Here is a 72,089-nt window from a genome sequence, read left to right as displayed (position 1 = left end):
AAAGTTATGTTTATTCAAAGTTAGTCTTTGCACAATATAAAATGATAAAAAAGTTATGCTTACACTATACTGGGGTCAATTAAATATATTAAATCTATAAATAGGTTGTATTATTACAATAGCAGTAGGTTAAAAAACAAATGTACGTATCTGGATTTAAAGTATTTTATTTATAAACATTGATAACCATCACCTGAACCTTCAGCAAGTTGTAATTTTTGGCTAATGGATCTTTTGCCTCAGTACTGATGGTTTCTGACTTATCAAGACGGTGGTTCCTTAAGGTTGGGGTGGCTGTGGCAATTTAAAAAAATAAGACAATAATGAAGTTTACTGCATGAATTGACTCTTCCTTTCATGAAAGATTTCTTTGAACCATGTGATGTTTGGTAACAATTTATCCACAGTAGAACTTGCTTTGTAATTAGAGTCAATCTTCTCAAACCTAGTATTTTAAACCTTTTGTTGTCACTTCAGCAATGTTCACAGGATCTTTACCAGGAATAGATTCTATCTGAAGGAATCACTTTCTTTGCTGATCTAAAGAGGTAACTCATATCCGTTCAACTTTTATCATAAGATTGTAGCAATTTAGTCACGCCTTCAGGTTCCACTGCTTATTCTAGTTCTCTTATTATTTCCACTGTATCTATAGTCACTTCCTCTCAAAGTCACCCATCAGGGTTGGAGTCAACTTCTAAATTCCTGTTAATATTGATGTTTTGACCACCTCCCATGAAGAATACGTGCATGGCATCAAGAATGGTTTCAGTTTACGTTGTCTAGATCCACTAGAGGAATACTGTGGCAGATATAGTCTTAAAAAATGTATTTCTTAAGTAATAGGATATTAAGATAGAAATTATTCCTTGATCCACATGTTGCAGAAAGGATATTGTGTTATAGGCATGAAAAAAATTTTAATCTCCTTTTACAGCTCTATTAGAGTCTCAGGTGACAGGGTGCATTGTCAATGAGCAGTGCTATTTTGAAAATTTTTTTTTGTTCCTGAGCAAAATGTCTCAACAGTGGCCTTAAAATATTCAGTAAACCATGCTGTAAAAAGATGCGTGACACTTCCTTTTACTTGAACAATTAAAGGCCATATTAGGGTTATTAATTGGCCTAATTTTGATATTATGTCTTAGAGAATAGGGAATCCTGAGAAAAGGGAGAGAGCCAGGGGAATGGCCAGTCAGTGGAGCAATCATTTTGGATTGTTTGCCATTTACATGGGTGTGGTTTGTGGTACCCCAAAACAGTTATAATGATAACATAAAAAACACTGATCACAAGTCATCATAACAGGTATAACAATAATGAAAAATTTTGAAATATTATAAGAGTAATCAAAGTGTGACAGAGACATGAAGGAAGCACATGCTGTTGGAAAAAATGGCACCAAATGTCATGCCTGATGCAAGGGTTGCCATCAATTTTCAATTTGTAAAAAGCTCAGTATCTGTGAAGAGCAATAAAGTAAAGTGCAATAAGCAAAGTAGGTCTGTGTTTTCTCTAATTTCTCTTAACAGTATTTTATAATGTTCAGTGTTCAAGTCTTTCCTCTCCTTGGTTAAAATTTATTCCTAAGTACTTTATTCTTTTTGAAGGTATTATGAATGGAACTGTTTTCTTAATTTCCTTTTTGAATTGTTAATTGTTAGTGTACAGAAAAGTAACTGATTTGTGTATATTTGTTTTGTATTTTGAAACTTTTCTGAATTATAAGAAAATTTCTGAAATCTTTGGAGTTTTTTCATGTCATCTGTGAACTGAGATAATTTTACTATTTTTTAATTTTTGCAAATTGGATGCTGTATTAGTCAGTGTATCTCCAGAGAACTAGTACTAATAGAAGACACACAATTATATCACATATGTGTGTGTCTGTATGTGCATATATATATGTACAAGATGAGAATTGCCTTATTTGGTTTTAGAGGCTGAGAGGTTCCATGATCTTCTATTGCAAGCTGGAGGACCAAGAAAATCAGTGGTGTAATTTAGTTCATATCTGAAGGCCTGATAAACAAAGATCCTGATGGTGTAACTCCCAATTTGAGCCTGAAACTCAGAGAACTGAAGGTGGGAGGAAATCTGGGGCAAGGATGGAGTCTGAGCACAGGGGCACTTTAATGTTCCAGGGCAAGAGAAGAGGGATGTCTCATCTCAAGAAGAGAGAATTTACCTTTTCTCTGCTTTCTGGTACTATTTAGTCAAGAATGGATTAGATCATGCCCACATACATTGGTAAAGGCAGATCTTTACCCAGTCTACTGATTCAAATGCTAATTTCTTCCAGAAACACCCTCACAGATATACCTAGAAACAATATTTTACCAGGTATCTGGGCATTTCTTAGCTCAGTCAACAGGTGAAGTTAACCATCATAAATGACTTTAGTTTTTTCTTACCTAAATGCTCTTGCTAGGATTATGTTGCATAGAAGTGTTGAAGGTAGGCATTGTTTTTTTCCTGATTTTAATAGAATTAACTTTTAGTCTGTCACCATCGAATGTAATGTCAGTTGTGAGCTTTTCACTTATGGTCTTTGTTGTGTTAAAGTAATTTTTTTTTTCTATTTCTAGTTTAAGTGATTTTTATCATAAAAGATTGTTAAATTTTCTCATATGTTTTTCTGCATCAATTGAGATAATCATACAATTTTTCCCTCTTCATTCTGTTAATGTGGTATATTACATTGATTTTCATATGCTGAACTATCCTTGCACTTCTGGGATAAATTCCACTTGGTCATGGTGTACAATTCTTTTAATATGTTACTGGATTTGTTGTATTAGTGTTTTGATAAAGATTTTGCTTTTAATGTTTATCTCTTATATTCTTATTCTATTTTTCTTTCCTTGTGATATTTTTGTCTGATTTTGTTGTCAGAAAAACAACTGACCTTATAGAATGAGTTGGAAACTACTTCTGCCTCTTCTATTTTTTGAATGAGTTTGCAAAGAATTAGTATTGATTCTTTTTTAAGTTCTTCATAGAATTCTCTCATGATGTCATGGGAGCCTGGACTTTTCTCATGGAAAGATTTTATTTATTATTTTTTTTTATTAAATCATAGCTGTGGGGTGGCGCCTGTGGCTCAGTCAGTAAGGCGCCAGCCCCATATACCGAGGGTGGCGGGTTCAAACCCGGCCCCGGCCAAACTGCAACCAAAAAATAGCTGGGCGTTGTGGTGGGTGCCTGTAGTCCCAGCTACTCGGGAGACTGAGGCAAGAGAATCGCTTAAGTCCAGGAGTTGGAGGTTGCTATGAGCTGTGTGAGGCCATGGCACTCTACCGAGGGCCATAAAGTGAGACTCTGTCTCTACAAAAAAAAAAAAAAAAAATCATAGCTGTGTACATTGATATGATCATGGGGCATCATACACTAGCTTCACAGACCATTTGACACACTTTCATCACACTGGTTAACATAGCCTTCCTGGCATTCTCTCAGTTACTGTGCCAAGACACTTACATTCCACATTTATCAAGTTTCACATATACCTTTGTAAGATGCACCGCAGGTGTAATCCCACCAATCCCCCTCCCTCTACCTCCTCCGCCCTCCCTCCCCTCCCTTTCCCCTTTCTCCCTATTCTTAGGTTGTAACTGGGTTATAGTCTTCATGTGAAAGCCCTAAATTAGTTTCATAGCAGGGCTGAGTACATTGGGTACTTTTTCTTTCATGGAAAGATTTTAAATTGCTAAATATATTATCTTTACCTATTATAAGTATGTTCAAATTTTGTATTTCTTTTTGAGTTAGTTTTGGGAGTATGATTTTAGAAATTTTTCCATTTCATCTATGTTACCTAATTTGCTAGCATATAGTTGTTTATGCTATTCCTTTATAATCCTTTCTACTTCATTGAAAATGGTAGGGATGTCTCCTCTTTCATAATTTGAATCTTATTTTTTTCGAGGTCAATTTTAGCTAAAGACATCTATTTTTTAATCTTTTCAAACAACCAATTATTGATTTTGGTTTTTGTTTTTCTGATTTTCTCTATTTTTCTGTTCTCTATTTCATTTGTTTCCATGCTAAGATTATTTTCCTTGGTCTTGCCTAGTTTTAGTTTGCTCTTCTTTTCTTAATTTTTAAAGGTGGAAAGTGACATAGTTGAATGGAAGTTGTTTTTTTTTTTGCTGGGGCCGAGTTTGAACCTGTCACCTCTGGCATATGGGACCAGTGCCCTACTCCTTTGAGAAACAGGTGCCGCCCAGTTGAATGGAAATGTTTAAAAAATAAGCACTTGAAGTTATAAATTTCCTTTCAGTACTGTTTTAGATCACAACCTTTGTTAGGTTGTTTTTGTTCTTCTTATTTTTTTAATCTAATGTTTTTTTTTTAATTAAATTATAGCTATGTACATTGATGTATTTATGGGGTATAATGTGCTTTTTTTCTTGAGACAGAGTCTCACTTATTTTTTTATTTTTTTATTTTATTTTTTTTTATTGTTAAATCATAGCTGTGTACATTAGTGCAATCACCTGTACCCATTCTAAGATGCACCATAGATGTGGCCCCACCCATTACCTCCCTCCACCGAAACCTCCACCCTCCCTTCCCCTTCCTTGGTCCTTTCCCCGTAGTCTTGTGCTATAGTTGGGTTATAGTCTTCATGTGAAAGCTAAAATTTAGCTTCATAGTAGGGCTGAGTACATTGGATACTTTTTCTTCCATTCCTGAGTTACTTTTCTAAGAAGAATATGTTCCAGCTCCATCCATGTAAACATGAAAGAGGTAAAGTCTCCATCTTTCTTTAAGGCTGCATAGTATTCCATGGTATACATGTACCACAATTTGCTAGTCCATTTGTGGGTCGATGGGCACTTGGGCTTCTTCCATGACTTAGCAATTATGAATTGGGCTGCAATAAACATAAACAACTCTTTGCATATCGTTTAAAATTCTTAGCTATCCCAATAAGAGGGGAGTGGAGGATTGGTCTTGAAAAGTAATAATAATGGTAAGTATAATTAGGCAAAGTTAGCTTGTTTATTTATTTATTTTTGCTGGAAATTACATTTTTTAAACTTTAATAGGTTTAAGGGGTACAAGGCAAATTTCGTCACATGTATATATTACATAGTGGTGGAGTATAGGTTTTTGGTGTACCCCCCAAATAATTTTTTGCCCTTCATCTTCTCACTTCCTTTCCCCTTGTCCATTATAAAGCTCCGTGTACCTTCTATAGCCATAGGTTAGTTCCCAATCCTAAGTGAGAACATGCAACATTTATTTTTCTGTCCCTGGGTTGCTTCACTTAGAACAATAACCTCCAGTTCCATCCACATCTCTGCAAAAGCCATTATTTCATTCTTTCTTATTGCTGAGTAGTACTCACTGCAATTTGTTTATCTAAAAAAGTCTTATAGCTGTAAAATATGGAATTTTTATTGTCCATAATGTCCCTGTGGTTTTTTAAACCTATTTCAAAATAGCTAGGTTATTTTAAAAGTTAATTTGCACCAGTATTAATGTGTTAGTCCTGTCCTGTTATCTATGGCTACATAAAATGAAACAAAACAAATGAGAGAGAGAGAGAGAGAGAAAGAGCTCAAGGCTAAGTGAATTAAAGCTTAAAACTTTACTAACAAATTTGCAATTTGGGAAAATATGAGGACAGTTCATTTCGGCCATGCTCAGCTAGAATCAATTAGAGTGGCTTCGAGGCTGGTAACTGGAACTCTCTGAATGTTTCTCTTGCTCATTGCGTGGATTGAATACTGGATGTCAGCTGGAACTTCAACTTTGGTTGTGGCCAGAATGCCACAATGTGACCTTTCAATGTGGCTACTCGGCTTCTTCACAGCATGGTGACTGGGTTGCAAGGATGAGCACTGAGAGAGAAAGAGATAAAGATGGGGATGGGGAGAAGAGGGGAAGAGAGAAACATACACGTGCACCAGGCAGGAGCCACACTGCCTTTTCTAAACCTGTCTCAGAAGTCACATAGTACAGTATCTCTTCTGTTATTTTCTGTTGGTCAAGGCAGTCAAAATTGCCTCCCCCAATTTAAGGAAAGAGAAAACAGTTTCCACCTCATGATGAGGAGTGCCAAGGTTCTGAAAGTGTGTGAGACCAGAAGACTAGAAATATTGCAGTGGCTATTTTTGGAAAATACAATCTACCACAGCTCTGAATGACAATATACAGATTTTAATAAGGTAATATTAAAAAAAGATATGAATGTCAAAGTGTGAACTTTGGGCAATAAATCACACCATTGGGAGAGATATTTGAGTAGGTTGTTCAAAAACCTTCAAATACTAGGCAGGGGACCTCATGGACAGGGTCAGTTCTGTAAAGGAACAGTCAACTTTTCTAAGGATTAAGTGAACCAAGCTTTCCATGCAAATCCTGGCAAAGTAGAATTTATTTTTGCAAATTCACTAATCTCTGAATATTAAGAGAATGTTCTAATAAGTTCCCTTATTATTGTTGCTTAAACTTGTACAGAAATATTGCCATCCCAAATGTTCAGAATGTTATCAGTGTGAGCTCTTTTTTAAAACTCTGACACTGCCTTGTTATAAAAATGAGTAAAGCTGAGAATGTTTGACATAAGAAAGTTGAAAAAAGCAATGAGTCAGAGAAAGTCAGAAAAGGAAATGAACTTGAAGGTCACCTAGAATTCTGTGGAGAAAGAGCGATTCTGTTGCCAAGAACATCAGCAGTGCCTTATTCATGCTTCTTTTGAACTTAAGGGCTTAGGTGATTGGCGTTTATATAACTAGGCCTATTTCTATGTTCAGTATGTGCTTGTTGAGAAAGTTCTGCTACTGATTGGGAAAAGAACTTGTTCAAAATTTTATTGTTTGCCACTTTGCCAATCAGAAAGTTCTTTTTTTTTTTTTTTTTTTTTTTTTGCCGGGGCTGGGTTTGAACCCGCCACCTCCGGCATATGGGACCGGCGCCCTACCCCTTGAGCCACAGGCGCCGCCCACCAATCAGAAAGTTCTAGAGATAGACACATTTATATTTTTATGTAAACTTCAGTTAATTACTGGCACCAAATACTAAAAATCACTGGAATAGAGGCTTAAGTGAATATTGGAGTGTGAGAGTTAGTTATTATTCTGATTTGAAAAGAGAGGGATTGTTGCTTCATACTCCTCAACACAGGCTGTCACTCCCTTTTTACTCCCATGAGTTGAATTTTAAAGGTTAAGGAAATGTATTCTCAGTTAACCAAAATATTTGACTAATTCTCCTTCATCCTTCTTCTGGACAACAAAACCTTTAATTTTATATGTAAGCTTAAGACTGTTGTGGTAGGTGCAGAACATTCTGTTTAAATAAATCCAGACTACCCCACAGTTACTATAGTGAATCATGATATGAACATAGTAATGAACCAAACACTTATGGTATTAGTCTCATCTCAAAGCTTTCTTCACTCATTACCACTTGTGTCTAGCCCACCTATCAGGCAGAGGCAAGCAGAATAAATGATGTAATAGAACACAAACAGATTACAAAATGAAATTTCAAGCCTCATAAAAGGATAATGACAAAATAGACAATCCAGAAATAATTATCAAAGGCTAAGGCATAGCCCTCTGCTAAAGTAATGAAATTCTAGAATATTTTGTAAAAATATGAAAATCAATTATGAAGGACTGATATATAGGCTCTCATACAATTTTATCAAAAGAATAATACCAAAATTAGAATTAACAGCTTCCTTGCAACTGGGCACTGGGAGACTGGGGAGAGAAGACTCCAGGAATCTCTGGCTGGTAGGATCTGCCCAGAAACATCCCTTAGGGGAAACAGGGAGTCAGCGAGAGACTTCTGGACCCCATGAGGAGGACAAAAGCAGTAGAGAACTGGCAAGTGGTTGTGTATGTTAGTTCCATCTAATACCACCTGCAGCTGTGAGTGGTTTTGTTTTTTTTTGGACATGGCACTCAGTTGAACTACCTTGTGAGAACTTGGGCAAGAGTGAAGAGGAATTTAATAGTGTTCAGCTGTGGGTCCTGTGGAGCTGTTGTGGGAGAACTGCCCTGGCAAGCTCTGCTCTCAGGGTCACAGAGCAAGGATTGGGTGGGAGACCTAGGGTGAGTAATCTAGTGACTGAGCAGCCTAAAGGTGGGGACTGAGATGCCTTACAGCCTTGGCCCTCAGGGGCATAGAGTGAGACCAGTTTTGGCACACTGGGTAAGTGGACAGCCACTTCAGGAGTGAATCCAGAGACAAGTGCTTTCTTTTTTTCAATACTTGCCTTAAATTTTATTCCTTTTATAATTTTTGTATATTTTCCAATTTTATTATTTTTCTTTTTTTAATGTTTTTATTGTTAAATCATAGCTGTGTACATTAGTGCAATTGCCTGTACCCATTCTAAGATGCACCATAGATGTGGCCCACCCATTAACCTCCCTCCAACAAAACCTCCCCCCTCCATTCCCCTTCCTTGGCCCTTTCCCCATAGTCTTGTGCTATAGTTGGGTTACAGTCTTCATGTGAAAGCTAAAATTTAGCTTCATAGTAGGGCTGAGTACGTTGGATACTTTTTCTTCCATTCCTGAGATACTTTGCTAAGAAGAATATGCTCCAGCTCCATCCATGTAAACATGAAAGAGGTAAAGTCTCCATCTTTCTTTAAGGCTGCATAGTATTCCATGGTATACATGTACCACAATTTGCTAGTCCATTTGTGGGTCGATGGGCACTTGGGCTTCTTCCATGACTTAGCAATTATGAATTGGGCTGCAATAAACATTCTGGTACAGATGTCTTTGTTATATTGTGACTTTTGGTCTTCTGGGTATAAACCTAGTAAAGGAATTATAGGATTGAATGGCAGGTCTACTTTTAGGTCTCTAAGTATTCTCCAAACATCCTTCCAGAAGGAACGTATTAGTGGGCATTCCCACCAGCAGTGTAGAAGTGTGCCCTTTCCTCCACATCCACACCAACATTTCTGGTTTTGGGATTTTGTTATGTAGGCTACTCTTACTGGGGTTAGGTGATATCTCAGAGTAGTTTTGATTTGCATTTCTCTGATGATTAAGGATGATGAGCTTTTTTTCATGTGTTTGTAGATTTTGCGTCGGTCTTCTTTAGAGAAGGTTCTCTTTAAGTCCCTTGCCCACCCTGAAATGGGGTCACGTGTTCTTTTCTTGCTAATAAATTTGAGTTCTCTGTGGATTCTAGATATTAGACCTTTATCGGAGGTATAACCCACAAATATTTTCTCCCATTCTGAGGGCTGTCTGCTTGCTTTACTCACTATGTTCTTGGCTGTGCGAAGCTTTTTAGTTTGATCAGGTCCCAGTAGTGTATTTTTGATACTGCTTCAATTGCCTGGGGAGTCCTCCTCATAAAATATTCACCCAGGCTGATTCCTTCAAGAGTTTTCCCTGCACTTTCTTCAAGTATTTTTATAGTTTCATGTCTTAAGTTTAAATCTTTGATCCAGTGAGAGTCTATCTTAGTTAATGGTGAAAGGTGTGGGTCCAGTTTCAATCTTCTACAGGTTGCCAGCCAGTTCACCCAGCACCATTTGTTAAATAGGGAATCTTTTCCCCATTGAATGTTTTTAATTGGCTTGTCAAAGATCAAATAATGGTAAGTAGCTGGATTCATCTCTTGGTTCTCTATTCTGTTCCAGACACCTACTTCTCTGCTTTTGTGCCAGTACCATGCTGTTTTGATCACTATGGATTTATAGTACAGTCTCAGGTCTGGTAGCGTGATTCCTCCTGCTTTGTTTTTATTGCTCAGTAATGTTTTGGCTATTCAAGGATTTTTCTGATTCCATATAAAACGAAGTATTATTTTTTCAAGATCTTTAAAGTATGACAATGAAGCTTTAATAGGAATTGCATTAAAATTATACATTGCTTTGGGCAGTATGGACATTTTAACAATGTCCATTCTTCCCAGCCATGAGCATGATGTGTTTTTCCATCTGTTAACATCTTCGGCTATTTCTTTTCTTAGAGTTTCATAGTTCTCTTTGTAGAGATCTTTCATGTCCTTTGTTAGGTATACTCCCAAATATTTCATCTTCTTTGGCACTACTGTGAAAGGAATAGAGTCTTTGACTGTTTGTTCGGCTTGGTTATTGTTGGTATATATAAAGGCTACAGATTTATGGGTGTTGATTTTGTAGCCTGAGACATTGCTATATTCCTTGATCACTTCTAAAAGTTTTGTAGTAGAATCCCTAGTGTTTTCCAGATATACGATCATATCATCTGCGAAGAGTGAAAGTTCGATCTCTTCTGACCCTATGTGGATACCCTTGATCGCCTTTTCTTCCCTAATTGCAATGGCTAAAACTTCCATTACAATGTTAAAGAGCAATGGAGACAATGGGCAACCTTGCCTGGTTCCTGATCTAAGTGGAAATGATTTCAATTTAACGCCATTCAATACGATATTGGCTGTGGGTTTGCTGTAGATGGCCTCTATTTGTTTAAGAAATGTCCCTTCTATACCAATGACAAATGCTTTCATGGGAAAGCTTCTGCTTAGGCAAGGTTAGCAGTTTGAAATGCCTTTTAAGTGGGCTGAGGAGAGATTTAGGCTCTCCACCATGTGGGGTTTGAGAAATCAGCAGAGACCTCCAGTCTCCATCTTGTACAGCTGTATCTGCATTGTGATTAACATCTCATATCCCAGAAGACCACTTGTTGCCCAGACAATATTCAGCCAGATATATGTACTGTTTTGTATTGGATTTTTTTTTTTTTTTTTTGTGGAGACAGAGTGTCACTTTACCATCCTCGGTAGAGTGCCATGATGTCACAGGACTCACAGCAACCTCCAGCTCTTGGGCTTACATGATTCTCTTTCATCAGCCTCCTGAACAGCTGGGACTACAGGCGCCCACCACAACGCCTGGCTATTTTTTTGTTGCAGCTTGGCCAGGGCTGGGTTTGAACTCACCATCCTGGGTATATGGGGCCGGTGCCCTACTCACTGAGCCACAGGCACCACCCTGTTATTGGTTTTTTAAATTTCAACATTTTCCATCTAGATTTTTCTTTTTTTCTTTCTTCATTTTTCTAGTTTAAATATAATTTTCCATTGTTGCCTTATTTAACAATTAGAACTTCATTTTTTGCTAGTGTTTCTACTCCCATTTTTGGTACTTCCCCAAAAATATTTTCAGTTTTTCTCCCAATTTTATCCTGTAAAATTTTCTGTTTGCTTGTTTTGGTTTGATTTATGGCATTTTTGTCTTTCCTCTATGCTTGATGGAGGTGGGGTACTGTTTCTGAACAGGCTAGCAAAGAGCTGCTGACCTCAAGTGAACTACCCAACCCAGTGCCCTCAGAGATTGGGGGTTTTTAAGGTTGGGTCAAAGTACCCTACTGTACACATATATTGCTCCTGTTTCCCTATTTCTATGACCCTCTTCTTTTTGTCAATATTCCCTTTTACCCACCCCCTCTCCTTTCTTTCATTTTTTTTCTCTTTCTTTCTTTCTGTTTTTTTTTTTTTTTTTTTCCCTTCTTGCCTTTCAATCTTCTCATCCTTCTGGTCCTGTACCAAAAGAACTCATCAAAATACTATTCCAGAGGCATGGTAACTTATAGAGCAAGATGAAGTGAAAGGAAAATTAAGGCAAAGCAACAGATAAAAGAAAATGCTCATGAGGAAGAATCAGCAGAAAAATCCCAGCAACATGATAAACCAGTCCAGAGCAACCCCTGCAAGGGACCATGAGGTAGCTACTGCAGAGGATTCCACCTATAAATAAATGTTAGAAGTGACAGAAAGGGAATTTAGAATACAGATGATGAAAAAAAAAAAAGAAGGAAATGATGGAAACTGCTAAGGTGGAGAATAACCAAAAGGACATCAAAAAACAGGATCAAATAAGAGAGGAACCATATGAAGAATATAGAAAGGATATAGCAGAGCTGAAGGAACTGAAGCAATCAATTAGGGAACTTAAATATGCAATAGAAAGTATCAACAATAGATTAGACCATGCAGAAGAAAGAATCTCAGAGGTAGGGGACAAAGCTCTTAGATAACTCAGTTGAAGAGGCATAAACGAAGAGAGAGAAAGCAGAACATTCACTGACAGAATTATGGGACTTTATGAAGCATTCAAACACACGAGTTATAGGTATCCCAGCAGGGGAAGAAGAATGTCCCAGGGGAATGGAAGCCATACTAGAGAGTACTATGAATAAAATTTCCCAAATATCCACAAAGATTCTGACACACTCCTTTCAGAGGGATATCAGACCCCAGGTTGCCTCAGCTCTAACAGAGCTTCTCCAAGACACAATGTGATGAACCTGTCCAAAGTCAAGACAAAAGAAAAGATTCTGCAAACTGCCAAGAGTAAGCACCAGTTGACCTACAGGGCAAATGTGTCAGGGTGAATGAAAACTTCTCTAATGAAACTTTTCTTTTTTTTTTTTTTTTTTTTTTTTGTAGAGACAGAGTCTCACTTTATGTCCCTCGGTAGAGTGCCGTGGCCTCACACAGCTCACAGCAACCTCCAACTCCTGGGCTTAAGCGATTCTCTTGCCTCAGCCTCCAGAGCAGCTGGGACTACAGGCGCCCGCCACAACGTCCGGCTATTTTTTTTTGTTGTTGCAGTTTGGCCGGGGCCGGGTTTGAACCCGCCACCCTCGGTATATGGGGCCGGCGCCTTACCGACTGAGCCACAGGCGCCGCCCTCTAATGAAACTTTTCAAGCAAGAAGACAATGGTTGTCTAACTTTAATCTACTTAAACAGAACAATTTCTAGCCAAGAATTCTATATCCTGCTAAGCTAAACTTCAAAATTGACAGAGAAATCCAATCATTTACTGATATTCAAACATTGAGGAAATTTGACACAACAAGACCAGCTCTATAGGAGATTCTTCAATCTGTTCTACACACTGACCATCACAATGGATCAACAGCAAAGTAAGCACTCAGAAATTAAGGGACAGAACCTAAATTCCACAATGATGCAAAAGATAAAACTAAGCAATGGACTCTCACAAAATAAGATGAATAGAACACTACCACAGTTATCAATTATCTCAATAAATGTTAATGGCTTGAATTCCCCACTGAAGAGGCATAGATTGGCTGACAGGATTAAAAAAACACAAGCCATCCATTTGCTATCTGCAGGAAACACACCTAGCTTCAAAAGACAAAACTCCGAGTTAAGGGTTGGAAGACAATTTTCAGGCAAATGGAATTCAGACGAAAAGAGGATTTGCAATCTCTCAGATACATGTGGATTTAAAGCAATTAAAGTCAAAAAAGACAAAGATGGCCACTTTCTTCTGGTCAAGGGAAAACGACAACAGGAAGATGTTTTAATTCTAAATATTTATGCACCCAACTTAAATGCTCCCATATTCTTGAAACATACCTTACTCAGTCTGAGCAGTATGATATCCTATATCACCATAATAACAGGGGACTTCAACACTCCTGTTACAGACCTAGACAGATCCTCTAGATAAAAATTAAACAAAGATGTAAGAGACTTAAATGAGACCCTAGAACAAATGTGCTTGATAGACCCATATAGAACACTCCATTCCAAAGATAAAGAATATACATTCTTCTCATTGCCCCATGGAACATTCTCCAAAATTGATCATATCCTAGGACACAAAACAAACCTCAACAGAATCAAAAGTATTGAAATTTTACCTTGTATCTTCTCAGACCATAAGGCACAAAAGGTGGAACTCAACTCCAACAAAAACGTTCAACCCAAAACAAAGGCATGGAAATTAAACAACCTTTTATTGAATGATGGTTGGGTGCAGGAAAAAATAAAAGAGAAAATCATTAACTTTCTTGAGCATAACAACAAAAACCTGTGGGATACTGACAAAGCAGTTCTGAGAGCCAAATTTATTGCTTTACATGCCTACATTAAAAAAATAGAAAGAGAGCCATCAACAAACTCACAAGCCATCTTATGGAATTGGAAAAAGAAGAGCAATCTAAGCCTAAACCCAGCAGAAAAGAAATATCAAAAATTAAATCAGAGATCAATGAAATTGAAAATGAAAGAATCATTCAGAATATTAATGAAACAAGGAATTGGTTTTTTGAAAAAATAAAATAGATAAACTTATGACCAGACTAACTAGAAATAGAAAAGTAAAATCTCTAGTAACCTCAATCAGAAATGGTAAAGGGGAAATAACCACTGAAGCCACAGAGATACAAGAAATCATCTCTGAATACTATCAGAAACTCTATGCCCAGAAATTTGACAACGTGAAGGAAATATATCAAAGTTTGGAATCACACCCTCTCCCTAGACTTAGCCAGGAAGAAATAGAGCTCCTGAACAGACCAATTTCAAGCACTGAGATTAAAGAAACAATAAAAAAGCTTGCAACAAAAAAATGCCTTCATCTGGATGGCTTGCCACTGGAATTCTATCAAACCTTCATGGAAGAGCTTATTCCTGTACTGCAGAAATTATTCCAAAAAATTGAGGAGGAAGGAATCTTCCCCAACACATTCTATGATGCAAACATCACCCTGCTACCAAAAACCAGGAAAAGACCCAACTAAAAAGGAGAATTTCAGACCAATTTCACCCATGAATATAGATGCAAAAATTCTCAACAAAATCCTAGCCAATAGATTACAGCTTATCATCAAAAAAAGTCATACATCATTATCAAGTAGGTTTCATCACAGGGATGCAAAGCTGGTTTAACATACACAAGTCTATACATTATCCACTGTATTAACAGAAGCAAAAACAAAGAGCATATGATCCTCTCAATAGATGCAAAAAAAGCATTTGATAAAATCCAGCAGCCTTTTCTAATTAGAACACTGAAGAGTATAGGCATATGTGGCACATTTCTTAAACTGATCAAAGATATCTATGACAAACTCACAGCTAATATTTTAATGAATGGAGTAAAACTGAAAGCTTTTCCTTTTAGAACTGGAACCAGACAAGGTTGTCCTCTGTCACCATTACCATTCAACATAGTGTTGGAAGTTCTAGCCAATACAATTAGGCAAGACAAGTAAATAAAGGGCATCCAAAATGGGAGCAGAGGAGGTCAAACTCTCCTTCTTTGCTGATGATATGATCTTATACTTAGAGAATCACAAAGACTCGGCCACAAGACTCCTGGAAGTCATCAAAAAATACAGTAATGTCTCAGGATATAAAATAAATGTCCACAAGTCAGTAGCTTTTGTATACAGCAATAACCATTAAGATGAGAGGCTAATTAAAGACACAATTACCTTCACCATAGCTTCAGAGAAAATGAAATACCTAGGAATATACCTAAAAAAAGAGGTAAAGGACCTCTATAAAGAAAATTATGAAATCCTAAGAAAGGAAATAGCAGAGGATATTAACAAATGGAAGAACATACCATGCTTATGGCTGGGAAGAATCAACATTGTTAAAATGTCTATACTTCCCAAAGCAATCTACTGATTCAATGTCATCCCTATTAAAATACCAACATCGTACTTTCAAGACTTGAGAAAAATGATTCTGTGTTTTGTATGGAACCAGAAAAAACCCTGTATAGCTAAGGCAGTTCTTAGTAATAAAAATAAAGCGGGGGGAATCAGCATACCAGATTTTAGGCTATACTACAAAGTCCTAGTGGTCAAGACAGCATGGTACTGGCACAAAAATAGACATAGGCATTTGGAATCGAATAGAAAACCAGGAAATGAAACCAACAACTTACCACCACCTAATCTTTGGTAAACCAAAGAAGAACATCCAGTGGGGGAAAGACTGCCTATTCGCAGCTTGCCTCAGCAGGGTTGATGTGTGTTGTTCAACCTTCTCTCTTGGCTCAGCTGTAATCCACCAGGTTACTTGCTAAACTTCTGTCCTTTAACTCTCCTTCTGGATGGGAGCCTCTGTGGACAGCTGGCTTCAGTCAACCATCTATGTCTGGCTCTTTTCCCCATTGGAATATTTTAGAATTACAATGGATTTCTAGAATGTTATTGTGTGCTGTGATCATGGGAATTATCTACCATAGCCTTGTCATCCTCTAGGTGAGGAAACTCGACTCTTACTCTAATTTCCTTATTCCTGCTTTAGTAATCTTAATTCTCTTACCTTTATATGCTTGGATCTTTCCTAACTTGTGTGTATGATCTCTAAGCACAAATTCTTCTGCCTGAGGTGTTTCCCCCCTCCTTCCCCGCAACCTTCTCAATGGTCACCAGACCTTTAAGGTAGTTCAAACTCAGCCTTTTGGGTGAAAACAACTCTGACTCCCCAACCTCCAAAAGAAGACTAACTCTCTTTTAAATTTTTATATCACTTGTGTATGTACATATCTTCGCAGTACTAATAGTAAGAGCTAATTCCATATTTATTGATGTGACTCTAATCAACTGCCTCAACCCTCCCTATCCCTCAACTTTGAGATAAAAGCTCCCAATATTTTAACTGCTTCTTCTTACATTTACCTGCATTGTTTTATTTATTTTGCACTTAAATTTTTTATCACAGATAATTTTTAACATATACAAAGTTCTTCCTGTCTAATTCTTAAGAGTTTCTATATTCAATTTTTTTAGCCTCTTTATTGTTTTCCTTTTAGGTTTTTCTGACTATTCATCATCAAAAGTGAGCAATCAGAAGGCTTATTGGAAGCTGCATGTATGTTTGTGGTGTTTGCTGATCGATGGTTTTTCTTGTAGGGCAGGAATTCCCACATGCGGGATAATTTTTTTTTTTTCTCCAGGGGACATTTGGCTGTGTCTTGATATGTTTTTAATTGTTAGCACTGACATTTAGTGGGAGAGGCCAGGATGCAGATAAACATCCTGCCCTGTAAGGCACAGGAGTCACTCACAACAAAGAATCATGTGGTCCAAAATGTCAATTATGCCAAAGTGATTATGCATAATCACCTCTGGCATATTGGTGATTAGACAAATGGGAGATATATTCACAAAACTATTTCACAAAAATTATTATCTAATGAGCTTCTTTGGGGGACATCTGTTTTCTCCATCAAAGGATCCTTTAATATTTTGTCTGCAGAGTTTTTCTTCAATAAGTTTAGTTGACAGTGTTTTGGATGTGAGGGAGGGAAGGGAGCTAGAGCTCTCCATCCCTCTGTTTTTAGTGAGGTACCTACTGCTCTCCTAGTGCCTGGTACTCCAGAACCCAGGGTCTCTGCTTCAGGATCTTTAGAGAATAAGCCCTTCTCTGTGGGAGTTGAGAAAGAGAAATTGCCTGGCTTTGATGTGGGCATGGAGGTCTGGGAGTTTAATTGCTCTTTGGACAGGTTTAACTGATCATCTGCATCCCGGTCTGTCTTCTAGGGTACCTGGAACCTTCAGTTCCAGTGGGCACTTCTCTCTCCTTTCTCCCTTCCCTTCTCTGTCCTTCCCTTCCCTGAACAAGGGGAAGGGACACCTGCGAGCTTTTGTACACAGTAAAGAAAATGTGGATTATTGTCCTTGATAAAAAATAATCCCTTATTTCTTGTACATCTCAATTCTTTTTTCTTTATTATTGATTTACTGACTTAATTTGAAAGAGTTGTCTTCAAGATATGAAATTATTTCTTATTCTTGGTCTAATTGATTCTTAAGTCTGTAAAATTTTCACTGTGTCCTATATTTACTTAAATGAATTTTTCTTTTCCAGAAGTTGTATTTTCAAAAAATATGTCTATCTCTTTAGTTAAATTTTCATTTATTTCCAAAGTTGTTTCTCTAGTTTGTTTTTCCATTTTTCTCATTGAGGATCCACAAAATCCATATTTGGAATTCTTTATCTGTCATCCTAATATTTTCATTTTGGTTGCAATCCACTGCTGGAGAGCTAATGTCTCCCTTTAGGGATGTACTTTTACTCTGGTTTTCCATACTTCTGGAGTTCTTGCACTGACTTCTCATCTGTCATTTCTGTTCATGAGTAATTTCTTATTTTTGGATTTTCTTTTGTTTAAGAAAAGAACCCCCCCCCTCACTTATAAGGGTGTGTCTATAGAATATGTTAGGTAAAAAAGCTTTGCCTTTGTTTGTGGATGCTTTGATGATGTCCAAGGCTCTACATGGCTGCTTTGGTTATAGGTATTATTAGTGTGGTAGTGTTCTCAGTTGTTAGTTGCTTGTAGGCTATAGCAGTTGTGAGCTATGTGTGTGGATAGATCCTCTGTATTTTATTGATGAGGAAGGATGGAGGTCTTTTAAATACTTTCTCTTTCCCTAGTCCTGTGGTCTTTTTAATGGTGAGAATTACATTGGGATGCCTAGTTTAATCATTTAAATAGATTCTGAAAAGAATCTATCACACCCTGTATAATTGAGTCAGTAAATGTTGTAAAGGACTATACAAACTGACCTCCCTTCTAGTGGGTGGCACTTGCTGAAAAGAACTGGCTGCACTGTTGATTTTGAGACATGTAACTGGCTTTACCCCCACAGAAGAAGCACTCAAATGCCCCAGATTGTGGGCAGGGCCCTGAAGCTCCCAGGTGAGTCCTTATTCTACAACATAGCAGAGGCAATTAGGGGAGTGTGGCTGAGTGTGGCTGGATTTTGTGAGCCTGCCCTCACCTTCTACAAAAGCCCATAAAGTAGCTGTATTGGCAGGGGTTAAAGGTATGCTCCCAGACTGATAGGGAAAGCTACTGGGGAGGAGGTGAGTAGCTCCAGCATGCCAGAAAATCTTGTAGGACTAGGGCCAGGTGAAATGCACAATCTGGCTGTCAGTAGTAGGTTTTATTGTTCCTGCCTCTGATCCATGGTTTCCCTCCAGCATTTGCTGGCAGGTAGAAGCTCAAACTAGCTGAGCTCCTCCATGAATTCACTGCAGGCTGAGAGCTTCCCTGTCAGGGAAGGGTTCTTTAGGGGTTCTTCCCTAGGCTAAGAGCATCACTTTTCAGTACTCCATGAGTGTGCTGTAGCTGGGACCCACATTGCACTCTCTTTTTCTTTTTGCCCTTGTGTGCTCCCTTAGGTCCTGAGATTAGTTTACAAATATTCCCTTTGTACCCCTGAACAACACAATTGAGTCCTGGGGGTACAGGATCTGGTGTGTGGGCCTGTCCACAGGTTCCTGAAGATTAATCCATGACAGGGAGAGTATGCCGATCCCAAGGTACCTATGGGGTGGTCAAGCAGATTTGATGTCTCTCCAGTTTTAGGTGTGTCCTCCTCTGATGGAGCAGCCAGGTGAGAAGCACCAGGGAGGGCTAGTGAACAGGGAATTCATGGTCTGAGCACCACTTGGTCTTCCCCAGGTATTTCAGAGCAAAGTTTTGAGCCCCACTCTTTGTGGCAGCCATGGGATAGTAGTTGCATCAACAGAAGGAAGCAGCCAAGTAGTGGCTGTACTTATATCAGCTAAAACAGACAGTAAAAAAAAAAAAGGTCATTATAATAAAAAGATCAATTCAACAATAAGATGTAACAATCCAAAATATATATGTACCAAACACATAGATTTCATAAAACAATTACCACGGGACCTAAGAAAAAGAAAGAGACAGATGACAATGTAATAATAGTGGTAGACTTCAACACCCCACCAACAGCACTAGAGAGATCATGGAGACTATAATCAAGAAACATTAGACTTAAATTGGACTTTACACCAAATGGAACTTACAGACATTTACAGATTATTCTACACAATGCCTGCAGAATATACATTCTTCTTATTAGTGGATGGAACATTTTCATAGACCATATGTTCATCCACAAAACAGGTCTCAATAAATTTTAAAAAGTCAAATTCATATCAAGTCTATTCTTCAACTGCAGTGGAATAAAAATAGAAATCAATTCCAAAAAGACTTTCCAAACTATATAAAAGCACGGAAATTAAACACCTGCTCCTTAATGATCTTTGGTCAATGGCAAAATCCAGATGGAAATTAAAATGAAGATAGAGACACAACATATTAAAACCTTTGAGAAACAGAAAAAGTAATTCTAACCAGGGAAGTTTATAGTATTAAATGCTTACGTCAGAAAGACTGAAAGATTATATATATGTATTTATTATTATTATTATTATTATTTTGTAGAGACAGAGTCTCACTTTACTGCCCTTGGTAGAGTGCTGTGGTGTCACACGGCTCACAGCAACCTCCAGCTCTTGGGCTTACTCGATTCTCTTGCCTCAGCCTCCCAAGTAGCTGGGACTACAGGCACCCGCCACAACGCCCAGCTATTTTTTTTGTTGTTGTTGTTGCAGTTTGGCCGGGATTGGGTTTGAACCCGCCACCCTCAGTATATGGGGCCGGTGCCCTACTCACTTAACAACACAACATAGAACCTCAAGGAGCCAGAAAAACAAGAACAAGTCAAACCCCAAACCATCATAAAAAAAGAAATAACAAAGATTATAGCAGAAATAAACTGACTTGAGAAAAAAATACAATTCAAAAATCAATGAAACAAAAATTGGCTCTTTGAAAAGATAAACAAAATTGATAGACCTCTAGCTATGTCAACCAAGAATAGAAGAGAGAAAATTCAAATAAACACAATCAAAATTAAAACAGATGACTTTACAGTTGATTCCACAGAAAAAAGAAAGGTCATTTGAGACTATTATGTACATCTCTATGTCCACAAACTAGAAAACCTAGAGGAAATGGATACATTCCTGGAAACATACAACCTCCCAAGACTGAGCCAGAAAGAACTAGAAATCCTGAACAGACCAACAAGGAATAGATTGAATCGGTAATAAAAAATATCCCAATAGGAAAAAGCCCAGGATTAGATAGGTTCATAGCCAAATTCTACCATACACACAAAGAAGAACCAGTACTACTCCCACAGAAACTGTTCCAAAAACACAAGGAAGAGGGACTCCTCCCTGTGAAGTAAGTATCTCTCTGATACCAAAGCCAGGTAAGGATACAACAAAAGGAGAAAACTACAGACCAATATCCATTATGAACATCGATGCAAAAATTATTAATAAAATACTAGCAAACCGAATCCAACAGCATGTCAAAAAGATAATACATAATAATCAAGTGAGTTTTATTGCAGGGATGCAAAGATGGTTCAACATATATGCAAATCAATAAATGTGATGCACCACAAACAGAATTAAAACCTGAAACTGCATGATGATCTCAACTTATGCAGAAAAAGCATTCAATAACATGCAGCATCCTTGCATGATAAAAATCCTCGAGAAACTAGACATAGAAAAAACATAACTCAAGACAACAAAACCCATAGATGATAAACCCACAGCCAACATCATACTGAATAAGTGAAATTTGAAAGCATTCCCCCTAAGAACTGGAACAAGACAAGTGTGCCTGCTATCACCACTTCTGTTCAACACATTACTAGAAATCCTACCCAGAAAATCAGGCAAGAGAAAGAAATAAAAGGCATCCTTTATGGGGGCAAGACATGATTGCAAGAGGGACTTTACCTAACAATTGCAATCAGTGTAACCTGGCTTATTGTACCCTCAATGAATCCCCAACGATAAAAAAAAAAGAAAAAAAAAGAAATATTAAGCAATAATAATAATAATAATGCAAAGAAAACAAACAAACAAAAAAGGCATCCAAATTGGAACAGAGAATGTCAAATTATCTCTATTTGCTGATGATATGATCCTATACCTAGAAGATTGTAACATTTTCTCCAAAAGACTCTAGGATTTGGTGAATGAATTCAGTAAAGCTTCAAGATACTAAGACAATGTACAAAAATAAGCAGCATTTCTATCACCAATAACAACCAAGTTGAGAACAAAATCATATAGCTTAACTCTGTTTATAATAACTACCAAAAAATGCCTAGGAATATACTTAACCAAAGAGATGAAAGATTTCTACAAAGGGCACTACAAAACAATGATGAATTAAATTGAAGATGACACAAGCAAAAGGAAAAATATCTATACTCATGGATTAGAGGAATCAATATCATTAAAATGACTATACTTCCCAAAGCAATTTGCAGATTCAATGTAATTCTTATCAGAATGACAATGCCATTTTTCACAGAACTAGAAAATACAATACTATTATGGAACTTAAAAACACAAGTAGTCAAAGCTACCCTAAGCAAGAAGGGTAGCTTTGTTCAAAGCTGGAGGCATCCCATGACCTGATTAAATTTATATTAGAAAGTTGCAATACCAAAAGAGCATGGTACTGGTATAGAAATGGACGTAAATGTCAATGGAACAGAATAGAAAACCCAGAAATAAAAGCTGCATTCTTACAACCAAGTGATCTTCAGCAAAGCAGACCAAAACACACTGGGGTAAGGACATCTTATTCAATGAATGGTATTGGCAAAATCGAATTGCCATATGCAGAAGAATGAACATGGATCCCTATTTCTCATCATACACAGAAATCAACTCAAGATGGACTAAAGATTAACTGTAAGACTAGAAACTATAAAAATTCTAGAAGAAAACAATAGAAAAATTCTTCTGGATGTTGGCCTAGGTAAAGAGTATAGAGGGCTAACACCCCAGAAGCAAATACAACAAAATGAAATAGACAAATGGGAGTTAATTAAACCAAAAAGTTTCTGCACAGAAGAAGAAACAACAGAGTAAACAGATAAACTACAGAATGGGAGAAAATATGTGCAAACTATGGATCTAGCAAAGGACCAATATTCATAATCTACCAGGAACTCAGAAAGAAAAAATACAACCCCAAAGTGGGCAAAGAACTTCTTTTTTCAAAAGAAATACAAAAGATCAACAAATATAAAGAAATACTTAATGTCAGTAATTCTCATAGAAATACAAATAAAGGCCATAAAGAGATGCCATCTTAGTCTGTCAGAATGGCTATCACTAAAAAGTAAAACAAAAACAAAAACAATGTTGGTGAGGATGTAGTAGAGGGAATGCTTATACATGCTTAATTGGAATGTAAATTAGTATAATTTCTATAGAAAACAGTATGCAGATTTCTCAAAGAACTAAGAATGGATGTACCATTCCAACCAGTAATTCTGCTATTGTTATTTACCCAAAGAGAAAGAAATCATTTTATTAAATAGACACCTGCACCTGAATGCTTATTGATGCACAATTAATAGAATCAACCTAAATGCCCGTCAACTGATGAGCAGGTAAAGAAAATAAGATATATGTATATCTCATATATGTGGCATGGAATACTACTCAGCCATAAAAAGGAATGAAATAATATCTTTCACATCAACTTCGATAAAACTAGAGATTATTATACCAAGCGAAATATTTCAAGACTGGAAAAATAAATGCCATTTGTTCTCACTTATAAGTGGGAAGTAAGTGAGTGGTATATGGTCATAAAACAGTGTAATAGATATTGAAAACTGAAGGAGGATGAAGGTTTTCAGGGGGGTGAGGGTTAAAAATCTACATACCAGGTACAGTGTACCCTATTCTGGTGACAGGTACACTTTAAAAGCCCTGACCTCAGCGTTACACAATTCATCCATGTAACAAAAGACACTTGTATCCTCTAAATCTATTGAAATTAAAAACAAACCAAAAAAAATAAAGAAAAGGTAGCATATATACACCATGGAATATTGCTCAGCCATTACATAGAATGAAATTCTGGAATCTACCATTTGAAGCAATATGGCTGGAACCAGAGGCCGTTATCTTAAATATAAAATAACTCAGAAACAGAGAGTTAAATACTCCAGGTTATCACTTATAAGTGGGAGCTAAATGATAAAAACACATGGACATAAAGACTAGAATAACCAGCACTGAAGACTTGGAAAGGCGAGAGGGGGGTAGGGGAGGAGTGACTACCTAATGGGTGCTGTATATGTTAATTGGGTGAGGGATACACAAATATCGAGACTTCCCCACTACACATTACATCCATGTAACAAATCTGCACATGTGTCCCATAAATCTATTTAAAGAAGGTAATTGTATTTTTAGATAGAGTATAAAATATATCACAAAGTACAATAATGTTTACAATCTAATTAAAATACAAATTACCTATGGACTAGCTTTGCCATTTTTAAAAGTAAAATATCAATTTAATTTAATCATATTTTTAAAAGTAAAATATCAATTTAAATTAATCATATTCTTTTTAACGTAATAGCTGACAGCTGGTTTTAACAGGCAAAAAACCGTAAGACCACAGAACAGCAAGACCCTGGCTGAGAAGATAGGGCATGCAGTCGAAGAGAACTAGATGTGTTTTGTCAGTAGCTTTGTTGCTGTGATTTAAAAATTTGGCATTTTGCTGCCAATTAGTCTTACGTAGAGGAGATATTTTTAAAAATTAGACATAACTTTTGGAAGGATTCGTATCTCCCGTTCTTAACTATAAAGGGTTTGACTTTCTCTCACGTAGCCACTAGATGGCAGTCTCGTGCAATTTTTCAAACACAGAGACCCGTCTAAATTTAGGGGATTGTGGAGAGTGGGGTGGGGGGTAATGAATCTAGGAGTTTAAAAAGGATGCCAGCTCATTTCGTTTCTCTCCTGCATGTGGTTCTGACATTCTGGGTTTTTTTTTTTGGATTTCTTCCATTAATTATGACGCTCCAAGTTTTTGTTCACTGAGACGCAGAGAGCCAAAGCTTTAATTAAACCCGTGGGGGCACTGCCTCACAGCAGAGAAGGGTAACTGCCACGCACCAGCTCTTACATAAATTGTTTCATTTAGTTCTCACATCATCCCCATGATTTTACATTGGAGAAAGCTGATGGTCAGAGAGGTTTATTCAAGAGCCCAAGACTGCCCAACCAAAAGGTAAAAATGATTGTGGAACAATTTTAGCTTAATTTGCCAGGAAATCACACTCATTACATCCTTGAGGAATAGTCATTGGAATTAGTATATTTATGCAAATCTTAACACATTACAGCTCGATCCAACTTCAAGTCATATGATAAAATAGGAATCATACACAACTTGTAAAAATAACTGTTCTCTATATTACAAATTGGAAATTCCACTGGTTTTCTTTGCAGGGGGTGGTATTTTAGCCTTGTCCAGATTTGTTGTGAAAAGGAAATAAGCTTAATTAGGATTTAGAAATTAAATCTCTGCTTCCAACCAGATGTGAGAATTATAACCCTTTTGCTCTTAACCTAGACGTGTGATTTTCCTATAGCATGCATAGATTTTACTTTGTGTTAAAGTTACGTTCACATCTAAAATCCTCTTCTCTGTAAGTCCAAGGTAAGTTTGTTGCCTGAGTCATTTCTTTATAGTCTTGTCTTATATTACTTCTATTGAGTTTTTTTTTTCCTAAGGCATTTAAGTTAGTTCCCATAGAAATAGCAACTTTTCTTTCCCTTTGCACTCATTATTCCTTTCTGTATGCATTTTATTTTACTAATTACAAATACCATTTTAATAAGCTTACAATTCATCTCTGGCCAGAAGTATGCGGGCATTCTAGAAGGTAACATACAGCCTCAAAGTTTTACAGTGGCCATCAGTCAGAATGCTTTGCAGAGAAGTTAAAGAATTTTAATTAATCTGCTGAGTCTGCTAAGAGACGTTATCTTGGTCATGTTGATCACACAGGTTGATGAAAACACAAGGTGTAGGATTTTAGCCCTCCTCCCCTCCCCCATCCCGTCATGGTGGATTAGGTGGAAAAACTGATGTTGTTTCTGGGACGTTCTATAGAATGTAAACTTACATGAATAAAAATAGTTGAGAACTACCGGGCAGTGCCTGTGGCTCAGTGAGTAGGGCGCTGGCCCCATAACCAAGGATGGCAGGTCTAAAACCGGCCCCAGCCAAACTGCAACAAAAAAAATTGCCGGGCATTGCGGCAGGTGCCTGTAAGTCCCAGCTACTCGGGAGACTGAGGCAAGAGAATCACCTAAGCCTACACGCTGGAGGTTGCTGCCACGGTACTCTACCAAGGGTGATGAAGTGAGACCCTGCCTTTAAAAAAAGAAAAAAAAGAAATAGTTGGTAGGCCCAGTATTTAGGGATGTCAAAAATATCTTATTTCTCTTAAGTCTCTTGTTAAAAGCGATCAAGAGCCTATTCATTTCTCTATCCCATAAATGTTATGTATTTTATTTTAGGACACATTTTCAAGATTATATATGAGTTTTACCGTAAAGAATGATTATCTATTGAAAATGAACAATTCCAAATTTGACTTTTGCACAGATTACGTACTTTAGGGCTGATTTATTTGTAAGGAACTTCTGGGAGAGAGATTAAGGCTTAGAAGCTTTATAAAGGATTGTGTTTGGGATGTGAAAAAAATATTTTTAAAAATTTTTTCAAAAAATGGAAGAAAAAAGCTAAAAAATCATAATGGAATAAATGTTAAATATTGACAAAACATATTTTGTCAATTTTAATCATTCTTGCATGTATTGGTCATAAACATTTTATTCAATTTGAAACATATTTTTTTAGATTAACTTTCTCACTTCATAAGAATTTCTGTGCTCACTTCGGCAGCACATATTGGAAAATTGGAAGGATACGGAGAAGATTAGCATGGTCCCTGAGCAAGGATTATATGCAAATTTGTGAAGTATTCCATATTTTTATGAAGCCACTACATGCTCACAAGAGAGAAAAACACAATGATGTTGAAGTGAGGCGGGAGGTGGGAAGCCAGCAAGGGGAGGAGGGAGGAGCACTGGTAAGCTCTCACCTATTGTGCACAATGTTGGGGTACACAGCACACCTACACACAACTACAACTTGAACTTTACCTTAGACATGCAAAACAATGCAGCCTAATCATTTGTACCCTTATATTAACCTGAAATAAAAATAAATCGAAAAAAAGAATTTCTATTTTTTGGATATCACTTGTATAAATATATTACCCAGAGCCAAATAAGTTAACAAATAAAATTTATAAAATGTTTAAGGATGTTTTTGCAGCAAAAATTATTTCTAATAAGGGATTTAGGGAGCAGTTTTTTGTGATTGATAAGATGAAAGGGAGAAAACTCTAGATGTAAGAGTGATTTTGGCCTTGTGATAGTCTCAAAACATCCCCGGACAAGCTTTTATTTTTAGTTGGATCTCTCTCTCTACATGACCGATATGGTGGTAGTTAAGCACCGTGACAGGATTAAGGACTAAAAACTAAGAAAGCAGGTTCTGTTTGTGCCTGTCCCATCGTTAAGTCAACAGAAAATAAGCAAGGTGGTTGCTTTTTAGTCAATATTGTCAGCTGGGTACTGTTCTGCTGTAATGGTCTGTCAGCTTTGATCCACTTACATAGAAAGATTATTGACAGTAGAGAGAGGAAAACGCATTTTAATCATTGTCCTGAGAATAGACTTGCTCTTTCTCTGTAACCAAACCAGCAAAAAACTGAAGCATATGTGCCAATTTTTTGAATAGAAGGTGGGGTTCAATTTTCAAAAGAAACACAAAAAAATCCACAATGTAATAACCCACCTTAATTTTAGAGGCTTTAATCACTGCCTGGAATCAAGCCAAAGCCTCAAGTTAGAGAGTGAAGCTTTCAGAACCCACCAATGTGCTGCCCTTGCACCCTGGAATGAATTTAATTAATTGAATAATTTTTAAAATAATGATAAAAGAAAATGAAGTGCATTGAGTTGTCCATATTTTCTCCCTTCAAAGTACTAACCAGGCCAGACCCTGCTTTGCTTCTGAGATCAGACGAGATTGGGCACATTCAGGGTGGTATGGCCGTAGGACATAGGACAAATAGGAGTCAGCTCCTGAATTTTCCATTCTGGGTCTCTGCTTTACCTTCTTTTCATCACTTTTTTTTCAATGAATACTTGTTAAGCCTTTTTAAATTGTAGGCACAATGCTTGCCACTTAGCCATGAACAAGATAGGTTAGGTTCCCTTTTCTCAAATACCTGGTGTGAAACACACCACCTGGTCATTCAGACATGACCACAATTAAAGAAAGCACTGGGCATATAAGATAGTGAGAAGCTGAGTTCATACAAGTATGAGCCAGGAGGAAGTGGCTCTTAAGCCAAGAGCTGAAGGATGAGAAGAAACTGCCAATTGAAGAGATGGGGAGGAGCATCCGGGGAGAGGGATGGCAGGTGCAGAGGCTCGGAGGTGGGAAAGAGCAGCTCTGTCTTTGGTGAATGGCATGGTGAAGAAAAAATCTTCACCATGAAGAGTAGGGGAAAAGTAGGGGAACCAGAAAGAAAAATTAGATAAGTCTCCATTATTTCTTTTACAAATACGTATCAAGAAGCATTTTACTAAGTCCTTTCAGAGAGAAAAGAAGTTTAATACATAGTTCTTGCTTGCAACAACAGAAAAGGTTATTATTTCTTCAGTACTGACTAATTCAATAAATCAATGGAAAATATACTACAGCTTTATGTATGTGGTATGCTGATAATCCAGGTGTTCTCAAACTCTCCATACATAGAAAAAAATTAACAAACTTGCATAACAACTATTTTTGCTGTGAATGGGAGAAAAGACTTTGTGTATATGCAGAAAGAGGTGGCCAAGGCATAGAGAACATTTTGTAAATATTTTCTAAAATTTTGTAATAAATATTTTGTAAACAAAGGTACAGTTAGCTACATTATCCCATGTTGCCTATGTATGGAAAATTTTGGGACAAATTAAATATGCCTTAAAAAAAACAGAAAAAATACCTTTTTAAAATTGTTTTCAGATATAGATGATCAGGTTTCTAAAGATACAGACGTGAGCCATACCGGGAAGCTGAGAAGTTGTCCCAAGATGCACAATTATTTTTAGTCTCATGTTCTTAAATATCTTAGATTTCATCTGCTAAGTAACCTCTGGAAAAGGTATCTAACTTTCAAGGTTCCAACCACATCATGTGGAAAATGAAGTTTTCATGTGGAACCTAGCTGTCAATTCAGACTGATTATGGACTGGGTGATGTGGCTGCATAGCTATTGGTAAATAATCATAGGAAAAAAGGATATAGTTCTTAAATATACTTTGTTCTTGTTTGCATTTTCTGAGGGAAATGAAAAGATTAGAATAGATATAACAATAATAATATTTGTTGTTCTATTGCTTTGCCCAGCTACCATGGTAAGCACTTTGCACAATTTATCTCTTTTAATTCAAAAGGTACCCTATGATATAGGTATTATTTTACCCCCATCTTAAAGCTGGGGTAAATGATGGATGGAGCCCTCAATCCCATACTTATAGTAAATGGTGGATTTGGGTTATAAACCCTGGCTTGTGCTTTCTCTACTATATCTAAGAAAAGCATAATTGCAGGAAAATGGATAGGGGACCCTAAGAGATCTCTCCTGGTTCTATCTTTTTAGAAAAATGATTTAAATCATATATATGTTTTAGTTTGGAATGATTGCTAAGGGGAGCTGTGAAGTCTTTAAAGACAGAAAAGTGATTTAGCCAAAAAGGGGGAAAAAGAGAAATCAGTCAGGACGAGACACTAATGTTTATTGGGTGTATACTTTGTGCTAGACTAGATACTATATGCTTTCCTTAGGTCTCATTCAAGCCTTCCAACAAACCTTCAGAAGAAACTGTGATCATTTTCCTTCACAGAGGAGAGTATCAGTCCTGAGGAAGAGAGCTAAACGTAAAGAGATTGAGGAACTGTTCTTCAGACAGATAGCTGCTAAGTAACAGCTGATGTTTAAACTCCTCTAAGAACCATAAGCCTGGGCTATTTCCACTAAGAGAAACCAAATTTTAGATAGGAAGATAGATGGTTTCTAATTGTTTTTTTAATTTTTTAATTTTTATTTTTTATTGTTGGAGATTCATTGAGGGTATAATAAGCCAGGTTACACTGATTTCTAATTGTTTTTTTTTAGTTCTTTTTCCCCCCATGTATGGCCATGTTTTAATTTTTTGAATTCTTGTGTCCATATTTTTCACATATACCAGCTATAAAATGTTATTGGCATATTTTTCCTTTTCTGGAGTTAGAAATAATTTTTATAATATTTCACTTTTTAATTTTTCATTAAAAATAATAACTGTACATTTATGGGGTACAGTGTGATTTTTTTTCTTATTTTTGAGACAGAGTCTCACTTTAATCACCCTTGGTAGAGTGCTGTGGTGTCACAGCTCACAGCGACCTCCAATTCCTGGGCTTAGGCGATTCTCTTGCCTCAGCCTCCCAAGTAGCTGAGAATACAGGCACGCACCACAATGTTTGGCTATTTTTTTGTTGTTGTTGCAGTTTGGCTGGGGTAGGTTCAGACCTGCCACCCCCAGTATTCAGGGCTACCCACTGAGCCACAGGCACCACCCAATGTGATGTTTTGATCTATACACACATTATAGGAAGAGTGGATCAAGCTAATTAACATATCTATCACCACATTCTAATTAACATCTTTTTGTGATGAGAATGTTAAAAATATATTCTTTTAGAAATTTGAAAATATAAAATATATTAACTATGGTCAACATACAGCGCAATAGATCACTAAGACTTCATTCTTCAGTGTAACTGAAACTTTCTCCTCTTTGATCAACATCTTCCCATTCCCCATTGCACTCCATTATTCCTAGTCACCAGTAGCCACTTTTCTACTAAGTGAGATCATACAATATTTGCCTTTCTGTGTGTTGGTGTATATTTTCAAAGTTTCTTTACTTATTGCTCAGCTCATTTTAATATATTCTTCTTTTCCTTTGGTTTTCCCTTTGCAGTTTATGACCAAAGGCTGATTGATGGAAAGTTAACAATTCTCCAGTTAACATATTAAATAGGCTTTTATCCCTCCTGCTAATGTTGAAGCAACTAATTATCAGCCCTGTTTGGGAGCAAGAAAAGTTGACCTCAGATAGGCCAATAGAGCCCTTCAAAGAGGAAAGGAAGAAGTGGGGTCTCCAACTCTCTCAGCAACAAGCCAATCTGTTTTAATTGCTTGAGAACAAGAGCTCAAGTACTTGGAGTCTGCACTGATGCAGCGCCTCAGAAATAATGATTACAGCAAATCAGAGCTCATGAATATGCAGCTTATTTCTGCTTTGAGACACTTGAGTTATCCAAATTAAAAATATAAAATTATGGATCGCAAAAAAGTGGCAGGGACTTTTTTATGTTAACAATTGGAAAATATCACTGGGAATGAAATCTTCCTGCCAACATGAAGCACATAATAATCATGCCAGGGAAAGGATGCTTTTCTAAATGCTTGCTTTAAATAGATTTCCCCAAAAAAATTCTGTTTAAAGATAGACCACGGAAGCTTTAATTCATGTGATTTTTCCCTTGGTGGATTTCAATTTCAGGGTTATCCATTTTGGGACAAAGTTGAACACCGTCTCATTCACAAGATGTTCTCTATAGTCAGCATCTACCCTCAAAAACCCTGAAATAACAAGACTTGATTTTGGTGCTTTTTCTTTTTCAAGATTTCTTCTTTTTTTTTCAGAATCTCTTGCGTGTTTGTAAGCCTTATATGTTAAAGACTCTCCATTCCAATAGGCTCGACCTCCCAGGCCCAACACCCACCTTTTACATCTTATCTCTTTCTCTTTCTGGTTCATCAGAATGATTCATTTCATGTTGTCGTTATTCAGGACCTTTCCAGGTAATATGGTTAATAAACATAAATGCAAATGTTTATAATTTGTCAGGTTACAACCGTTGTTTTAAAAGCTAAATTTGCAACACCCTTTCAAATGTTTGAGCTTGCACCACGAGGTGGTTGCCACATGGATAAAATTGCCTTGATCACATGGCAACTATCAGATTTAAGAATGGGCGGCGCCTGTGGCTCAAGGAGTAGGGCGCTGGTCCCATATGCCGGAGGTGGCGGGTTCAAACCCAGCCCTGGCCAAAAACCACACACACACAAAAAAAGAATGCGTAATTAAAATAACTCTTTTAAAATGAAGAGAGTGTGTGTGTATTTGTGAAAGTAATTGAACCAAAGCAGAGAATTTAATAATACAGAGGAGAGTTAGAAAATACACAGCAGGTGTTTTCCCATTTCCCTCTTCAGTGACTAAGGTAGATATTCCTAAATGCTGTGGTGCTCTTTCCCATTAAGATCTCAGAATCATCTTTAACATAGAATCTGAAGCAGCCTCTGAATTAATACTGACATTTGGGATAAAGATCACACATCTTTCTTAATACAGAGCAAGCTTAAAACAACCACAATACTAGAATTAAGACAAGAATCCCACTTTTGCCATTCTTATTTGACAAAATCCTAGAAGTCCTATCCAGAGCAATCAGATAAAAGAAAGAAATCAAAGGCATCCAAATAGAAAAAGAGCAGGTAAAAATGTCTCTCTTGGTAAGTGATGTGATTTTATATGTACAAGAACCTAAAGACTCCACCAAAAAAACGTTAGAACTGATAAAAAAAAATCAATGAAATTTCAGGTTATAAAATCAAGAAAATTCAGGAGCGTTCTTATGTACCAATAATAAAATAGATGAAGAAATTCAAGAAAGCAATCCTGTTTTCAAAATGTTTTATTTCTACAAACTATTATCTAGGAATAAATTTAATGAAAGAGATGAAAGGTCTCTACGATGAAAACTGAAAAACACTGGCGAAAGAAATTAAAAAGTATGCAAATAAATGGAAAAACCTCCATGCTCATAGATCATAAAAATTACTATAGTTTAAATGATGACAATGCCCAAAGCAATCCACAGATTCAATGCAGTACTTATTAAAATACCAACAACATTCTTTACATATTAGAAAAAATAATCTTACAATTCATATAGAATCACAAAAATTTCTAAATAGCTAAAGTAATATTAAACAAAAAGAAAAAATCTGGAGGCAACATACTTCCTGATTTTAAAATATATTACTAAGTTAGGGTAATCAAAACAGCATGATATTTTGTTTAAAGACACACAGACCAACGGAACAGAATAGAGAACCTAGAAATAAATTCATGTATTTACAGCCAACATAAAATGGGAATGAGACACCATTTTTAATAAATGGTACTGGGAAAACTGGCTATCCACATGCAGTTTTCCTAGGGATAGGAGATTTTCCTATCATACACAAAAATCAATTCATAATGGATTAAAGACTTAAATATAAATGAATCCCATATCTATAAAACTACTGTAAGAAAACATAGAGGAAGTCTTTGTCTAGGACATTGGTCTAGATAAGGATTTTATAATTGAGACCTTAAAAGCACAGGTAACAAAAACAGAAATGGACAAATAGGAGCACATTCAAGCAAAAAGCTTGAAGAAAATATTTGCAAACTATTCTTCTGACAAGTGACTAATATGCAGAACATACAAGGGACTCAAACAATTCAACAGCAATAAAAAAAATCATTAAAGGGCAAAGGAACTGACTAGACATTTCTCAAAAGGAGACAAACAAATGGCCAACAAGTGTATGAAAAAAAAAACTCGGGCGGCGCCTGTGGCTCAGTGAGTAGGGCGCCGGCCCCATATGCTGAGGGTGGCGGGTTCAAACCCGGCCCCGGCCAAACTGCAACCAAAAAATAGCCGGGCGTTGTGGCAGGCGCCTGTGGTCCCAGCTACTCGGGAGGCTGAGGCAAGAGAATCGCTTAAGCCCAGGAGTTGGAGGGCCATAAAGTAAAACTGTCTCTACAAAAAAAAAAAGAAATAGGAATGTGGAATTAGCAGAGCACTCTAAACTTGATTTTGCTTAATGAAGTAGCCAAAATTTTGTTTTATCGTTTGTTCCATGCCATCACTAGCCATCAGTATTAACCTTCTGTTTACAAAGCTGGGTATGGAGATTATTCCACTGTCACCATCTCTTTCTCTCTCTCTCTCTCTCACACACACACATACACAAAGAAGTTAACAATTGAATGACATTGAACTGCTGAGTCACCAGCAGTTACTATCCCTGTCTTTTGTACTTTTAATATTGTTCTTCCACAATATTTGTTCTTCTTCTTTTTTTTTTTGTAGAGACACAGTCTCACTTTATGGCCCTCGGTAGAGTTCCATGGCCTCACCCAGCTCACAGCAACCTCCAACTCCTGGGCTTAAGCGATTCTCTTGCCTCAGCCTCCCGAGAGTTAGAGGTTCTGTGAGCCGTGTGATGCCACGGCACTCTACCTGAGGGCGGTACAGTGAGACTCTGTCTCTACAAAAAAACAAAAACAAAAACAAAAAAAAAACCCTCAACATCACTAATCATCAGGGAAATGCAAATCAAAACCACAATGAGATACCATCTCACTACAGTCAGAATGCCTATTATCAAAAACCCTCCAAAATAACAAATACTGATGAGTATGTGAAGAAAAGGGAACATTTATTTACTGATAGTGGGACAGTAACTTAGTACAGTCATTATGAAAAATGGTATGGAGATATCCTAAAAAGCTAAAAATAGAACTACCAATCTAGCAATACCATTTTGGAGTATTTACCCAAAGAAAAGGAAATCAGTATATAAAAATGGTATGTGTAATACCTGCACCTCTATGTTTATTGCAGCACTATTCACAGTCGCCAATACATAAACTAACCTAAGGGTCCATTGGTGGGTGAGTGGATAAAGAAAATGTGGAACATATGTACAATGGAATACTATTAAGCCATAAAAAATTAAATCTTATCCTTTGCAGCATCATGGATGGAAATGGAGGTCATTATGTGAAATGAAATAAGCTAGTCATAGAATGACAGATGTCATATGTTCTCACTCACATGTGGGAGCTAAGAAAGTTGATCTCATGGAGGTAGAGAATAGAATAGTGGTTACCAGAGGCCAGGAAGGGTAGTGGTATTGGGGTGGAGGATGAAGAGAGGTTGGTGAATGGGAACTAATATATAGTCAGATAGAAGGAATAAATTCTAGCATTTGATAGCACAGTAGGGTGACTATGGTCAATAATAATTTATTGTATATTTCATAATAGCTAGATGTGACTATCCGAAATGCTCCCAACACAAAGAAGTGATAAATGTTTGAGATGATGATTATTTTAAATACCTTGATGTGTTCTTTACACATTGTATGGATGTACCAAAATACCATATGTATTGCAGAAATATGTATAATCATTATGTATTGGTAAAAAAAATAAAATGAAGACCAGGGGAGGACACAGACACAAGAGGGAAAAAGACCTCATGAAGATAGTGTAGACAGAGTTCTTCTATCTACCACAAGCCAAGGATCACCTGGGCCATTAGAAACTGAAAGAGGCATAGAAGTTTTCTTCCCTACAGCCCACAAGCCTATGTCACCTTGAATTTGGACTTCTAGCTTCTAGAACTGTGAGGGAATCAATTTCTATTGTTTGAAATTCCCCTTTCCCAACATTAACAACAATAAAAGCGAACAAGGTTTTGACCCATTAGGCAGGGATTCAGGGCTCAGTTACAGAATGAGGCAGATGATTCTCAGCTACAGGGGTGGAGCCCAGGTAGGAATGGCATGTGATATGCACAGTTTAATTTAGGTTAGTGGTTCTCAACCTTCCTAATGTCATGACCCTTTAATACAGTTCCTCATGTTGTGGTCACCCCAACCATAAAATTATTTTCGTTGCTACTTCATGACTGTAATTTTACTACTGTTATGAATTGTAAATATCTGTTATGCAGGATGTATTTTCATTGTTACAAAGGGGTTGTGACCCACAGGTTGAGAACTGGTGATTTAGGTGAAGCCATTTCAAAACCAAGAGACAATATGAAGGGTCAAATTTCAAGGTGTGAGCCATACAGAGAGTCAATAACCAAACCTGAAATGAAAGGAGGGCCAGCTAGATGGATTGGCAGGTTTAGGAGGGTGGAAAGGGCTGAAATTGAAGAGATTCATTGAGGCTTTGAAGTTTTACTCCAAAGCTTTTCCCAAAGGCTTATCTATCTACACCATACTCTGTATTCTTGTGTAGACTTCTGCAATTTCAGTAAACAGATTTTTTTTTTTTGCAGTTTTTGGCCAGGGCCAGGTTTGAACTTTCCACCTCTGGTATATGGGACCAGGGCCCTACTCCTTTGAGCTGCAGGTGCTGCCCAACAGATTTTTTTAAAACAAAATGATAAGGAGACAAGAACGGTACCACATGTTTCCCCTAGAACCTTGTTTCTTAAGTGATGATTGAATAATTCTGAACTCCATTTTATATCCATGTCTGCTTGTGACTCCAACTGGGGTTGGAATGACAGCAAATCCAGAGTTTCCTGGCTGAAGGCCAAGAGATGATTGCCCTTACTGACTCCTGCTTTCTCACTACTTACTGGAGACACAACAGAATGTCATGCTCAGAATGAACAAAGAATAGGTAGGTAGGAACCATATAGTTTTGCCAAAATTGTACCGTGGCCAATATAAAAAAATATTTGGAGTCAGGAATATCAAATTCAGAGTTCTTCATTAAAGCTGTTTCTTTTTTAAGCTAGGTGGGACACTAATGTCTCTGAAACTGAAATGTATCATAGGCAGATGCTGTATCCCATATGAGTATATGCTATGACAGATAGTTGGGATTGCTACTCATGTATTTTCAAAGCTATCTCCATTCACTTCATGCCCCAACCACTTGCCTAAGAAGAAGTATGAACCCACATGGAATGATAAATGAGGATCAGGTCAGACAATGAAACTAGGGCCAATTTGCTTAGCAGGCAGTCACAAGTTAGGAGAGGAAAGACCCAGCCCTTTTCTGTTCTCTTCTGTCAGTGCCAATGAACAAAGAGAAATGGAGTCCTTTTGATCAAAGGTGATCTAAACACCTTTTTTTGGAAATCAGATTTACTTTAGAATGACCAGCCAAACTTGAGAGTTGAGGATGTTATCTGAATAATTTAGGGATCAGGAAGGAATGTAATTTTACTGAATGAAACATAGTGGAATCTGGGGTCTGTTATGAAGGCATTTACTTCAATTTCTGATTTTATTTGGATTGGAGAGAAGTAACTAAACTCTTTGTTAGAGTAAGTGCAATAATAAAAAGCTAAAATTGTTATCAGAGGTACTGTGTTCTCTCTCTTATTTCTGACATGATATTTCTACTACAAATTGAGTCACAAATACAACAGAAATTTATTGTTATACAGTTTTGGAGGTTAGAAATCCAAGACCAAGTTGTTGGAGTGTCAGAGAGACTCTTGCCTAGCTTCTGGTGGTTTGTTGGCAGTTTCTTGGTGTTCTTTGGCTTGGAAAATCATCACCTTGCTCTCTGCATTCATCTTCACATAGCATTCTCCATGTGCATGTCTGCCTGTCTCCAAATCCCCCCACCACCACTTTTAAGGACATTGGTCAGATTACAGCCTGCTGAAATGATTTCATTTTAACCTGATCACCTCTCTAAAGGCCTTCTCTCCAAATAAGGTCACCTTCTGCAGGCTTAGAACTTCAACCTGTAAATTTTGGGGGAAGTAAACCCATAACACTTAAATATATCATGACTCCCTGATACAAACTCTGTAGGAATAACTATAAAGCCATAATCATGTAACCTAAATGGCATTGCTTTCACTAAGAGAGTCTAGATCAGTGGTTCTAAACCTTCCTAATGCCATGACCCTTTAATACAGTTCCTCATGTGGTGATCCCCAACCATAAAATTATTTTTGTTGCTACTTCATAACTGTAATTTTGCTACTGTTATGAATTGTAAACTATCTTATATGTAGGATGGTCTTAAGTGACCCCTGTGAAAGGGTCATTCGACCCTCAAAGAGATTGAGACCTGCAGGTTGAGAACCGCTGGTCTAGATGAACAAGATTTTAAAATATATTTTCCTCTTCCTGACCTGAAATGAGAGAATCAAAATTTATCAATATCTATCTAGCATTGTGTTCAAACTGGGTTGTAATGCTTTTTCCTATTTGGGAAATAGAACTGGATGGACAGCTGGCTTCAGAGTTTGCATGAAGAGTACATAATCTTACTTATATAACCCATCGTGTTTGCAAAATCTGCACTGCAGTTTTTGGGAGGGAATGAGATGTTTGGAAATAAAATCTGCTGTGCAGGAGTGGAAAATTTATTCATTTTCACATTATTTTTGTTGTCTATATTTTTATTTTGCTTTCTCAAAATGTATGTATCTTTATTTGAGCATTTTTCCTTTGCTGCCCATGTCAGAAATGCTGAAGTGTTGCAGCACTCATCAACCTTCTATGTAATATGAAAGTTGCTTAACTCTACTCCAGGATTATGATTTCTTAAATCTAGAGTTAGCCTGGATTGAGGTAGAATGAGGAAAGAGGGCATGAGGAATAAATGGTTATGCAACCCTCGAAAGTGTGAGAGTTCATTGTTCAAATTTAATTCTGCAAACAAAACTAGTCATTATATCCATGTGCTGGACACCTGGTTTTTAATTACCGCTGCAACACTTTCACCCTGCTTCTGATTCACGGCACTGTTCCCGTCTTTAGTAGGAATTGTTATTCTTCCAGTGCAAATGGTTCTGTTGGGGCTGCAGATTTTATTAATTCACTTTTTGGGGCACTGGCCAATCAACTGGTGACAATGATTACATTGCGGTTAGAGACATGAACAAGTTAGCCAGAGATCTTCCTGGAGATTTTAAATACTAGTAAAGAGGGATTAAGGGTTTACTAAGGTGAGATGACTTTGTCCTGTCTGAAATTGTGGCCAGCTCAACATCTTAAGGCAGGAGCCTCTGTGTGATAGAAAAGAATGAGACAATACACAGCAAACACACAGAGGGAAGGAGAGAAAGAAAGACAAAGGAAGAGAGGGAATGAAAGTATCAGTTGAATTATTGGAGAAGGTCAGTTTCATGTGTCAACTTTTTGTTTCTTGAGTCAGCAAAGCTACCACTGTTTCAACTGGTTTTATTGGCATTCTGTCAGTTGCAACAGAAATAGTCATTTTCTGGTGTAATCCATAAAAAACAAAAGCAATAATATTAATACCTATATTCAAAGTTCAGTTTTTCTTCAGGTAGCAATATTTGAAAGGTATTACAAAAATAATGTATTTTTCATAATATCATTTCTAGAATTGAAGGTAATGTTTTTAATGTGATTACTCTTCTTTCCCATGACCTGCTGGAATTTGACTTCTCAGTTTGTTCATGTGTGTCTCCATAATGTTGGGGGAGGGAGTTCAGACCAGTATCTGGTACTCTCAAAAGCTCTCTGAAACAAAGAAGTTCTTTAAGCTTATGCTTTATGTGGTCTGAGGTTTTCCTGTTTTCTATTTATCCTTTAATACCAGCTGAGATATGACCACCCTCGGGAATTTGTCTACAATTTGTTTAGTTAGAAATGAATCTTCACCTGTGTCCTGTGGAGTTCTACCTTAATAACACCAACTCCATTCTGCCTTCTATTTGTGTTCCAATGTTGTATAATAAATCACCCCAGAATAATGGCTTAAAACAATGACTGCTTTATTATGTCTTACCATTATTTTGGTAAAGCATTTGAACAGGACTTAGCTGGAAGATCGTTCTTGTCCACCTATTGTTGACTGAGGTCACTTAATGATATTTTGGTGGTCTGGTATTCAAGGTCAATACAGTTTCACTTACCTGCCTAGCACCTTGGAGGGGTTATTGTTACTGGTGTATGCTGTGTCCTTTTAGGTTCTGTTTTCTCTATTTTGGGGGGGTGTATGCCTTAAAAAATCATTTTCCTGTTATTTTAGCAGGATTTTTGAAAATAATATGTGTTCAATATAGTATTTTTACCTGGAAGTCCTAAAAACCTAGTTTACAAACTACTTTCACATTTAGTTTCTATTTTCTCTTTACAGGAGCCTTATAAGTTTTACTCTTCCACCTTTTAAGATAGGAAAACTAAGACAAGTGTTTTTGTAGTCAAGCCTTTTTGATTTCTAGGAAGAGAAACTCTCTCAAGCCAGTAAAGGTAAACATCACATTTTCATTTCCTTTAAATATCCTAATCAGCCCACAGGCTCACACTAGAGGTATTTGAAGGTTGTTCTGGGCATATCATTTCGATTTTCCTGATCTTTGGAGTTCAGGTGTTCGTTAGGATTTTCAGATAAAATCTGAGGTCTGCAAAAATCACATCATAATGAAGATATTTGTACCAGAATGTTTATTGCAGCCCTATTAATAATTGCTAAGCCATGGAAAAAGTCCAAGTGCCCATTGATCCACGAATGGATTAATAAATTGTGGTATATGTACACCATGGAATATTATGCAGCCTTAAAGAAAGATGGAGACTTTACCTCTTTCATGTTTACATGGATGGAGTTGGAACATATTCTTCTTAGTAAAGTATCTCAAGAATGGAAGAAAAAGTATCCAATGTACTCAGCCCTACTATGAAACTAATTTACGGCTTTCACATGAAAGCTATAACCCACTTATAACCTAAGAATAGGGGGAAGGGGGAAGGGAGGGGAGGAAGGGGGAAGGTGGGCAGAGGGAGGGTGATTGGTGGGATTACACCTGTGGTGCATCTTACAAGGGTATATGTGAAACTTAGTAAATGTAGAATGTAAATGTCTTAACACAATAACTAAGAAAATGCCAGGAAGGCTATGTTAACCAGTGTGATGAAAATGTGTCAAATGGTCTATAAAACCAGTGTATGGTGTCCATGATCACATTAATGTACACAGCTATGATTTAATAAAAAATAAATAAATAGCAAAGATGGTAAAAAAAAAATCTGAGGTCTGACGATTAAGTTCACGAACTTGCTACCATAAGCTTATGTTGGCAGCACTGTACAAACAGTTTGGCAAAGTTTCATAACCTTGGCATATCAGTGTCTCACAGTTGTGTCTGATGTATGAGGGTGTATTTCTGACTGTGTTTATTACTGTTGGTGTTTTTGTGTGCCATCATGAGAATGTTGCAGTTTGAATTAGAGTAACAAACAAGACTCGGTTTATCTGACTGTGTCTCAAGCTCAAACTGCAATCCTCTGGCTATACAGGTAAATATTACAGTGGAACCGGACCTGTTTGACTAAGAAAAAAAATCATTTTCATATTGCACATTTTCATTCTTTCAAAACAAAGATTAAGTCAGGGCCATTTTGGTTCTGAATCTCTACATATTTGTTGGGAGAAGACTAACCATCTCCTTACTAAGTTCTAGTTCAACTTCTATTTCCTGGGCAGCTTCAGGGTGCTTTTCACAGTAATCGACAATAAATTTGTAATGTTCCAATGAGGTTGCCAAATTTTCTACTTCTTTCTTAGGATCTGCAGTAATTATTTTGCCATAGAGACAGGCAACTCGAAACTTAGCTAACATGGCAGGGCGGAGAACATCCTCCCCTATATGCTCAGGAAACACTTTATTTGGATCTCTCAGGGAGTCTAAGAAAAGCTGGTAGTATTTTAATGCTGACTTATTAAGATTATTTATTTTTTTAATGATGTGTGAATCAGGATCCCTTAGCTTGTCAGCAATGGCAACATTCAAATCCATCATATCATGGTATGCATGTGCAATTTCAAACTGAATCTGTCTATTGACCAACAGGTAATACTGTGGATTCAGGTCTACAATTAGGGGCTCTAGCATGGCTATTCTGCCTTTATGCATCTTGCACCCTCTCTCCATGTCAGTTTCAAAGAATGCAAGCACCTTAAATAGAGCACTGTGGTCTTGGACAACTTCAATATGGTCAGTGACATAACCATCAATCTGAAAGAACTCTTTTGCCTCAAAGACATAATGCTGACCCAACAAGAAAAGTTCTCTGGCTTCTTCAAAATCTAAAGGTCTCAAATAGCTCACTTTCTCTTCTACTGCAGAGATGGCATCACACAGTTCACCAGTTCCAAACTGCACGGCTTTTTTCCTAATGTTTTCTTCCTCATCTAGTTCTTTTTTCCTTAAAGCTCTAAGTTCAGACTGTTTATCAAGATCAACCTCTCCTATGTTGTCCTGCATAGCGAGCTGGGCATTTTGCATAAGAGTCAAACAGTATCTGATGCAACATCTTGCTATTTCCCCTTTCCTTTGATGATAAAGTTCTGGTACATCTCCTTCAGCTTCAGGAGTGTCTTTTGTAGCTGACACCTTTCCTGTTTGACCAAAAATGACATTAGCAGCTGATAAACAGTGCCCGGCCTCCATAAAGCATAGCTTATTGATATAAAATTGTGATAAGGTGGCAGCATTAATAGCCCACTCTAAAGGATGGTAGGCACTGTGCTCAAGCTGGCATTTTAGTGTACTGTGGCAATAATGGGCAGCCTTTCAAACATTTCCGTATGCTGGTAGACTTGAGCCAGATAATATAGGTTATGAGTGTAAACCTTCTCAAATCTTTTTGATCTCTCTTGCTCAGTAAGTTTTTCTTCTTCAGGAAGAAAATGCTCTGTAGGATCAAGAGGAGGACTTCCAATCTCTTTCATATACCTATTATATAGTGCTTCTGATGATTCTAAGTAAGCTTGTGTAGTTTCAATTTCTTCTCTTTCAGACCACAAGATACCTAGATTATTCTGCGCCTGGATGTAGAGGGAGACGCAGTCGCGTGAGAGCCGGTACCTGCGCAGCAGCTTCAGGCATTTCACCAGATGCTCCTCCCCCGCTGACACCTCCTCAGTGTCGATGTGATTCACCCCGAGGTTGAACTCAATAACCGCCAGCCTCACCGCCCGCTGGGCGATGGGCCCCTCGGCCTCCACCACTTCCGTTGGCAGCGCCAGGGTGTGGTCTTCTGCACCCAAGCCCTCGTCGGCCTCAGGCCGCTCATCCTCATCCTCAGGCGCGGGGCCGAGCAGCGCCTTTACCTCCTCCAGCAGCGCTCGGGCGCTGTATTTGGACTTGTACGGTTCCTTCTCTGGGGTTTTATGCAACTCTACCCGTGAGAGCGCCGGCGCTGCCTGTAATTTCTCACAGACTTCTGCCCACGGAGCGTTAGCCATAGCGGCCTCTACTACCTAGGTTTTCCCAATGCGTGCAGTCTGGACTCCCGCCTTCCTTCTGCTTTCTAAGCTAACATTTTTGAAAAAAGCTCCCCCGCCCTTTCTCTTTTAACTGATTGTGTAAGGATATGAGGAATTAAAGTTAGGTGTGAAGGGTGGTGACAACATTGGCTGGAAGATAACAAAAGGCAGCCTAAGGAGAGGCCAAGGCAAAAGAAAGTGATTGTGAGACTGGGGGTCAGGAAAATAGAGGAAAAGAATTTGTGGGAATAGGAGAGGGGCAGACAGAGCTGAGTTATCTCAAAATTCTTCTGGGAAAGGGATGGAGGGGGATCTGAGACTAAAAAAGGGTATTAAATTGATTGCAGGTAGGGGCTTAGGAAAGCGAAATCTAGGAAGCATGGCTGTTACCAGTTCTACATTAAAGCACTCTGCACTTTCCCTCAGCTGCTTCTCTTCGTAAATACCACCCTGCTGGAACATCAGGCCACAGTTCTATGCCTTATTTCACCCAGCTGTTCTGAACTCCCACTCACTACAGCCCCTTAGGGAAGGTGGTGGCCAGGAAAAGCACAGTGAGAAGATTGAGGCCCAGGAGGAGAGCTTAGCAGGTGACAGGGGTGGGAGAAGTTAAAGGCGGCCTAGGAGGTGATTACCCGGGGTTTTAAAATAAGTTTGGACTCTAAAGAATGCTTCCAGTTCTAGTAGATGGGGGGAAAAGATTCCTAATGCAAAAGGCCAACTTGTAGGTGCCTTGTTCCATGCTGCTAATTTTATAAACTTTCAAATAAGTAGGAAAAAAAATGACTAGCTTATCTTTATTTTTGGTTGTATTCTTTATCACAATTATTTTCAGTAGCCCAGTTCTCTTTTCACTGGGCTGTTACTTTCAAGTGACTAGAAAGTATGTTGTAGGAATTAGATACTCACGAGGGCACGTATTTTGGTGCTTCTACTGGCTGTGAACTGGATAGACCTTTTAATTTCTCTGAATCTCAGTTTTTTTCCAATATATAATTATAATATTAATAACAGTATTATTAATAATACCACCTGTTACCATTGTTGAAAAGGAAAATAAAAGATTAACATGTCTGTGACTTTTTTTTTTTTTAAGGAGCAAGACATTTGTAGAAAGCTATATATATTGTGCTGGGCATTGTAGAAGTTTTTGGGTTTTTCTCCAAAAGCAAAACAGAATTTTGGTATTCATTGCATTTATGTGATTAATGCCTATTATATCACTGTGGATTTGAATTGCAGATCTGGTTTGGTAATTTCTCACTAACAAATGAATGCCAAGATTGCCAAATATCTATCCACTTCATACTTTACTGCTAAGAAATTCTGGCATCCAAGTCCTTTCATATTCCACCATTATTCAACTGAATCTGTTGCTGTGGAAGATACTAGTTAATTAATAAATATTTATTAAGCGTTTACTCTTGGTAGAGCATTTTAATGAAATTGAGTGTGCAGTTGCCTGAGGGGACAGCTTCAAGGGCATCATCATTCATGTGGACTAGGATTTGGTGGTGTGGCTGAAAGGTAGGCAATGTGGTGGTCTTCTGTAGATTGAAATATATGTTTTTCTGGTTTAGAAATTAAAGCATACAAAAATTTTAAGTTGCTTCCCAAAGGGCTTTTGCAAAACAGTGATAACTTGTATTTGGAGGTTTATTTCAAGGAAGGTTTACACATTTCAGTGAAAAGTTATCTTGCAGGATAGATAGCCTATTTTAAAATTCATGAAGGAATTCAAAAGCAATACTTTGTTTCAAATTCATTAGACCTTTCATTTCCTCAACCAGATAAAGAATTTTACCTTAAAAAGGCTTAAACAAAAGGTAGTTGCCCAATGCTCTAAACATTCACTAAATCTGAATGTGATTATAATATTTTCTTCTTAAAGCAGGGCAAAAAGTCAGAGATATTTCTAAAAGTTTAAAACTTCACCATCAAATTCTACTTTCCTTCAGATCTGACATCTTTTAACATGGTAATGAACAGGCTGGTTCATTATTTGCAATTAAAAAAATACTCATATCGAGTACTAAAGACAAATAATTGCAATTTTATTTTTTAAGGTAATTAGCCATCACTCAAATATTTCTGGTGCACAGCTAATTAAGGTTGAAGTTAATTATATCTGCCATGTGTTCTAATGCAAGTATTTGACTATTTTACTGATTGCAAGTTATATTTCCTCCCTTGTTAAAAAACAGAGACTTGGAGTTTTAAAATCAGCTTAAGTGAAGAGGGGCAATGTTGGATATTAAAACTATCTCTGCCTTATAAAAATAGTTAAGATTAAAAAATAAAATATTTACTTTTAAAATATTTTAAAATATTTATTTATAAAAATAAAAAAAGAATCAAATCATGTCGGTGGCAACTTAGCAATTGAATTGAGTAAAATTATCAAGAGAAAGAGTGTAGAAACATTACTTTTAATAAGTGACTTGTTTGACCCTAAATTGGAAAAGTTCCTACAAACTGATGAAATATAAAATGAAGTAAAAAAAAAAAAATGAGGAAAAATAGTGGAATGAGCATGAAAAAGCAAACACACAATATACAAAGAACCAAACCCAACACTAGCTTATCCTGTTGGCCTTACCCCACCTCTGTGGGTATGGAAAGTAGTGTATAATGGCTAGGTCAATTGGCTATCAAATATCTGATCTACACAGGTAACTACACATCTTCGGTACAACTGCTTGAAGAGTAACAGTTTCCAGTTTTTTTCTTTCAATCTTTCTAGTACCAGATTCTTGGTTTGAAGCATCTTTGAGATGTGATGGAGGAAGCTAGTCTATTCATTGTAGTAAAGTAAGTTATTATGTGGTGACTTGAGCCATGTAGATAATCAAGAATGGATGCTTTTAGCAGGTAAGAATTTTCAGGGATTATGGGTCCATTCTGACTGGAAAAGAATAACTTAAAGCAATTTCCTTACAATTTATTGTTCATAGAATAGATTACTTTTAAACATTCCTGACTTTGTCTAACACGGTGGCCAAATGTTAAATATAGTCATTATAGGTAATGAAGTTGTTTTTAAAAATTATTTTAAAAATGAATACTATATATTTAAAAGATTATTATGACATTAAACAGCTATTCCTTTATTGAATTATTCTTTCAGTGAGTAAAAGTTCTCTAAAAACGTTCTGGAAAAGACCATGGTGATCAAGTAATTCAATTCCTATTGGCTCATAAGGAAAGCAAGGTATGCAGAGACATGGTTGTCCAAGATCACCCAGAATAATTCAAGCCCAGGTCTCCTCTTTTAAAATTGCTTTCAGAAATACATGAGAAAACTGCTCACTATGGGAGAGACAGACACTGTTTTTGACCAAAATAGAATAACATATTTTAATCACTGCTTCACCCATGAGACTTGCTTCCAAATTAGTTGGGGTTTAAATTGTTTTTATTATGGAAATTTTCAAACATATACAGAGGAAAAGATAATGAACCCTAATCTAGCTATCAGCCAGTTTCCACTGTTCTGCGAGGGCTTTTCGAGTGGTCGGAGGTGCAGATACTGAGCCCACTATTGAAATAGTATGGAACAAGGAATGACTACAAGCTCTGAGTGGCAAGTAGTGACAAACTTTATTTTCTGCTGGTTTAAATAGCCAGCTGGTCATGTACACTCTGTTAAACTATAATCTTTTTCAAAAAAACAAAAAATACATCACAAGACATCATACATGTTTTCTTGGAACCTGCTAGTCTACTGATTAACTGATACTCTTTCTTCTACATCCTACGTGCAACTGACATAAAACTTCTTACGTCTTTCCTGAACCATAAATGTTTGTTCTTCCTAGGGGAACAGATGAATATCTTTCTAGTCTCAAAATGACTTATACCATCTGGAGATGCATAAACTTCTTATTTTAACAGAGCACAGCCTGGAGGTACCATTAGCTTACCAGAGGCATGTTTTTTCCATGCATGGGTCTCCTGACCGTGTCACCAGTTCTGAAGTATTGTCTTCAAGACACTGGGCTTAACGGCAGCTGTGTTCTCTGACACTGGGCTGTTATGCCCAAAAGCGATCAGGCTTAACATCTTTGTGTGAGTTCAGCCTGGCCTCTAAGGACCAGTGACTGTCAAACACAGAAACTGCTCTCTGCAAAACAGCTTTTCTCTTTTAGACACTGAGAGATATAGGATTTCATCCTATAATCCACATTATAGACATCTTGTTATTTTATTCCCGTTTCTATACTATTAATTCTGCTACTATTGCTGCTGCTGGTGGTGATTTTGCTAGTATAATTAGTATTTTTAAAGTATCCCAAAATCACACATCCTCTAACTTATGTTACTCATTTCTTATGCATTCCTGACATATAAGGACATTTTAAAAATTCATTTACACTGTCATTATCATATTACAAAATTAACAATAATTTATTATATTATCTGATACCTAAGTCCATATTCAAGATTTCCTTGATTTCCTCAAAAACATGTTTTAGGAGTTAGTTTGTGACAATCAGGGTCCAATGAGGTATTGACATTGCATTTTGTTTTTATATTCTTAACTCTTTTAATCTATAACAGCTGTTCCCTTTTTATTTTCTTATTATTTTAGATTGATAAATCATAATTATATTCACTTGCGAGGTATAAGGTGATGTTTTATATATGTATACCATGTGGAAAGATTAAATCAAGCTAATTAACATATTTATCATTTTGCTTAGCTTTCATTTTTTTATGGAGAGACATTTAAAATTTATTCTCTTCATTATTTCAGACATTTAATACATTTTATTGACATAGTTACTCTGCTATAAAATAGATCTCAAGAGCTATTCCTTCTCTCTCTCTGAAATTTTGCATCTTTTCATCATTAAATCACTCTTTCCTCCCTCCACACTCTGCATCCCTGGCCCAACTTCTGATTACATCATTCTAATTCCCCTATTAGTTTAGCTTTTTTAGATTCACATGATATTTATTTATCGTGCCTGGGTTATGTCACTTAGCACAATGTCCTCCAGATTCATTCATGTTGTTGCAAATACAGGTTTTTCTTCTTTTTAAAGGCTGAATAGTATTGCATTGTGCATATATACAAGATTTCATATCTCCATTCATTTGTTGATGAACACTTAGGTTGATTCCATTCCTTGGCTATTGTGACAAATCTTCAATAAACACAGAAATGTAGATATTTCTTTGGCATATTGATTTCAGTTCTTTTGGATATATACCAGAAGTGGGATTACTGTATCACTTAGTATCTCTATATTAAGTTTTTGAGGAACTTCTCTACCATTTTCCATAATGTCTGTACTAATTTACAATGCACGAGTTCCCTTTTCTTCATATCCTGGCCAACACTTATTTTCTATCTAATTGGTAAAAACCATTCTAACAGTTATGTGGTGGTATCTCATTGTGGTTTTGATTTGCGTTTCTCTCGTAATTAATGATTCTCAGCATTTTTTCATGTACTTGTTGGCCATTTGTATGTTAAGAAATATCTGTTTAGGTCCTTTGCCCAGTTTTTAATTAGGCTATTAGCTTTCTTGCTATAGGATTGTTTGAATTCCTTATGTATTTTGGCTATTACTCTCTGATTAGATGTATGTTTGTAAATATTTTCTTCCATTTTTGAAGAAGCAAGATTTAGCCAAAGCACATGCAGAATACAAATGAAAAGTTGTCTCTTTGTTAATTGTTTCTGTTGCTGTGTAGAAGTCTTTAGTTTGATGCCACCTTATTTGTCTATTTTTTACTTTTGTTAATTGTGATTTTAGGGTCATATCAAAAAAAAATTCATTCCTCAGACCAATGTCATGGAGATTTTTCTGTATGTTTTATTGTAATAGTCTTTCAGTTTCAGTTTCTGTATGTTTTATTGTAATAGTCTTCAATTAATTATTATTAATTAATCTTTAATTAATTTTGAGTTGATTTTTGTATATGATGGGAGATAGCAGTTTAATTTCAGTCTTCCTCATGTAAATATTGAGTTTTATGAACACTATTGAATAGTGTTCTTTTTCCTAATGTCTATTCTTGACACCTTTTCCAAAAACAAATTGACTGTAAATGCAGTCAATAGTGTGTACTGTTGGCTTTCTATCTTGTTCCATTGGTAAATGTGATTGTTTTATGCCAGTATGATGTTTTCTTGATTATAGTAACTTTACAATGTGTTCTGAAATTAAAGAATGTGATATCTTCAGCTTTTTAAATTTTGGTCAAGATTGTTTTTGATATTTGGAGTCTTTTGTGGTATCATACAAATTTAAGAATTGTGTTTTCTATTTCTGTAAAAAATGGTGTTAGAATTTTGATGAGAATTACATTGAATTTGTTGATTGCTTTGGGTAATATGGCCATTTAAAAAATATTAATTCTTCCAAATCATGAACACAGAATATCTTTCTATTTATTTATGGTTTCTTCAATTTATTTTATCAATGTTTTATAGTTTTCAGTACAAGATCTGACAATTAAGTTCATGAACCCATTCTAGAAAAGTGCTACATACCTCATTGCTGAATGGGAAGCTATGCACCAATGCTAGCACCTAGCATACCCTCCAAAACAATCTTGGAACTCCTCTCTGGAATGGCCATTGAAGCTATCATCATATAACTCTTGGTATTCTAAATGTCATCAAAATGTCTTCCTTTCAATATTTCCTTTATCTTCAGGTAAAGAAAAAAGTCACTGGAGGGGCATATCAGGTGAGTAGGGATGGTGTTTTCCAATACAGTTATTTGTTTATTGGCTAAAAACTCCCTCACATCCTGGGCTATGTGAGCTTGTGTACCGTCATGATATAGTAGCCACACCATTATCATGCCAAGATTTTCAGTTGAGATTTTCCTGTTTCTCTGTTAATGTTTACTTGATCTGCTCTGTTTCTCATAGTCAGCTCATGATTTTGATGCACAATTTGATAAATTTTGCAGTTTTTTCATTACTGCTTGTTACTGGCCACCTCAATCTCTCTTCAGCAGTGATGCTTTCTCTCCTCTCAGAAAAACATTTAATCCACTTGTATATTGCCATTTTCTTCATGGCATAATCCCTATAAACTTGGACTAACATGTCCCTGATTTTAGTTTCACTCTTGCCAAGTTTAACAAGAAATTTACAAATGTTTGTTTGTTTCTGTAATTTGAGCGCCAATGTTCCTCTGACAGCACACAAAAACATGCAACAAAAATAACGACTGCCATTCAGCAATACACTAACTACCATATATCAGCATGAGACACTAATATACCAAAGTTATGAAACCTTACCAAATTGTTTGTACAGTCCTGTGAATGTAAGTGCCTGGTGAGAAGTTTGCAAACATAATTTTCAGACCTTGTATACAGGTCTTTTATGAAAGGGGGTGGGCACTCGACCAGCAGAGATCTCACAGACCACCTTTCTTGTACGAAAAGTTTTTATTGGCGAGGGAGGGATGCTGCAGAGCAGCACCAAAAAGAGAGAAGAGAAGAGAAAAGGGAGAAAAGAGAGAGGGAGGAAAGAGAGAGGGGGGAGGGGGAGAGAGAGAGGAGAGACCAAGAGAGAAGAGAGAGGAGGGGAGAGAGCGAGAGAGAGCGTTTGCAAGAGAGAGCTATATAGGTTCCATTAGGGGAAGTCTTAGAATCGTGACGGGATAATAGAATAACCAATAAGGAGTTACTGCTCTGGCCGGAAGAGCCATTAGGGGCAGGCCATAAGTTTGAAATTTTCAGTGGGTAGCTGTGACTTTAAGAGTGAGACAGTTGGGCGGCGCCTGTGGCTCAAGGAGTAGGGCGCCGGTGCCGTAGGTGGCGGGTTCAAACCTAGCCCCGGCCAAAAAAAAAAAAAAAAAAAGAGTGAGACAGTTAATCTTGGTCTGTAGAGAGTAGGAGGGGGCTTTTCTGGGGGAGGGGCTTTCTCTGGGGCAATTACCTAACATTCCTCCCTTCTTGATATGGTAAAAATAGGGGGTTGGCCTTGGGATAGGGGATGTAGAGTTCTCTCCTCTGTAGCTTCTTCCTGCTGAGAGGGGCTTATAGTTTTTTTTTTGTAGAGACAGAGTCTCACTGTACTGCCCTCGGGTAGAGTGCCATGGCGTCACACGGCTCACAGCAACCTCTAACTCTTGGGCTTAGGCGATTCTCTTGCCTCAGCCTCCCGAGCAGCTGGGACTACAGGCGCCCACCACAACGCCCGGCTATTTTTTTGTTGCAGTTTGGCCGGGGCTGGGTCTGAACCCGCCACCCTCGGCATATGGGGCTGGCGCCCTACTCACTGAGCCACAGGCGCCGCCCAGGGGGTTATAGTTTTAATTGGCCAACTAGAGGACACTTATGATTTTTTTTTTTTTTTGTAGAGACAGAGTCTCACTGTACCGCCCTCGGGTAGAGTGCCGTGGCATCACACGGCTCACAGCAACCTCTAACTCTTGGGCTTACGCGATTCTCTTGCCTCAGCCTCCCGAGCAGCTGGGACTACAGGCGCCCGCCACAACGCCCGGCTATTTTTCTGTTGCAGTTTGGCCGGGGCTGGGTTTGAACCCGCCACCCTCGGTATATGGGGCCGGCGCCCTACTCACTGAGCCACAGGCGCTGCCCACTTATGATTTTTTTCATTGGGAGGATGTAAGTTTTTGCTTTCAGACTGTTCTTTTAGCGGTGGTTGTTTAGAAGTGGTGTTCAGGAAAGTCTTGTGGTTCAAAGTAGAGTGTAGTCCATTCATGAAGAACAGTTTCCTTTGTTGTAGGTTTGGAGTACCAACTGAGTAGTTACCTGTTGAGATAACTTTGAGAGTTGAGTTTGAATAAAATGAGTTATTGAGTAGGAAATGTCAGCTGTTCCTGTGTCTATGTTAGCTGTGATTTTCACCGTTGTTAGTAAGGGAAGTATGGCAACTTGGGTGGTTTATTTTACAAGGATAGAGAGAAAGAGGAGGCAATGGAATAGATTTATCTTCTGTAATAATTTTAAAATTAGGTAGTAATATAACTATGGAATAGAGACTCTGAATGTGGATGGGGGAATTAGGTATAGTTTTTCTCATAAACTGGAAGGAAGGATGGCACTTTCTGTGTAACTTCTTTTTTTGGTTTAGAAGGGAAAGTGACTATATTAGAGCACTTTGATGGGTTCAGACCTGATAGGGGAGTGGCATTGGTAAAGTTGAAGTAAAGAGAGTATGACTGGATGATTTGATTGAGTGAGGGCATAAAAGGTTTAGTTTCATGTGTGTAAGTTGTTAAATTAAGAGATGTAGGGTTTGAAAGTTTGAAAGATAAAATATTAGGAATCATGATTGGGGCGGTCTGAAGTTTAGTGTGTAACGAGACTTTTTAATTTTCTCTGAAGATTGAGGATGGAAAGGAATATGGAAGTGCTATGGGATATCTAAGGTTTTGGTTAAGGTTTGAGAAATGGTGGAGGTGAATTTAGATTTATTGTTGAATTATAAAGAATAGGGGAATTTATTGCCAAAATGTGGAAACAGCCTAAATGCCCACCAACCCAGGAATGGATTAACAAGCTGTGGTATATGTATACCATGGAATACTATTCAGCTATTAAAAAAATGGAGACTTTATATCCTTCGTATTAACCTGGATGGAAGTAGAAGACATTATTCTTGGTAAAGCATCACAAGAATGGAGAAGCATGAATCCTATGTACTCAATTTTTATATGAGGACAATTAATGACAATTAAGGTTATGGGGGGGAGGAAAAGCAGAAAGAGGGATGGAGGGAGGGGAGTGGGGCCTGGTGTGTGTCACACTTTATGGGGGCAAGACATGATTGCAAGAGGGACTTTGCCTAACATTTGCAAACAGTGTAACCTAGCTTATTGTACCCTCAATGAATCCCCAACAATAAAAAATAAATTAATTAATTAAAAAAAAGAATAGGGGATTTTAAAGTGGGGAATAATGTTTTTAAGTATGATAGAGGTAATAGTGGTAGTCCTTTTGTTTGTAGTAGGAAAGGTTTTAATTTAATTTGAGAAGGTATCCATTAATATTAAGAGGTATTTATAACGTTTGATTTTAGGTATGTGTGTGAAATTAAGTTGCTAGTTTGTTTTAGGAAGAAGTCCCCTAGCCTGGTGAGTTGGAAAGTGTGGGAGGCAAGACTTTGTTTGTTGGAGTGCTGGAAGATCTTATAGGATGATGTAAGTTGATTTAGAAAGTTTGAATCTATCTGTGAGAGAGGAAAGAAAGTTTTGAGAAATTGGAGTAAAGTCTGAGAGTTGGGGTAAAATAACTTGTGGAGATAGATGAGGAGGTCATGAGTGGGAGGTTGATTTATTTTCTTTTACTGTAGTAGTAATAGGAATAGAAATAAGCAGGAGGTGAGAGGAAGTGTCAGGAGAGATGAGTGTTGGAGAGCTGCCATATGTGCTGTACAGTGGCCTCAGTTTATCTTTGAGAGAGGCGAGTGGTTAGATTTATGTAAATGGCAGTGGACAATGCTTACAGTCTTAGGTAATTTGCAAGTTTTTAGTAGTTTGATAATAAAGTGAGAGTTAAGAGGTCCTTCTTGTATGTTGGAGAGGCAAGGGAGAAGAGTGTCTAGTGTTTGAAGGTAATTGTGAGTGAGTGATGAGTCAGAGGGAGTAGGTAAGAGGGATGTAGGATTTAGTGTGGGACATGTGTTAAAAGATAATAATGGGTTAGATAAGAGAGGTTTGAAGGTTAAGAATGGGTATGATGGTTTGAAGATTTTTGTATGTCAAAAGATCAGATAGAGAATGAGGGGATAAGACGTAGGAGAACTAAAAGTGAGTTTGTTTTGATTCTTGTATTAGAGTAACTGTGGCTGCCAATGTCTTCAACCTGGAATAGTGTGATCTGTTTTGAGAGATAAGTAATTGGAGTAAAGGTGGGGCCTAGCTGATGTTTAAGCATGCTAAGAGTAAATCCATATTTTTTTGTTTGTTTGTGTGACATATAGGAGGAAGTAGCGAGAAAGATTAGGAAGGTGGAGGGCTGGAGCTTCTAATAAAGCACACTAGAGATTTAAAAGAAGTAGAAATGGAGGTTAGGAGAGGCTCATGAGGGTTATCTCGAGTAGCATTATATAAAGGAACAGTTAGGAGAGAAAAGTTGGGAATTTGTGCTATGAGATATTCAGTTAACTTTAAAAAGGAGAGGAGTTTTTGTTTTGTGTTGGGTAGAGGAAACTTGTGAAGAAGGCTTTTTCTGCCTATGGTAATCGTTTTGAAGTCTGGGGACAAAGGGACATTAAGGTAAGTGACTTTCTGTTGGAATAATTAAATTTTTGAGGGAGAGATCTCATATCTTCTATTTGTAAGGAAATTAAGAAGGGAATAGGTGTTTTGCTTAGAGTTATGTAAGGTAGGATTATAGAGTAGGAGGTTATCGACATACTGAGCTAAAGTTGAAGGAGAGGGATTATAGGATTGGAGGTCTTGTGATAATGTCTGGTCAAATAAGTGCGGGTTGTCACGAAATCCCTGGGGGAGTATAGTTGGGAAGAAGTCTGAGAAGTAGGGTTAGTCCATGTGAAGGCAAATAAGTTCTAGAAATTAGGGTGTAAGGGAATGGAGAAGAAGGCATCTTTGAGGTCTAGCACAGATAAATAAGTGGTTTAAGGTGGGATGGTTGATAGAAGGGTGTATGGATTAGGGCCTATTGGGTGTATAGGAATTATTACAGAGTTGATGAGTCTTAGACTTTGCACTAAGCGACAGGTTTTTTTAATTGCTAGTATGGGAGTATTATATGGTGAGTGGCCAGGTTGTAAAAATATTTCTTTAAGAAATTTTGTATAATAGATTAAAGTTTTGGGAAACTAGATTGGGAAGTAGATATTGACATTGAGAAGGAAAAATAGAGGGTTTTTTTATTTTAATAAGAATTGGAGAGTGGAGGCAATTGAGGGGGTGTTAGTATCCCAAATTTTAGGATGTACTAGCTCTGGTGGAATGGGCTAGGGTGACAGGTCTTTGATAGCTTGGGAAAGGACGAGGCAGAGTGAGGCAGAAGGAGATGGGTCAGCATCTTTCAATTTAAGATCAAAAGTGAGGGTGGTATCTAATTTGGAAAGTATGTCACATCCCAGAAGGGGAACTGGACAGGAAGGCAACATCAAAAAGGAATGTGTAAATGAGAAATTGTCAATCATGCAGTGTAAAAAAGGAGTTTGATGCAGACAGTGGGAAAAACCCAACAATAGAGGTGGGCGACAGGGAGGTAGGACCAATGAATTTTTTAAAAATTGAGAAGCTAGTTCCTATGTCTTATAGAAAGGCGATCATCCTACCTGTCACCATCAGGGTTACTCTTGGCTCCATAGAGGTAATCTTCATTGGGTGAGAGAAGCCAGGGTCCAGTTAGTCTTCAGAAAAGGCAAGTCCTAACAAGTCTGCTGTAGGTGCCACAGGTTGGCTGGCCCCTTGTCCTCTCTGGGCCAAGGGGCAGTCAGCCTTCCAATAGCCCTTTCTTTTGCAGAGAGGGCATGGCCTTGGTGGGGGCCTAGGATTAGGGTAACGTCATACCCAGTGGTCTTCTCCACCACATTTGTAGCATGGTTCAGGTGGTTGAGTCATGAAGCAACCTTTGACCCCTGATGACTTAGGCAGGTTAGGAATGATGGCCTCAGTGAAACTGTATGTTTTGAGCTAGCATTTGATAATTTTGGGTTTGAGATGTTTTTATTTTCCCTTCAGAAAATATCATCTTGTCCCGTGTAAACTTTAAAGGCTGTGTCTGAGATTATGGCCTGGGGTGTCAGGGGTCCGTGCTCTGAGTGCTTTAGCTTAAATTTGATATTGGGGTAACTTTGGTTAAAGAAATAAGTTATGAGAATGTTTTTCCCATCTATTGTTTTAGGATTTAAGTTAGTATATTTAATAAAAGCCTTGGTAAGTTATTGGAGGAAAGCCGAAGGAATTTTAGATTTATCTTGTATGATTTCCCATAATTTATCATAATTGATAGCTTTCTGGCAGAAGCTTTAAGTTCACAAAAAATGTAGGTAATAAAAACATTTTTATTTTATTTTATTATTTTTTTCCAGCATTATTATTATAATTTTAATTTGGCTGGGAGTTAGGAACTGTGGTGTTACCCGAGGATGCTTATTGTTTTACATATGAAATAGATTTGCTGCCTCTTTTGCCCTCTCCTACACTCATTGCACTCATCAGAGGTTAGGGTATTGGTTAAAATAATAAAAACATTATGTTAGGTAAGTTGATAGGATATAGTAATACATTATTACACAGCGGCACTGTAGGATTATTATATGAAGGAGCTGGAGGAAGAAAGGAGTAAAGAGGTCCGGAAGTGTTTATTGCAGCAGCCGGAAGTGGACTGAGAGACCATATGGAAAAACTGAGTGCTAGTTGGAGGGGAGGAGTTAGGAGATGAGCTCAGATTGGTTGACAGGGAAATAGGAGGGACAGAGAGTGGAGGCAATTGTGTGGTTGAGGAAGGAGTCGAATATGGAGGGCTGGAACAAGAATTACTCCTTTCAGAACTGGTGGCTACTTGTCTGCATGGCAGAGGTTCATCTGCTGGTTCAGGGAGATAGAGAGTAGGAGAGCCCTTTGTTACAAGAATTCTGGAATCATCTAAGATATGAGAAGTCCTGAACATAGGGGACCTCGGTCCATTTGCCAAGGCACTTACAATGGTTATATAAGTGTTGAATTAAAGAAAAATTAAATAAAGTGGTTAAACCTGGGTAGAGAGTTTCTTAATTCTACCAGGTGTTGTAATAAGCACCCCAAGGGGGAGATAGGTGGGATAGAATGGCTTGCATCCCAGGGGCTTTCTCTGGGGCAATTACCTAACATGGTGATTCCTTGCAGAAATAAAGCATGAGCAGAATCACGTGAGGACCAGGACAAAGGGCGGACATCTCCGCTGCTTTGTTGCTGGCTGAGAAAATGAGAACACAGTCTAGGCCAGTTGTCACTGGACTCTAGAGCACTGTCAGAACCTTGGGGCCATGGAGAGCTTGAGACCTGGTGCCAAGAATTTTTGTGCTAGGGCGGCACCTGTGGCTCAGTGAGTAGGGCGCCGGCCCCATATACCAAGGGTGGCGGGTTCAAACCCAGCCCCGGCCAAACTGCAACAAAAAATAGCTGGGCGTTGTGGCGGGCGCCTGTAGTCCCAGCTGCTCGGGAGGCTGAGGCAAGAGAATTGCATAAGCCCAAGAGTTAGAGGTTGCTGTGAGCTGTGTAACGCCATGGCACTCTACCCGAGGGCGGTACAGTGAGACTCTGTCTCTACAAAAAAAAAAAAAAAAAGAATTTTCGTGCTAAGGTGTGGAAGCTCTGGGCTAAACCACGCAAGGTTAATGGGAATAGGGAACTCAAGCCTGAAGAAACGGGTGAATCACCAGGAATGTAAGCAACCCAGCCCACAATTAGGGAAAATTTACTCCCATAGGGGTACTCACCAAGTCTGGATGAGGCTGGTGTTGAGTCCTGGTTAGAGCACTTTGGTGGATGGACACAAGCCAATGTGGTGGTGAGCACCCAGGAATTATAATCCCATGGAAGAGATGGAAGCTACCCTTGGGAGCATTCCCTAATTACATCCCACTTCTGATGCCAGATGAAAGGGGGGGCACTGGACAGGCAGAGATCTCACAGACCACCAAGGCTTGTACAAAAGATTTTTATTGGTGAGGGAGGAATGCAGCAGAGCAGCACCAAAGAGGAGAGAAAAGAAGAGAGAGGGGAGAAAAGAGAGAGAGAGGAAAAAGAGAGAGGGAGAGGGGGAGGGAGAGAGAGAGAGAGAGGAGAGACTGAGACAGAGAGAGAGAGAAGAGAGAGGAGAGGAGGGGAGAGAGAGAGAGTGCGTGAGAGAGAGAGCTATATAGGTTCCATTAGGGGAAGTCTTAGAATGGTGACGGGATGGTAGAATAGCCAATAAGGAGTTATTGCTCTGGCCAGAAGAGCAGTTAGGGGCAGGCCATAAGTTTGAAAATTTTAGTGGGTAGCTGTAACTTTAAGAGTGAGACCCTTAATCTTGGTCTGTAGAGAGTAGGAGGGGGCTTTTCTGGGGGAGGGGCTTTCTCTGGGGCAATTACCCAACATTTTATACCTTTGTTAAATTTGTATCTAAGTATTTAATTTTTTGGTTGCTATTAAAAATGGAATTTTTTCTTAATTTCCATTTCACAGATTTTGTTATTAGTATATAAAAACTCTACCATTTTTGTATGTTGATTTTGTATCCTGTAACTTTACTAAATTGGTTTAGTAGTTCTAGGAGTTTTTTTTTTTTTTTTTTTGGTGGAAAGTTTAAGGTTTGAAATCATGTCATTAACAAGTAAGATAATGTAACTTCTTCTTTTCCTATTAGGATACCTTTTCTTTCTTTCTCTTGCCTGATTGCTCTGGCTAATTCTAGTACTATGTTGAAAAGAAGCAATGAGATTGGGCATCCTTGTCTTATAGGAAAAAACTTTCAACTTTTCATTGTCGAGAACGATTTGGCTAGGGGTTTGTCATATATGGCTTTTAGTATGTTGAGGTACATTTCCTTTACACCTAACCTATTGAGAATTTTTATTATGAAAGGGTGTTAAATTTTGTTAAATTCTTTTCCTGCATGTATGGAAGTGACCAAATCAATTTATTCTTCATTTTGTTAATGATTTGTATATGTTGACCTATCCTTGGATCCAGGGGATAAATCTTACTTGATCATGGTGAATGATTCATTCAATGTGTTGTTGAATTTTGTTTGCTAATATTTTGTGGAGTAGTTTTGCATTTATGATCATTAGGGATATTGACCTGTAATTTTCTTTTCTTATAGTGTCTTTGCCTTGTTTTGGTAATAAGATAATCCTGCCTTTATATAATGAGTTTGGAGATATTTTCTCTACATCTATTTTTTGAAAGAGTTTGAGGAAAATTGGTAGTTCTTTAAATGTTTTGTAGATTCAGCAATGAAGCTGTCTAATCCTGAGCTTTTTGTTTTTTAATGAGAGAATTTATATTGCTGATTTATTCACCTTAACATATTAATGGTCTGTTCAGGTTTTCTATTTTTTTTAGAATTCAGACTTGGTAATTTGTATTTGTCTAGAAATTTATCCATTTCTTATAGAGTATCCAATTTGTAGATATATAATTGTTCATAGTAGTTGCTTATGATCCTTTATATTACTATGATATCAATTGTTTTTTTTTTTTTGTAGAGACAGAGTCTCACTTTATGGCCCTCAGTAGAGTGCCGTGGCCTCACACAGCTCACAACAACCTCCAACTCCTGGGCTTAAGCGATTCTCTTGCCTCAGCCTCCCGAGCAGCTGGGACTACAGGCGCCTGCCACAACACCCGGCTAACTATGATATCAATTGTAATGTATCCTCTTTCATTTATGATCAAATTTGTTTGAGTCTTTCTTCTTTTTTTCCTAGTTTAGCTAAGGGTTTGCCAATTTTGTTATCTTTTCAATAAAACAATGCTTAATTAGTTTTTTGATGTTTTCTAATCTCTATTTTATTTATTTTTTCTATAATCTTTATTTTCTTCCTTCTACTAATTTTGAGCTGTTCTTTTTTTTTATAGTTTTTTGAGGTGTGATATAGATCATTTGTTTGATGTCTTCTTTTTCAATAAAGGCATTTATTGTTACAAATTTTTCTTTAGGACTCTTTTTGCTGCATCCCATAAGTTTGGTCTGTTGTATTTTTATTTTCATTTGTTAAATGATATTTATTTATTTCTTCTGTGATCCATTGATTATTTAAGAGCATGTGCAGCAATATGATTGAGATCAGTAAAATACCATTCATGCCTTAGTCATGTGATCTACAATAACTAGTTTTTTACTTTCACAAACATTTTCATAAACCCCCTGCGAGTGTTAATAATCTTGTTTTATTGATTTTATTTAGATTTTTATGTATGTATCCAAACCCAAACTCACTTACCTGAGAAGTGCAGTGGTATCTTTTGCCCACAGTAGGAATAAATTAGAACTAGTTGATGGAGAGGGTGGAAATAAAGGGAAACTTGCTTTTTCTCCTGAATGTTCACTGAAAGATCAACTCACAATTAAGGCAGATTAATAAGAGAAAGTATTTATTTATTATGCATATGGGGAGAAATCACAGAGAGATAACCTGATTTTCCAATGGAGTTCAGATATCTTTATACATGCCTTTTAGAGGGGAGAGAGAACATTGAGGAGCATAGGGTGATAAATGGTTGCTAGGGAGGTTGCTAGGGTGAATGGAAGGATGTGGGAGAAGAGAGGAGTTTATGATGTAAATAATTTGGGCCAGGTCTGCTAACAATTCTTAACCTTCATTCCTGATTTAATGAAGATATAGAGATATGGAGATAACAGGAAGGGGGAGGGGTGTCAATTGATCCCTTTGATCTTCCAATCAGGTCAGTCAGGCTTATGAAGATAGAGGGAAGGCCTTCTCCAGAGTTTCTTAACTTTGAATAATCTTCATTTAAAAATCTTTATACGAGGGAGCCATATTTTGAGGTGAAATTTCCTGAGTTCCTACAAGGGGTATGAAAATAAGAGCACCTAGAAAAAGGAAATGACATGTTCAAAGGCCCTGTGGCCAGAGGACAATGGTAGCTGAGGAACCAAAAGGTGGCCAAAGTGAGTACAACTTGGAGACTAAAGTAGAGAGAGGTGGAATAAACCACTGGATGGATAGGAAGATAATGTTGGTGGTGTTTTCCTAATCTTAATTATAGTAAGGAGAAATTTATTTAAGCATTTCTAGCAGGGGAGAGAGATAATCATATTTAAACCTTTATGGCCATTTGTTCATTCCTTCACACTTTTATAATGATGCTCTATTTTAATTAACTTAGGATCTTTTCTGTTGTTTGCAATCAATCAACATCAACTGATTCAGGAGCTTTCTTGCCTATGCATTTTTATGTCAATACCCAGTTGGACTAGATTTCTTTATAGTTGATTCTGTTTTGTTAAATTGCCTGAATATTGCCTAGAGCTACAAATCTATGCTTCAGAGATTCTTTTATATTTGTAGTAAACAGTTATTTTTGATTTCTTTTAATAGTTGTTGTGACATTCAAATTAATTCACAGCTGTCATTTTTTTAGGTTAAAACTCAAGTTAAAACTCTTTTTGATATGCCTTTTATTTTATGTCAAAATAAAATTTGTTTCTGGTATGTTATCTCTTTAGTTATAGGAACTCTAGGCATGACAACTGCAGCTGTGTGAGTCTGCTGCAATTCATTTGTTTTGTTCAGTCCATTCGTTTGAGAACAATTCAATTTATTTGTAAAAGGGGCAAAAACCTTATAATGTATCAGTTTTCCTAGTTCCCTTTTCTTTTCCACCATCTGAAAATAAAAATTTTTTCCTACTCCTATTATTTTCTTTCCCTTTACATATTATGCTGATCAGAGCTATCAATGAACCAGGAATGGGGTTAGGACTATTTCATAAAGGACTTGGAGGTACTGCAAAATTTAAAATGTGAAAGAAAAAAATTTAAAAAATATATAATGCTACCACAAAAGGGAGTTCAGGAGGGGAATGAGAAAGTGAGAGTGTTGTAAAGTTGAGAATATTGGGCACTTTTTTTCCCTCATAAAATGAAGAGTGAAGAATGGAGAAAACAATTTTGGGCAGTTAACATGAAAGTTGGAAATGGAAAAAAATGGGGGAAGACAAATTTTAAGATATGAAATAGTTTTTTATTTATATCAAATCTCTTTTGATTATCTTGAAGAGTCAGAAAACAGAATTTCTTTTGTTTGTTTGAATAATACACTGTTGTGAGACTGGGCCATAAGGAATTCCACTTACATTCCAATAACAAAATTATACAAAGACTGGGTAATGGCCAGTAGAGCTACAAGTCATTTTCTGTAAATTAGGATGTCAGTGCCAGAGTTCTTTTTGGATATAAAGAAATAAGCTCTGGATGTGTTCTGGATGAAGAGGTCAAAAGAAATAGCTAATATTTATGCATAAGAATATTATGGGCACATGACCTTGTTTTTTTTTTTTTTTTTTTTAGACAGAGTCTCATTCTGTTACTCTGAGCAGAGTGCAGTGGCATCATAGTTCACAGCAACCTCAAAGAGGTTGGGCTCAAGAGTTCCTCTTGACTCTTTCTCCCCAGTAGCTGGGTCTACAATACCTGCTGCAATGCCTAGCTATTTTTTTCCTATTTTAAGTAGAGACAGAGGCTCACTCTTCCTTTGGCTGGTCTGGAACTGTTGAGCTCAGGTGATCTACCTGCCTTGGCCTCCCAGGGTGCTGGAATTACAAGAATGAGCCACTGGGTCCAGCTAGGCACTATTGACAGGGTATCCTAAGAGATTAAGGATCCAAGGAGATGGAGATTGGGACAAACAACAGGATGAGATTTAAAGACAAAATACAGCCAGTGAAAAATTCCCATTGACAGAGATGACTTTAAAATTTTTATAAACAGTGATGTGTAATATTAGATTTAGGACTATTTGCTCTACTCTTCATGCTGTGACAAAATCCTTCATCTTCTCCAACACTGCCCTGTAGGAGTCATAATTTGTGAGACATTTGGGTTCATATAAAGTAGAGAGAAATTAATAGGAGGTTACTAGGAGTGAGATTGAGATTTTTGAAGAGTCTTTAAATAAGAGTAAGTAGGGGGCAATGCCTGCGGCTCAGTGAATAGGGCACGGGCCCCATATTCAAACCCAGCCTTGGCAAACTGCACCAAAAAAATAGCTGGGCATTGTGGCAGGCACCTGTAGTCCCAGCTACTTGGGAGGCTGAGGTAAGAGAATCGCCTAAGCCCAGGAGTTGGAGGTTGCTGTGAGCTGTGTGACACCACAGCACTCTACTGAGGGCAACAAAATGAGACTCTGTCTCTAAAAAAAAAGAAAGAAAGAAATAAGAGTAAGTAGGAATAATGAGATTATAATTCCCTAAAAATCTTAGGAAGAGCATTATTCATTGGGGTCATGAATTTTGGATATGTGACCCTATAAATGTGGAAGCATAGATGTATGTAGGTTATGAGACTAACACAGTTTTCATCATATCCTTATAGTTGTAGATGGTTTTCATTTCTTGACTGGTGTGAAAATCCTCCATTGTCAAGAAAGAATTTGCAAAGGCATCCTTTCTATCTGGAATAAGGGGATAAGTGAGTTCAAACAAAAAAATCTGTTACACTTCTAACAGCAAAGTTGGCAAAGTTATAAGACATCTAATATTATGGGGCTAGATGGGCTCCCAGGGAAACCCAAGACTAAATACCTGAACAATATAGGAAGGGCTCTACAGTCCAAGGGGCCGCTAGGTCATGCAGCTGCAGGCAATTTGCTGGAGACTGGCAGTGTGGTCTGTGGGCCCCCAGGCACTGAATGCTAATCTGGGTCTATCCCTTCCAACAGCTTTTGCCATTCATCATTTTTACATCCAGATGGCTCCTATTGTCTTTTAATTCCTTTTTGTGCAAAGTAGCTTCTCTTAAATCATGGTTGGAAGCAATTTTATTATTCATATAGTAGTCCAATTACCACTCTTTATGGAAGAGGAAACGGAAACCCCAAAGCAGGGTACATATCATGGTCAAAACTACCCGGTTACTTTGTATCACAGCTGAGACAAGAACATTTTTTATCTCTTGAATTTCAGCCTAGTGCTCATTTTGGTTCACCAGAATTTGATCATTTTAGGGGAAACATATATAGCACAGGATTTGGAGTCCAATAATCATGAATTTAAATCTCATCTTTGTTAATATGAAACCAATGTATAAACAATTGCATGCTCATACAAGCATATAAAACATATAAAAGAAAAAAATAGTCTAGCAAGGGGGAGGGGTGAGGTGGGAGCAGGGAGGAGGAAGACAGAGGGTGATTGGTGGGAAGAAGGAGGGCATTTGGCGGGATTCACATAATCTGCACAATGTGAGGGTAGTCAACATGCCCCTTGGGCGAAGGGCTCTTCTACAACTTGAACTTTACCTTGGAAGTGAGAATTTTGTAACCTAAACATTTGTGCTCTCATATTAATTTGAAATAAAAAAAGAAAAAATATCTTTGTTATATAATAGCTATGAGATTTTGAGCAGTTCATCTGTTTTCTCATTTGTAAAATGAAGATGTAATGGAAACTCTATCACAGGCTGTCAAGACAATAAATTGATACTAGTATTTAAAGTGCTTACTAGTGTTGAGTGCATAGTACATGCTCAGTTAATTAGCTTTTAGCATTATGGCTCTAAACCTTTTCACATTTGAACATGAAGGATGGTTTCTTCTAAGGGAACAGGGCCAAAGATGTTTTTTAAATAAGCATCTACACAGGCAAACTTCACATTATATATGCTAATTTTTCATAGCAGTAATTAAGACTTGCCAGCCTCATGGTTGTAAATGTCTTTCGATAGCTAATATTTTGCCAGGAAGGAGGGAGAATAAAAATATTTCAATTTTTAAATACTGTGCTCCCTTGTTAGTATCTGGCACACATTGGTAATGGTAATCAGTAGATCCTGTCACCAATTTAGGATAACACATATAAACAAAGAAGACTTTTAAAATTCATAATACTGTGTGTTTTTAGGGTCCGGTTTTATTTTTGAAGATTATAAAATTGGCCTCAAAATAAAATAACACTCAATCTTTCTACACATTCTCAGGATAGTTGGTATACGCACAAGCTTTCACATTTTTAGAGGTGGAGTTAACACACTGAGAAATCTAAAAGCAGTCAAAAGATAATAAGCAACTCATAGTTCTCCCTTAAACATAGTTCTCCCTTAAACTGTTTTTCAGTTGACAACAAAAACTTAGAAAATGATTAGTATCTGGAACATACTGGAAAATACATACATTTACAAAAAAACAACAATATAGCAATAGTCTTTGAGATGCTGACATTAACTGTCTACTGAGAAGAAGATTTTTCATGAAATTATAAAATCTTTACTATTAATACAGAAGTTCGATTTTCATGACAATGAAAGCCTAAGGCAGGGTTTCCCATGGACTGATGTAGAGGAGTTACATTAGGAAGAGGTTTTTATGAGGCAAATTCCCTAGTTCTACCCTAGAGTTTCTATTTCAGAATGTCTAGGGTAGGGCTCAGGACTTTGCACGTTTAAAATTTCTTCTTATGATTCTTGGGGACCCTAAATTTGAAAATCAGTGGTCTAATAGAGGCCCTACTTTGGAATTTTGTTACCTCAAACAAAAATATGACATGTCTTAAGGAAACCCAAAATCCCAGAACTAAAAATGACTATGTAATGATTATATGTACTACTTAAAGATTTCTTGTTTTACAAGAAGATTAATGTGATTTTTAAAAAACAGTAATTTTTATGCATATTTGATGATTCTCTTAATCAAATTCAAATTTGATTAATGCCCCCAAATAAAACACTATAAAACAAAAATAAGCAACAAACTTCAATACAGTCGCATGGTTATAAACAAAATAAGTTCTGTAGGTTTGTTCTTAGGTTGGATTTGTATGTAAGTTGGAACAGGTACATTTACCTAGTACCTGTTTGTAACTCGAGGACTGCCTGTACCCACTTTAAAGCTGACCTTATCTACGATGTCTCCTTCTGAGTTCAGATGGCCTTAAGGACCTGAACCATTTCTCATATGCTGCTTTGTGGTACAAGGCATTTCCACATGTCTGTAGTTTGTCTCCCTAACAATGTCTTGAACAATTTCAAGAAAAATACTGTGAGTGTATTTGCTTATGTTTCTTGTGGTTTTTCTTTCTTCCTTCCTTTTGTCTACCTTTATTAATTTATTCATCAAATTAATTTATTCATGTCTGCAGTAAGGTTCTTGATAAGTTCTGGGGGATAAAAACAATCACAGGGTCTGATATTTAGCAAAAAATAGCATAGAATACATGAATGAATAAATAAAAAGAATATAGCTTTTCTAAAGCACAGACAGATAGACATAAATACGTAAACTTTTGTGTATTAGTTTTCTAGAGCTGCTGTAACAAAGTACCACAAATTGCAAAGCTTAACTAATAGGAATTTATTTCCTCATAGTTCTGGAGACTGGAAGTCTGAGATGAAGGTGTTATCATGCCTGGTTCCTTCTGAAGGCTCTGAAGAAGAGTCAGTTCCCTTCTTATTTCCCAACTTCTTATGGTTTTCTGGCAATTCCTTTTTGTTCTTTGGGTTGCAAAAGGATCACCTGTATCTCAAACTTCATATTCATGAGGATTTCTCCCTATGTCTGTGTCTCTGTATCTAAATGTTTTCTTTTTGAAGGAAAATTATAATATTTCATTAGGGCCCACCCTAATGACTTTATCTTAAATGATTGCATATACAATTATTTCCATTCTGAGCATCTTTGGGTTAGAACTTCAACATTTTTATTTTAGGTGTGGACTCAATTCAGCCCATAATACTTTTCAGTAAAGTTTTATCTTTAGTATGATGAAAAGGGAATGAATTTGCAGGAGCAAGTAATAGGTTTTGCCTGTTGACGATCAAACAGTCTTTTTAGGTGTAAGCAGGCTGGGCACAGTGCTTTAATGTGGTAGGCACTCCAACAAATGCAATTGATTGCAATTAATCTGGTAAAATAAATTTGTCTACCAAACCATTTGTGCCAGGAAAATTTCTTAGAGAAACAAAGATCCCTGTTTTAAATATTTATCCCTGTGTTCAGTTTCACAGCAAAGCTATGCTCAAGATAGTAACAATGGTGCTATTTGTAAGGAAGTTTGACTTCGTAAAAGTAGAGTTTATTCTTACTCCTGCCTTTAAAAAAAAAGAGAGAGAAATCATATCCCTCTTGAATTTCCAATGATTCAGAAGCTCCATTAATTTCTTGTATTTTTTGAGTATCTCAGACTCTTTAGTCTAAGCTTTTTTAGGAGAGTGTCAGGTTATAGCAAAATATTGGACTAAGCTATTGGTCAGGAAATGGATTCAGATTCTCATTTTCCCTTTGTCTTAGTCTGTGAGGCTGCTTTAAAAAATGTCATAGACTGAGTGACTTATAAAGAACAGATATTTATAGTTTCTTACATTTCTGGAGGGATAGACTATGTCAGTGGTTGGCAAACTATAGTTCATGGGCCAAACCTAGCCAACTGTCTGTTTTTGTAAATAAAGTTTTATTGGAATGCAGCAATGATCATTCATTTAGGTGCTGTCTGTAGTTGCATTGGGGCTACAGTGGTGGAATTGAGTAGTTGCTGCAGAGATAGACTGGCCTGCAAAGCTAAAATATATACTATTTGGTCCTTACAGAAAAGATTTGCTGACTACCGAATTATACAATTGAGAACGTTCTGCCCAAATCATGGCCCTTTACAGTTGAGTGCAGGGTCCTATCAGGGGGTATAAAAGCAAACTTAATTTACATTAATGTGAAGGGGCATTGCTGTATTTCAAAAAAACATTATTTATGAATGCTGAAATTTGAATTTCATATTATATTCAAGGGTTATGAAATATTCATCTTTTAATTTTTCAACAACTTAAACATGTAAAATTCATTCTTATCTCATGGATTGAACAAAAACAGACAATAGGCTGGACTTGCTGAGTGGGCCATAATGTGCAGGTCCCTGTTTTAGTCTTACATTCCTTAAGTGTAAAACAGGGATATATTTTCTTTACCAATCAACCAGGATGGTTATGATAAGTAAGAAACATTTGTCCTTGAAAGCTTTTTGCAGATGACTGTATATTCAGATGTAAGATATTATCATTTTATATTCACAAGAATTGTTGAATTATCCACGGTTGCAGGATATATAGTTCTCCTGGGAGTTGATGAGAAGTGTATCTTTTTCATGAATAATTTTTGGCTAAAGAAAGAGAAAAATAGGAATACATTTTGCATATATAATAGTTTCAAGTATGATTCTATTATTCTTTTTTATTTATTTATTTATTTTGCTGCTTAGCTAAAATAATGATAATCATCAGTCACAAACCTCTCATTTGCTTGATAATAGTCACCGTCCTTTTATTTGCTTCACTATGAATTCTTTTCTTTTTCTTTTTTTTTTTTATTGTTGGGGATTCATTGAGGGTACAATAAGCTAGGTTACACTGATTGCATTTGTTAGGTAAAGTCCCTCCTGCAATCATGTCTTGCCCCCAGAAGGTGTGGCACACACAAAGGCCCCACCCCCTCCCTCCTTCCCTCTGTTTTTCCTTCCTCCCCATAACCTTAATTGTCATCAATTGTCCTCATATCAAAATTGAGTACATAGGATTCATGCTTCACCATTCTTGTGATGCTTTACTAAGAATAATGTCTTCCACTTCCATCCAGGTTAATATGAAGGCTGTAAAGTCTCCATTTTTTAATAGCTGAATAGTATTCCATGGTATACATATACCACAGCTTGTTAATCCATTCCTGGGTTGGTGGGCATTTAGGCTGTTTCCACATTTTGGCGATTGTAAATTGAGCTGCAATAAACAGTCTAGTACAAGTGTCCTTATGATAAAAGGATTTCTTTCCTTCTGGGTAGATGCCCAGTAATAGGATTGCAGGATCAAATGGGAGTTCTAGCTTGAGTGCTTTGAGGTTTCTCCATACATCCTTCCAAAAAGGTTGTACTAGTTTGCAGTCCCACCAGCAGTGTAAAAGTGTTCCCTTCTCTCCACATCCACACCAGCATCTGCAGTTTTGAGATTTTGTAATGTGGGCCATTCTCACTGGGGTTAGATGGTATCTCGGGGTTGTTTTGATTTGCATTTCTCTAATAGATAGGGATGAGGAACATTTTTCATATGTTTTTTAGCCATTCATCTGTCTTCTTTAGAGAAGGTTCTATTCATGTCTCTTGCCCATCGATATATGGGATTGTTGGCTTTTTTTCATGTGGATTAATTTGTTCTCTATAGATCCTAGTTATCAAGCTTTTGTCTGATTCAAAATATGAAAATATCCTTTCCCATTGTGTAGGTTGTCTCTTTGCTTTGGTTATTGTCTCTTGGGCTGTACAGAAGCTTTTCAGTTTAATGAAGTCCCATTTGTTTATTTTTGTTGTTGTTACAATTGCCATGGCAGTCTTCTTCATGAAGTCTTTCCCCAGGCCAATATCTTCCAGTGTTTTTCCTATGCTTTCTTTGAGGGTTTTTTATTGTTTCATGCCTTAAATTTAAGTCCTTTATCCATCTTGAATTAATTTTTGTGAGTGGGGAAAGGTGTGGGTCCAGTTTCAGTCTTTTACATGTAGACATCCAGTTTTCCCAACACCATTTATTGAATAGGGAATCTTTCCTCCAAGGTATGTTCTTGTTTGGTTTATCAAAGATTAGGTGGAATGCAGAATCACTTTTTCCAAATCTTGAAAGTACGATGTTGGTATTTTGATAGGAATGGCATTGAATAGGTAGATTGCTTTGAAAAGTATAAACATTTTAACAATGTTGATTCTTCCCATCCGTGAGCATGGTGTGTTCTTCCATTTGTTAGTATCTTCTGCTATTTCCTTTCTGAGGATTTCATAATTTTCTTTATAGAATTCCTTTACCTCCTTCATTAGGTATATTCCTAGGTATTTCATTTTCTTTGAGACTATGGTGAAGGGAGTTGTGTCCTTAATTAGCTTCTCATCTTCACTGTTATTGGCGTTTTCAAAGGCTACTGACTTATGGACATTGATTTTATATCCTGTAACATTACTGTATTTTTTGATGACTTCTAGGATTCTTGTGGTTGAGTCTTTGGGATTCTCTAAGTATAGGATCATGTCATCAACAAAGAGGGAGAGTTTGACCTCCTCTGCTCCCATTTGGATTCCCTTTATTTCCTTGTCTTGCCTAATGGTATTGGCTAGAACTTCCAGCACCATGTTGAATAGTAAAGGTGACAGAGGACAACCTTGTCTGGTTCCAGTTCTAAGAAGAAAAGCTTTCAGTTTTACTCTATTCAGTAAAATACTAGCTGTGGGTTTGTCATAGATAGCTTCAATCAGTTTTAGAAATGTGCCACCTATGCCTATGCTCTTCAGTGTTCTAATTAGAAAAGGATGCTGGATTTTATCAAATGCTTTTTCTGCATCTATTGAGAGGATCATATGATCTTTATTTTTGCCTCTGTTAATATGGTGGATAACATTTATGGACTTGCGTATGTTAAACCAGCCTTGCATCTCTGGGATGAAACCTGATTGATCATGATGTATGACTTGTATGGAACCAGAAAAAAACCCATATAGCTAAGGCAGTTCTTAGTAATAAAAATAAAGTTGGGGGCATCAGCATACCAAATTTTAGTCTGTACTACAAAGCCATAGTGGTCCAGACAGCATGGTACTGGCACAAAAATACAGACATAGATACTTTGAATCTATTATTCTTAATATGTTAGAACATTGGTTGATAAATCAAATAACTTTCTAAGTAGAGAAGGTTTGGAGCTGATTACATTAATAGAAATACTATTGCATTTTTTTTTTTTACTCTTGCCATTATCATTTTCTAATTTATGTCATTAGTTATTGGACAGGCTGAACTTGACAGGGTATAATCAAGAGTAAGTTTCATTGTTTGCTTTTTTCTTTTCTTTTGTTTTTCTTTCTTTTTTTTTTTTTTAACAAAACAGCTTTATTGAGATATAAGTGAGGAATCTTATAATTGACCCATTTCAAGTATATAATTCTAAGTATGTTCAGAGTTGTGTAACTGTCACCACAATCAATTTTAGCATATTTTTGTCACATAAAAAGGAGACTCAATAACCATTAATGGTCATTTCCCATTTCTTTCCCCTTCATCCTCTCCTTCACTCTTATTTCCTGACCCCCAGCCTAGGCAATTACTTACCTATTTTCTCTCTCTGTAGTTTCAAACTATGCTTTGTATCAGCCTTCTCTAACCCCAATGATTTGTTAGGCAGATTTCAAATACTTTCAGGTATCAAAAAAGTCTTATTATCAGATGTTATGAATTTTAGCACAACCTGAATCAAAACTCTAATCTCATCCAAGTCAAGGTGTCTCTCTAACCACTCGCTTCCTCCTCAGCCTGCTCACTTGTTCCCCAGTGCAGGAGGCAGCATGGTCATTCTCACCTCTTTTCTCCTATTTACTCTGAGCTTCTACTCCTTTATAGTTGGACACTGAGTGTGTATGAGAGAGAAAGAAAGAGAGAGAGAGAGACTACGTATGCCAAGTGGGTTTGTGCTGAATTTACAGAAAAGGGGGCAATATTTGTCTGATGCTGGATGATTTTATTGCTGGCGCTTTCTTTCATGACAGGGTAACACTTTGGCTCTTTCTATCAGAATGCACTTGTAAGAAATCTCTGGCTACACCATGAGGAACAAGGGCCTCCCTCTTAGTCTCCTGGCTTCCCCTCAGCCCCTGTCTGTTGGGAGTGTACTGCTGGGGTTCCCTACTACCTTTCTATGTGAACACATGTATCTCCTCCTCCCAGACACTCTGGATATTGTCCCCCAATCTCCCTGAAGTATTCTATTGCTTATCCTTCAAGGGACTTGAGGAGACAGGGAGGGAATAAATGTTACATTATTCCCACAAATACCCTTCAAAATATTCTCTCTCTTAATTACTGAGTCTCTGTGCTTCTTTTATTTTGGTTGGAGGTTTATGGTGAACTAGGGGTTACTACTGGACTGGTTGTGTTATCATTTAGTATAATCTGCAGACACATGTCTAGTACAACTGTGTTGAATGTGTGGGCACTAATTACCCATAATTGTCAGCATTCGGTTCCCCGGAGACAACAGGAAATTGCTGTTTCATTTGGATATGGCTATACCATGCCATAGTTCCTTATACTATAAGCTAGTTAAAACCAAGACCTCTTTGGATTATCCTCAGTTTTATTACTTGTTTAATGAATGAATAAATAGACATTTATTCTCCCCAAATTACTAATTAGATTGGAATGAAGTTGATGGACATTTCAGTCATTCAATACTGAATGCCTACTATGTGCCAAGTTTTATAGCAAGTGTTTGGGTTTTAGCAGGCACCAAAAACACACAGTCTAACAAGGGTCCTCAAATTGCGGCCCGTGGGTCACATAAGGCGGTGTGATTGCATTTGTTCCTGTTTTGTTTTTTTACTTCAAAATAAGATATGTGCAGTGTGCATAGGAATTTGTACATAGTTTTTTTTTAAACTGTATTCCAGCCCTCTAATGGTCTGAGGGACAGTGAACTGGCCCCCTGTTTAAAAAGTGTGAGGACCCCTAGAAATTCAAGTCTTATTTTTAATAGGGGATATATATATATATATATATATGACAAACAGAAATCTGCAATTAATTTAAATGAGTGCTAAAAAAATTGCAGGGTCCTTTCAGAAGGTATAAATGGGTATTAATTTCTGTAGGGATGATGGGTATCTCAGGATATGGTATTTAATTTGAGACCTAAAGGATTCATAAGAGTTAAAGTGGCAAG

At 37.2% G+C, this 72,089-nt stretch overlaps 1 non-coding gene and 1 pseudogene across 1 annotated transcript; one reads left to right on the top strand and one right to left on the bottom strand.

The window, feature by feature from the left end:
• The first annotated feature begins 26,375 nt into the window (after positions 1-26,375).
• LOC128569364 (U6 spliceosomal RNA) lies at positions 26,376-26,482 on the top strand. Its single transcript, XR_008375327.1, has one exon. It is a non-coding gene; the product is annotated as a U6 spliceosomal RNA (small nuclear RNA).
• A 14,366-nt stretch (positions 26,483-40,848) lies between these two features.
• On the bottom strand, positions 40,849-42,713 carry LOC128568992 (KIF-binding protein-like; annotated as a pseudogene).
• Between the last annotated feature and the right edge of the window lie 29,376 nt (positions 42,714-72,089).

Source organism: Nycticebus coucang, chromosome 17 (genome assembly GCF_027406575.1).
Source record: "Nycticebus coucang isolate mNycCou1 chromosome 17, mNycCou1.pri, whole genome shotgun sequence".
NCBI classification, from domain to species: Eukaryota; Metazoa; Chordata; class Mammalia; order Primates; family Lorisidae; genus Nycticebus; species Nycticebus coucang.
This window is presented reverse-complemented; position numbering and strand designations above follow the sequence as displayed.